The 68,177-nt window shown below is 41.2% G+C and overlaps 1 protein-coding gene across 2 annotated transcripts; it reads left to right on the top strand.

The window, feature by feature from the left end:
* Nucleotides 1-8,760: 8,760 nt before the first annotated feature.
* mfsd1 (major facilitator superfamily domain containing 1) lies at nucleotides 8,761-65,077 on the top strand. 2 transcript variants are annotated; one of them, XM_043702125.2, is made up of 17 exons: nucleotides 8,761-8,963; nucleotides 15,179-15,231; nucleotides 20,437-20,549; nucleotides 20,675-20,717; nucleotides 21,566-21,633; nucleotides 24,001-24,109; nucleotides 26,483-26,585; nucleotides 29,762-29,860; nucleotides 32,333-32,444; nucleotides 39,015-39,071; nucleotides 42,965-43,121; nucleotides 43,690-43,787; nucleotides 47,111-47,223; nucleotides 53,270-53,317; nucleotides 53,408-53,468; nucleotides 63,828-63,939; nucleotides 64,509-65,077. In XM_043702125.2, the coding sequence occupies exons 1-17, from the start codon at nucleotides 8,813-8,815 to the stop codon at nucleotides 64,566-64,568; spliced, it is 1,557 nt and encodes a 518-aa protein (XP_043558060.1). In that variant the 5' UTR covers nucleotides 8,761-8,812; the 3' UTR covers nucleotides 64,569-65,077. The 2 variants fall into 2 exon arrangements, with proteins under 2 accessions (XP_043558060.1, XP_043558061.1); XM_043702126.2 differs by lacking the exons at nucleotides 63,828-63,939; nucleotides 64,509-65,077 and adding an exon at nucleotides 62,487-63,486 and having other exon boundaries at nucleotides 8,763-8,963.
* The last annotated feature ends 3,100 nt before the right edge of the window (nucleotides 65,078-68,177 follow it).

Here is a 68,177-nt window from a genome sequence, read left to right as displayed (position 1 = left end):
CCTTTTAATTTCAGGATCTTTGGCCTTCAATTCTACCTCACTCTCTGAGTTTCCAAATTTTAATCTGTACTTCCTTATCTGTGAAGTCAGATTTAGGCTTTGTAATGACAGCATCCTCTGGGTCACTGCCACTTTGTGTCTGACTTCAACACATATCGCTTATTGACAAAGTCCCTAACTCAAGCACAGAATTGGTGGCAGTGGTGAAAGGCAACCCTTATCTGCTTCCTTGACTTTTTACACATTTTCATGGTCAACATACCCAGTTCATGCTCTTTTGACTCTTCTGCCAGTATTTAGATTTGCATTTTACTCTGCTTAGTCTCATCTGGCTCACAATTTGTATCTTTGTGCGCCTTCAGTTTCTTCCATTGTGTTTAAGACAATTATATTTGATGCTGACTGTTTAACATGATTTATTTAACCTGGATTGCTGGTTGGCAACATGTCGTGGTTTTCTTTGCCAAATATGATTTTGGAGTTCTTTCACTCTATTCAGTTCTGCACCTGCTGTTTTAATATTCTGTTTCTCAAAAAGCTCTTTGTTTTCTGTTATCTCCAAGATTCCACCCGAACACCTTCCTCCCTGCAAAAGCCTTTTCCAAGAGGCAGCTAACTTCATCCAATAGCCACTCTGCAGTGATTTCTATGTAGCACTGCCACCCAGTGCTGAAGGCTAGCTATTTTCTGAATGGAATGATAATAAATCTCTCATGAAGTTAGAAATCTCTTGAATTTCCATACTTCATCCCACTGTTGGAGCTATTCCTCCTCCCATTTGAATAGCAAATATTGTCCCATTGTTTAAGGTAGCAGGGATAATCCTGGAAATTACTGGCCCTTGAGGCTCACATCGGTGGTCAGGAAATTATTGGAAAAGATTCTCAGGGACAAGATTTATTAGCAATAGACAAAATGATTTTGTGCAGGGAAGGTCGTGCCTCACTAACTTGATTGTTTTCAGGAGGTGATGAAGATGATTGAGGGAAAAGCAATGATGTTGACTATATGGACTTCAGTAAAGCCTTTGTCAAGGTCCTTCATGGACTGGTACAAAAGGTGAAGTCACATGGTATTGGGGTGTGCTGACAAGACGGATAAAGAACCAGCTTAGACATAGGAGACAGAGGGTAGCGGTGGAAGGATGCTTTTCCGTCCTTGTGGGAGCACGAGGTGGCGCTGATGCAGTCACCAATGTAGCGAAGAAAAACATGGGGAGTGGTGCCGGTGTAACTGCGGAAGATAGATTGTTCCACTTAGCCAACAAAGAGACAGGCATAGCTGGGGCCCATGCGGGTGCCCATGGCTACCCCTTTCATCTGGAGGAGGTGGGAGGATTCAAAGGAAAAATTGTTGAGTGTGAGGACCAATTCAGCCAAACGAATGAGAGTGTCAGTGGAAGGGTACTGGTGGGAATGCCGGGAGAGGAAGAAACGGAGGGCTTGGAGGCCCTGGTCATGGTCGATGGACGTGTAGAGGGACTGGATGTCCATGGTGAAGATGAGGCATTGGGGGCCAGGGAAATGGAAGTCTTGGAGAAGGTGGAGGGCGTGGGTGCTGTCCCAAACATATGTGGAGAGTTCCTGGACAGGGGGTATAGGACAGTATTGAGGTATGTGGAGATATATTCGGTGGGGCAGGAGCAGGCTGAGACGATAGGTCGGCCGGGGTAGTCAGGCTTGTGGATCTTGGGTAGGAGGTAGAATCCGGCAGTGCAGAGTTCCCAAACTATGAGATTAGAAGTTGTGGGTGGGTGATCCTCTGAAGTGATGAGGCTGTGTATGGTCTAGAGATGATGGTTTGGTGATTGGAGGTGAGGTCGTGGTCGAGGGGGAGATAGGAGGAGGTGTGGAACAGTCTATCTTCTGCAGTTACACCAGCACCACTCCCCACCTTTTCCTCCCACAAGGAGGTTGAACAGGTCATCAACTTCACCAACACATTTCACCCCGACCTTAAATTCATCTCAACCATCTCTTCCCCCCTTCCTGGACCTCTTCATCTCCATCAATGGTGACCAACTCAACACTGACATTTTCTACAAACCCACTGACTCCCAAAGCTACCTGGATAACACCCCCGTTCCACCCTGCCTCCTGCAAAAATGCTATTCCTCATTCCCAATTCCTCCGCCGCATCTGCTCCCAGGAGGACCAGTTCCACCACAGAACACACCAGATGTCCTCCTTCTTTAAAGACCGCAATTTCCCCTCCCACGTGGTTGGTGATGCCCTCCAGCATATCTCATCCACATCCCACACCTGCGTCCTCGAACTCCACCCCTCCAACTGCAACAAGGATAGAATCCCCCTCTGGTCCTCACCTTCCACCCCACCAACCTCCGTATACATTGCATCATCCTTTGCCATTTCCACCAGCTACAAACGGACCCCACCACCAGAAATATATTTCCCTCCCCAACCCTGTCCGCTTTCCGTAAAGACCGTTCCCTCCGTGACTACCTTGTCAGGTCCACGCCCCCTAATAATCCATCTTCCCCTCCCGGCACCTTCCCCTGCCCCTGCAGGAATTGCAAAACCTGTGCCCACACCTCCACCTCCACCTCTGTCCAAGGTCCCAAAGGAGCCTTCCACATCCATCGAAGTTTTACCTGCACTTCCACACAAATCGTTTACTGTATCCGTTGCTCTCGATGCGGTTTCCTCTATATTGGGGAGGCAGGACACCTACTCGCAGAGCGCTTTAGGGAACATCTCTGGGTCACCCGCACCAATCAACCCCACTGCCCCGTGGTTGAAAACTTCAACTCCCCCTCCCACTCTGCAGAGGACATGCAGGTCCTGGGTCTCCTCTATTGCCACTCCCTTACCACCCAACGCCTGGAGGAAGGACGCCTCATCTTCCACCTCGGAGCCCTCCAACCCCATGGCGTCAATTTGGATTTCACCAGTTTCCTCATTTCCCTTCCCCCCACCTTACCCCAGTCCCAACCTTCCAGCTCAGCACTGTACTCATGACCCATCCCATTTGTCCATCTTCCTTCCCACCTATCTGCTCCACTTTCCTCTCTGACCTATGACCTTTACCCCCACCTCCATCCACCTATTGCACTTTCAACTCCCTTCCCCGCAGCCCCACCCCACTTCCATTTATCTCTTCACCCCCAAGGCTCCCAGCCTCATTCCTGATTAAGGGCTTTTGCCCGAAATGTCGATTTCCCTGCTCCTCAGATGCTATCTGACCTGCTGTGCTTTCCAACACCACACTCTTGACAGTAGAGATGTTTGGATGTGCAGGAAAATCTCTGCTGGAGGCAGAAAGATCCTTTGGTGCCTTGGATGGAGATGAGGAGGGAGGTGTGGGCACATGTTTTACACCTTTTGCAGTGGCAAGGTAAGGTGCTGGGAGTGGAGGGTGGGGGGGGGGGGGCATGAACCCTAACGTGGGCGTTATGGAGGGAATGGTCTCTGCGGAATATTGGTAGGTGTGGGGAAGGAAATATATCCCTGGTGGTGGGGTCTGCCTGTAGGTGATGGAAATGTCTACTTTGTGTGAGATGACATGCTTTGGATAAAACCTTAAACATATTTGCCTTTCAGGTAGACAAAAAATATCTCATGGTACCCAAAGGGTAGAGATACCTAGCCAATATCTTTTAATCAACATAACCAGTCATTTATCTTAACTTATCCTGAAGGGCTAATGCCCGAAACGTCGATTCTCCTGTTCCCTAGATGCTGCCTGACCTGCTGCGCTTCTCCAGCAACACATTTCCATCTCTGATCTCCAGCATCTGCAGACCTCATTTTCTCTTCAAAGATTTATCTTAACTAGTATGTCTAAATATCAACAATGGCTGCAGTCAAAATATGATCATTTAAATGTTCCGAGGGCTTGAATGGTACAAAGAAATGTTTCCTTTTCTTAACTAGATTAGACTACAATCATGTACATACAACAGCAAATGAAAACACCACTATTTATGTTGATAATGGCTGTCAAAATAATCTGAAAGGAATAACAATCAATCAGGTGACCTTAAATGAAGCAAACTAATTTTAAATGGTAAATGTATGAGCAAGAAACATGTATCAATACCCTTAATGATGTACATGTTAGGAATAAGATCAAAAGCTACAGTAAAAATCAAGATATTTCAAATGGGGAAACCTTGAGGTAAATTTTCAACTTTGTCACCTGTATGCTAACCTGACTGAGTGGATTAGTTTTATCAATTCTCACCCCATTTAGATGAAATGGATTGAATATACAGCACTTTCTGTAATAATGGGTCATCCCATGTTCTTTGTGCGGTTTTATTACAGAGCTGGTAGGATGACCACTCAGCATAAAATTCAAAGGAAATCCCAAGATGAGTGAGTACGCCCAAACAGAAGGGACACAAATCCTCAAAAATAATGATATGGTAATGAACCTAGCCCCTGTTCAAGTACACAAAATGGTGGGTAAGTGGTCAGTAATTTAGATTAGATTAGATTACTTATAGTGTGGAAACAGGCCCTTCGGCCCAACAAGTCCACACCGACCCGGTGAAGCGTAACCGACCCAGACCCATTCCCCTACATTTACCCCTTCACCTAACACTATGGGCCAATTCACCTAACCTGCACATTTTTGGATTGTGGGAGGAAACCAGAGCACCTGGAGGAAACCCACGCAGACATGGGGAGAATGTGCAAACTCCACACAGTTGCCTGAGATGGGAATTGAACCTTGGTCTCTGGCACTGTAAGGCAACAGTGCCAACCACTGTGCCACCATGCCGCCCACTCATGAGACTCTATTAGCTTAAGGACTATCAGCCATCAGGTATCTCCCCTGGTGTTGGTAAACTACAAGTTCCCATTTCTCCCTATCATTCACTCCTTCCCATTTCCAGCCTGCCCATCAGTTCAACACTTTCTGCCAATATCCCCTCCCCCACCCTCATCCATCTCTCCCTACTTCCTGTATTCCACGCTTTCCTCTGTGTCCCCAAACTCCTTCTCTCACCGCACCGCATCCAATCCCCCACCACCCTCCCCCCCCGCACCCACTCTCCCCCCCCCCCGCACCCACTCACTCCCCCCCCCACTCACTCCCCCCCCCCACTCACTCCCCCCCCCCACTCACTCCCCCCCCCACTCTCCCCCCCCCCGCACCCACTCCCCCCCCCGCACCCACTCCCCCCCCCCCCGCACCCACTCCCCCCCCCCCGCACCCACTCCCCCCCCCCCCGCACCCACTCTCCCCCCCCCGCACCCACTCCTCCCCCCGCACCCACTCTCCCCCCCCCCACTCACTCCCCCCCCACTCACTCCCCCCCCCCGCACCCACTCCTCCCCCCGCACCCACTCCCCCCCGCACCCACTCCTCCCCCCGCACCCACTCCTCCCCCCGCACCCACTCCTCCCCCCGCACCCACTCCCCCCCGCACCCACTCCCCCCCGCACCCACTCCTCCCCCCGCACCCACTCCCCCCCGCACCCACTCCTCCCCCCGCACCCACTCCCCCCCCGCACCCACTCCTCCCCCCGCACCCACTCCTCCCCCCGCACCCACTCTCCCCCCCCCACTCACTCCCCCCCCACTCACTCCCCCCCCACTCACTCCCCCCCCGCACCCACTCCCCCCCCGCACCCACTCTCCCCCCCCCCGCACCCACTCTCTCCCCCCCCCCGCACCCACTCTTTCCCCCCCCGCACCCACTCTCTCCCCCCCCCGCACCCACTCTCTCCCCCCCCCGCACCCACTCTCTCCCCCCCCGCACCCACTCTCTCCCCCCCCCCCGCACCCACTCTCTCTCCCCCCCCGCACCCACTCTCTCCCCCCCCCCCCGCACCCACTCACTCCCCCCCCCACTCTCCCCCCCCGCACCCACTCTCCCCCCCCCGCACCCACTCTCCCCCCCCCCGCACCCACTCTCTCCCCCCCCCGCACCCACTCTCTCCCCCCCCCCCGCACCCACTCTCTCCCCCCCCCCGCACCCACTCTCTCCCCCCCCCGCACCCACTCTCTCCCCCCCCCGCACCCACTCTCTCCCCCCCCCCGCACCCACTCTCTCCCCCCCCCCGCACCCACTCTCTCCCCCCCCCGCACCCACTCTCTCCCCCCCCCCCGCACCCACTCACTCCCCCCCCCACTCTCCCCCCCCGCACCCACTCTCCCCCCCCCGCACCCACTCTCCCCCCCCCCCCCGCACCCACTCTCCCCCCCCCCGCACCCACTCTCCCACCCCCCGCACCCACTCTCTCCCCCCCCCGCACCCACTCTCTCCCCCCCCCGCACCCACTCTCTCCCCCCCCCGCACCCACTCTCTCCCCCCCCCCGCACCCACTCACTCCCCCCCCCCACTCTCCCCCCCCCGCACCCACTCTCCCCCCCCGCACCCACTCTCCCCCCCCCCGCACCCACTCTCCCCCCCCCCGCACCCACTCTCCCCCCCCCCGCACCCACTCTCCCCCCCCCCGCACCCACTCTCCCCCGCACCCACTCTCCCCCCCCCCGCACCCACTCTCCCCCCCCGCACCCACTCTCCCCCCCCCCCCGCACCCACTCACTCCCCCCCCCACTCTCCCCCCCCGCACCCACTCTCCCCCCCCGCACCCACTCTCCCCCCCCCCGCACCCACTCTCCCCCCCCCCGCACCCACTCTCCCCCGCACCCACTCTCTCCCCCCCCGCACCCACTCTCTCCCCCCCCCCCGCACCCACTCTCTCTCCCCCCCCGCACCCACTCTCTCCCCCCCCCCCCCGCACCCACTCACTCCCCCCCCACTCTCCCCCCCCGCACCCACTCTCCCCCCCCCGCACCCACTCTCTCCCCCCCCCGCACCCACTCTCTCCCCCCCCCGCACCCACTCTCTCCCCCCCCCCGCACCCACTCTCTCCCCCCCCCCGCACCCACTCTCTCCCCCCCCCGCACCCACTCTCTCCCCCCCCCGCACCCACTCTCTCCCCCCCCCGCACCCACTCTCTCCCCCCCCCCGCACCCACTCTCTCCCCCCCCCGCACCCACTCTCTCCCCCCCCCCGCACCCACTCACTCCCCCCCCCACTCTCCCCCCCCGCACCCACTCTCCCCCCCCCGCACCCACTCTCCCCCCCCCCCCGCACCCACTCTCCCCCCCCCCCCGCACCCACTCTCCCCCCCCCCCGCACCCACTCTCCCACCCCCCGCACCCACTCTCTCCCCCCCCCGCACCCACTCTCTCCCCCCCCCCCGCACCCACTCACTCCCCCCCCCACTCTCCCCCCCCCGCACCCACTCTCTCCCCCCCCCCCGCACCCACTCACTCCCCCCCCCACTCTCCCCCCCCCGCACCCACTCTCCCCCCCCGCACCCACTCTCCCCCCCCCCCGCACCCACTCTCCCCCCCCCCGCACCCACTCTCCCCCCCCCCGCACCCACTCTCCCCCGCACCCACTCTCCCCCGCACCCACTCTCCCCCCCCCCGCACCCACTCTCCCCCCCCGCACCCACTCTCCCCCCCCCCGCACCCACTCACTCCCCCCCCCACTCTCCCCCCCCGCACCCACTCTCCCCCCCCGCACCCACTCTCCCCCCCCCGCACCCACTCTCCCCCCCCCCGCACCCACTCTCCCCCGCACCCACTCTCCCCCCCCCCCGCACCCACTCTCCCCCCCCGCACCCACTCTCCCCCCCCCCGCACCCACTCTCCCCCCCCCCGCACCCACTCTCCCCCCCCCCCGCACCCACTCTCCCCCCCCCCCCGCACCCACTCTCCCCCCCCCCCCGCACCCACTCTCCCCCCCCCCCGCACCCACTCTCCCCCCCCCGCACCCACTCCTCCCCCCGCACCCACTCCTCCCCCCGCACCCACTCACTCCCCCCCCCGCCCGCACCCACTCTCCCCCCCCCCCGCACCCACTCTCCCCCCCCCCGCACCCACTCTCCCAGGTCTTCTGTTACCATTCCCCACCCCCCACAGGCCTGTCACCCTGCCCCACTCCCCATGGCCTTCTGTCACCCCCCACTGGCACTCCCAGGTCATCTGTCACTCACCACCCCCCCTAGGCCTTCTATTACCTCTGCCCTGCTCCCTATGGCATTCTGTCACACCTCCCCCCTCCCAGGCCTTCTGCCACCCCTGGCCCACCCCCTATGGCCTTCTGTCACAACCCCCCTCCCCCCCCAAGGCCTTCTGCCACCCCACACCCTCCTGGGCCGTCTGTCAACCCTCCCATCCTCAGGCCTGTCACTCATGCCCCCTCCCACCAAACATTAGATCACATAACCTTCGCAAGCCATCCAGGCCTTCTGTCAGTAACCCCTTCCCCCACCACACCCACAATCCATTCCTTGCTCTTTGTCCCTCCCTCATCCTGTGTTTCCCCCCCATTTCATTCCCCCTCCCATTATCCCTCCCGTCATTAACCCCCCTCCCCTTCCATGTCATTAGCTCCTTTCCCTTCCCTCTCCTCCCTTGTTGTTAGCCCCTTCCACTCCCCTGTCATTACACCCCTCCCCTCTCACTCCCAACATCATTATCTGTCATTATCCCCTCCCCTCAGTTTGCCTCCCATGTCATTAGCACCTCCCCTACCATATCATTACCCTTTCCTCTCCCATGTCATTACACCCGTCATTCTCCCCTCCCATGCCATTACCTCCGCTCTACTCCCATTACCTCCCCTCTCATTACCTCCAACCCCTCCCTCCCCCAATGCCATTACCACACCCCTCCCACTAACCCCCGCACACGCCATTAACCGTCCTCCCACGTCATTACCCCCTGACCCCGGACCATCACGAATCGTCTTCGGGGGGGGGGGGGTGTCAGGGTTGTGTTATCACGTGACCTCGGTCACGTGAGCGGCTGCCGGTGGGGCATGGCGGAGACGGATGAGCTGTTGCCGGGTGATCGAAGCCGGCAGTCGGGTGACGATGGTCCGAGTCCGGGTTGTGCCGCGGCCTTGTGTGACCCCCGGCGGTGGCCGCACCGCTTTGTGGTGCTGGTCTTCATGTGTTTCCTGGGTTTCGGTGAGTCTCAGAGCGAATCGGTGTTTCCCTGGGCCTGGCTGGGTGCAGCGGCCCCGGCGACAGTGTGCGGTGTGTGCTTCTGTCATGTTGGGGAAGCTGCAAGTTGCTGCTGGGGCCACTTGTTGTTTATGTCAGTAACCTGTCTCTCCCCCCCCCCCCCCGTTATAGTCATCATGACTCTCCGGGTATTTAATGATCCCCAAAGTTAGCTGGGGATTTTATAACCTGAGATTGTGGAATAGTCAGTGCGAATACTGTAGATGTGGATACTTTGTGCCTTGTGACTTGAATGTGACTTGCTGTGAATCTGAAATTTGCAGTTATGTATGTTGCACGAAACTCTAATGTGCTTGTAGCTCAGGCAACGAATTGTATACATTTTAGAATGTGATACTTATTTATCTAACAGCTAAGTAGATTACCCTTTTAAGAGTTTTAGGAATCAATGTGAAGAGTTTTGACTGGTCATAATTATGATAAATTAGAAAATTGGAATGAAGGGATGTAAGGGTCAGATGTACTTTTCTCACATTATGCCTTCAATTATTGCAAGAAAGCAAATTGGCTGGCTGGGAGGCTATGGTGAGTAACTGAGATTTGTTTAATGTGAACAATGCAACATTTGAGAGATGGAGGATGGAATATTAACAATCTTTCTTATGGAATAATATTTATTTTAGTAGTTGAGGCAATTATAGCTGAGCCTGAAAACATGTTTTAATCTCATTAAGTGAAAATCTCAATCAATTTTATGTTCACTTTGGATTGGATATCTGAGTAGAGTTCTTAAACAGGAGTGTAAAGATACTAAGTGTTCAGAAAAGTTCGGTCATAATTAGCTCAAATTACTCTTACTTAGATTACTTAGATTAGATTACTTAGTGTGGAAACAGGCCCTTCGGCCCAACAAGTCCACACCCACCCATACCCATTCCCCTACATTTACCCCTGCATCTAACAGGCAATTTAGCATGGCCAATTCACCTAACCTACACATTTTTGGACTGTGGGAGGAAACCAGAGCACCCGGAGGAAACCCACGCAGACACGGGGAGAACGTGCAAACTCCACACAGTCAGTTGCCTGAGGCGGGAATTGAACCCGGGTCTCTGGCGCTGTGAGGCAGCAGTGCTAGCCACTGTGCCACCCACAAACCATGTCTCAGGCCAGAAGGCAATATTTAGCAACAGGAGTAAGTCATTTGGCCCTTTGACCCTGCTCCACCATTCAATAGAATAGTGGCTGATATGACGTTCTTCACAACTACTTTCCTGTCCTTTCCCTGTAATTCTTGATTCCTTTATTGATCCAGAATCTGTCTCAGCCTTAAATTAACATAAGGACTCTGCCTCACAGTTCTCTATCATAATGAGTTCCAAAGGCACTCATCTGGTTAAATTAGCCCCCCTTTATTGCAAGACTCTGCACTCTGGTCCTAGATTATCCCATGAGAGGAAACATCCTCTTAACACCTATCTTGTCAAACCCTCTAAGAATCTTATGTTTTAATGAGATCGCATTTCTTGCTTCTAGATTCCAATGAGTAGAGTAGCTATCTGTTTGGCCTTTGCTCATTAGACAATCCTTCTTTAACAGTATCATCCTAGTCAACCTCTGTAAACTATGTCCAAAACTGCTCCGGGTAGTCCAGATGTGTTTTACCCACATGTTCTACAGTTGCAGTAAGACTTCCCTACTGTTCTACTCCAACCAATCCAAGATGGAGGACAGGAAAAATTTCTGGCTGAAACAGGCTTTTCCTTTCTTTTTGAGGTATTTTAGGTGTTGGAGGTAATTTCCCTCAAATTCCAGGAGCAGCAATTACTATTCTATATGCATTTGCATTGTTTTGGAACTTTGGAGGAAAGTCAAAACAACAGCACTTTTAAAAGGGAGAAGAACAGACAAAGGAAGCACGTGGTGAAGTCAGTGCAAGAGAGAGCGAAGGAAACCCACACTCCTCCCTGACGCAACAGTGAACCTGCACAGTTACTGCCTTTGCTGTTTGAATTTGTGTAACACGGGACATCGGAGTGCATCTAGGAAAATTAACAAACACTGAAATTCACAACTAATCTTGGAGGAGCCTGTTTGGGAGAGGTCACAGCACAGAAACAGATTAGCAAATAGTTTTAAGTGTGGTCTGACAGTAAGTCTGCAGTATTGAGTAGCGTGGGTTCTTCCTTGATAATACGTTATATTGAGATACATCTCTTGATTAAACTTAAAAAATATATAAGCCTTTAGTATTGAGTTAGCCTGGAGCAGTGTTTTGTCGAGGAATGAGACAGTGCAATTTTTGGGGTCTGTAGATTGAAAGAAGCAAAAAATGGCCCTCACTAGAGTGATATGCTCTTGTCAGATCTGGGAGTTTAGGGAGAGTTTACGGGTTACTGAGGATTATATCTGCTATAAATGCCGTTGATTGAGAATCCTATCAGATCGAATGGATCGGTTGGAGAGGCAGTTAGAGGCAATGAGGAATTTACAAGAGCAAGGGGATGTGATATATGGTAGTTATAGGAAGAGGGGAATGTCACATAGATGGGTTAACTCCAAGAAAGGAAAGAGAGGCAGGCAGGTAGTGCAGGAGTCTTCTGTGGCTATCCCCATTTCAAACAAATATACTGTTTTGGAAAATGTAGGGGGTGATGGCTTCTCAGGGAACGAAGCACGCACAGCCAAGTTTCTGGTATCGAGACTGGCTCCAACGCAATGAGGTACATTGGGCTCTGAGATCAATTATGTTAGGGGACTCTCTCGTCCGAGGCCCAGAGAGATGTTTCTGTGGCCAGCAGTGAAAAATCAGAATGGTGTGTTGCTTCCCTGGTTCCAGGATCAAGGATGTCTGAGGGTGCAGAATGCTCTCACGGGGGAGAGGGACCAGCAGAAGTTCATTGTCCACATTGGAACCAATGACATAGACTAGATTAGATTCCCGACAGTGTGGAAACAGGCCCTTCAGCCCAACAAGTCCACACCGACCCTCTGAAGAGTAACCCACCCACCCATACCCAGATCCATTTCCCTCTGACTAATGCACCAGACACTATGGGCAATTTAGCATGGCCAATTCACCTAATCTTTGAACTGTGGGAGGAAACCGGAGCAAACCCACGCAGACACAGGGAGAATGTGCAAACTCCACACAGACAGTCACCCAAGACTGGGATTGAACCCGGGTCCCTGGCACTTTGAGGCAGCAGTGCTAACCACTGAGCCACAGTGAGATTCTGAAGGGAGAATAGAGTTAGGCCGGAATTTAAAATGAGGTCTTTGAGAGCAGTAATATCTGATTTATTCTCGGTGCTGCGAGCTAATGGGGGTAGGAATAGGAGGATAGATCAGATGAATGCATGGTTGAGGAGCTGGTGTATGGGAGAAGGATTCACATTTTTGGATAATTGGAATATCTTCTGGAGTAGAAGTGACCTGTACAAGTAGGACAGATTGCACCAGAATTGGAAGGGGAATAATATACTGGCTGGGAGATTTGCTGGAGCTGCTCAGGAAGATTTAAACGAGTAAGGTTGGGGAGAGGAGGGGAATGGGACCCAGGGAGATAGTGAGGAAAGAGATCAATCTGAGACTGCTACAGATAAGAACAGAAGCGAGTCAAACAGGTAGGGCTGACAAATTAAACTGTATTTATTTCAATGCAAGAGGCCTAACAGGAAAGGCAGATGGTTAGGAACATGGAACTGGGATATCACAGCCATTACAGAAACATGGCTCAGGGATGGACAGGACTGGCAGCTTAATGTTCCAGGATACAAATGCTACAGGAAGGACGGAAAGGGAGGAGGGGGATTGGCGTTTTTGATAAAGGATAGCATTACAGCGGTACTAATATTCCCAGAAATACATCCAGGGCAGTTATTTGGGTTGAACTGAGAAATATGACCAGGATGATCACCTTATTGGGATTGTATTATAGACCCCCTAATAGTCAGAAGAAAATTGAGAAAGAAATTTGTAAGGAGATCTTAGTTATCTCTATGAATAATAGGGTGGTTATGGTCGGGGATTTTAACTTTCCAAACATAGACTGGGACTGCCATAGTATGAAGGGTTTAGGTGGAAAGGAATCTGTGTGTGCAAGAAAATTATCTGATTCAATATGTGGGTGAAACTAATAGAGAAGGTGCAAAACTTGACCTACTCTTGGGAATTAAGTGAGGGCAGGTGACTGAGGTGTCAATGGGGGAGCACTTTGGGGCCAGCGACCACAATTCTGTTAGATTTTAAATAGTGATGGAAAAGGATAGACCAGATCTAAAAGTTGAAGTTCTAAATTGGAGGAAGGCTAATTTTGATAGTATTAGGCAAGAACGTTCAAAAGCTGATTGGGGGGCAGATGTTTGCAGGTAGCTGTTCAGCTGGAAAATTAGAAGCCTTCAGAAAGGAAAGGCTGGTAGGTATATCGAATGCTGGATGACTAAAGAAATTGAGGGTTTGCCTAAGAAAAAGAAGGAAGCATATTTCAGTTATCGACAGGACAATTCGAATGTATCCTGAGAAGAGTATAAAGATAGTAGGAGTATACTTAAGAGGGAAATCAGGACAAAAAGGGGACCTGAGATAGCTTTGGCAAATAGAATGAAGGAGAATCCAAAGGGTTTTTACAAATACATTATGGACAAAAGGGTAATAACGAAGGAGAGAATAGGACCCCTCAAAAATCAGCAAGGCGGCCTTTGTGTGGAGTCACAGGAGATTGGGGAGATACTAAATGAGTATTTTGCAAGTGTTTACTGTGGAAAAGGACATGTCAAGACATAGAATGTAGGAAAATAGATGGTGACATCTTGAAAAATGTCCATATTACAGGGGAGGAAGTGCTGGATGTCTTAAAATGCATAAAAGTGGGTAAATCCCCAGGACCTGACCAGGTGTACCCTAGAACTTTGGGAAGCTAGGGAAGTGATTGCTGGGCCCGTTGCTGAAATATTTGTATCATTGATAGTCACAGGTGAGGTGCCAGAAGACTGGAGGTTGGCTAACATAGTGCCATTGTTTAAGAAGGATGGTAAGGACAAGCTAGGGAACTATAGACCAATGAGCCTGACATCAGTGGTGGGCAAATTGTTGGAGGGAGTCCTGAGGGACAAGATGTACGTGTATTTGGAAAGGCAAGGACTGATTAGGGATAGTCAACGTGGCTCTGTATGTGGGAAATCATGTCTCTCAAACTTGATTGAGCTTTTTGAAGAAGTAACAAAGAGGACTGATGAGATTAGAGCTGTAGATGTCATCCATATGGACTTCAGTAAGGCGTTCAACAAGGTTCCCCATGGGAGACTGGTTAGCAAGGTTAGATCTCATGGAAAACTCTCCATTTGGATATACCACCACCCTCCAGAAGACAGAGGGTGGTGGTGGAGGGTTATTTTTTAGACTGGAAGCTACATCAAATCCAAATTTGGTAATGTTAGCTGCTTTTCACAAATACACTTGTGTAGTCTGCTAGCCATATCCTAACTGATTTCACAAAGGTAAACTCAAAAATAATGAATCACACTTCGGGGCGGCATCGTGACTCGGTCATTAGAACTGCTGCCTGACCACCCGGGACTTGGGATCAATTCGTGCCTTGGGTGACTGTTCATGTGGAGTTTGCACATTCTCCCTGTGTCTGCATGGGAGTAGGGTTCCGTCTGGCTGTTCCGGTTTCCTCCCACAATCCAAAGATGTGCAGGTCAGATGAATTGGCCATGCTAAATTGCCCATAGTGTTATGTGCATTAGTCAGAGTTAAATATAGGGTAGGGGAATGGATCTGAATGGGTTACTCTTTGAAGGGTCGGTGTGGACTTGTTGGGCCTAAATGGCTTGTTTCCATGCAGTAGGGAATCTAATTTAATCCACTCATCTGTTTGGCAATATGACGTAAGTGACCTGTTCACAGACTGAAATGCATATTAACTGTCTTGGAATTCCAAAGTTCTCCTTATTAATGTGGTTTCCCACAATTTTTTTTTAACAGGAATCATGGCAGATGTTATGTCTCCATTCCTTTTGCCTAATAAAATTACCGGCTCTCATCCTTTTTCTGATTTTTGTCAATTACACACAGTAATTAACTAAAGTATTACCTAAAATGTCTTTCCCATTGAACATGTGTTTAAAATTCAATTTTGTAAAGTACACATCTGACCAAGTTAAACATCGAACTTTAACATTGGGTATTAGTAACTAGTTTTTTCTCTTTTCCAGGTAGTTACTTTTGCTATGATAATCCAGCTGCTTTGCAGACTCAAGTTCTGAGTGTAAGTTGAAAATCTTAAGCGTACAGCACCTGACTGACTTTTGAACAAAATTAGTGGAGTGTATTTGGTACAATGAATTTTGCGTGATCGCTATGTTAGCTATATCTTGAAAATTGTGATGCTCATGAATGTTGAAGTACTTTGTGTTTTGCCACCATTTAAGTTAAATGTTAACTTCAATTCAACTTGTCCCAACAGTTGAAAATCTCACAACACTAGGTTATAGTCCAGCAGGTTTATTTGGAAGTACGAGCTTTCGGAGCACTGCTTCATCAGATGGCTAGTGGGGCTGGATCATAGGGCACAGAATTTACCCAGTAGGATATCTCAGTATGGGGAGAAAGTGAGGTCTGCAGATGCTGGAGATCAGAGCTGGAAATGTGTTGCTGGAAAGGCGCAGCAGGTCAGGCAGCATCCAGGGAACAGGAGAATCGACGTTTCGGGCATAAGCCCTTCTTCAGGAATGCTGGATGCTTCCTGAAGAAGGGCTTATGCCCGAAACGTCGATTCTCCTGTTCCCTGGATGCTGCCTGACCTGCTGCGCCTTTCCAGCAACACATTTCCAGCTTGGATATCTCCGTATATCTGCTGTCTGAACACAGGGCAGCTGAATCTGTATAGAACACTTCCTACAGAATGGACTCACTTCATATCTCAAATTCAAAAAAGTAAATGAAATTACTTGATTTTATTTCTTTGATCTTAAGTTTTTTGGACAGGTTTGCAATTTTGCTAACAGTTTGAAGGGTTTAAACGCAAAACTGTCTCAAACTTAAAGACGAGTTCATGGCCCTACAGACAGTAGGCCATGCTCTCGGATCAAATTAAACACCAATATGAGTTTACACTAACTGCCTGCTCATGAGCCTTCAAGAAGGTTCTGAAAATAAAGTTTCTGACTTGACTCATTTTGAAAGTGTTTAAGTTTTTTTTTCCAACTTACTGTGAAATTTATTATTGTGTGCCTAAGAAACAAGTAAATTATTCTGTTTTTGATTGAAATCATGTTACACTCAATTGGTAGATTATGTATTCTGAATTTAAAAATTAACCAATGAACCTGTTTTCAGATGTATTGCTCAAGCAGCAGCAGGAGGATACTACTCTTAAACACCTCAGTGATTTTTTATTTCTTTTCTTGAAAACCTGTTTCTTAATGCTCCTGGAGTGCTCTTTTCTCCCACAGTGGATTTTATGTTTAATATACGGAAAGTCTTGGCCTCCATGTTTATGTAATTTACTCATTTATTGAGGCATATAGTAGAATCATGATACCATTGAGTACTGCTAGCTAATTTAGTTATGATCAAGCTGGGCCATGGGTTGTTGAAGTTCAGGAATGGTGCATATGAGCAACTCAGCTTTTGCCTTCTCTAGTTTTTGGTTACAAAATACTTGTCCATTTTTTTTGTCTTTCATCGGTAAATGATGTCATGACCATAGCAGTTACTTGTTTTTATCAAGTAGTTAACAAAAAGGTTATGGGACAAACAAATTAAATACAGAACAACCTCGATTATCTGAATTTCAGATTATCCAAATAAGATCTCAAGGTCCGGTTAAAAACGCTACCAATTATTCAAACAATCCATTATCCGAACTGTTATCCAAACAAAATGTACCCCGCCCGTCTTGTTTGGGTAATCAAGGTTCTTCTGTAATTGGACTAATTCATAAGTGGCTATGTCAGGTCACAAGTTATGGTGCTCCTTCAAAGTTCCACATGCTATAGTGCATTTAACACCATTATATAACAGCAAGTGTTTGGATGTGAAAGAAAAAGCATAACTGAAATGCAATTGAATTAAAATAGGTATACATTATTGTTGTGGTTTTGAATTATGGTACTGGTTTAGCAACCTGAAGATTGTATTTAATCCCACCAATCGGTTCTGAAATTGAAGAAAGGACAAAACTGGCAACTTATTCCAGGGGTATTGGATCTTTACTCATGATGGGAGCACAAGTGGAGGTGATATTGCATTCAGTTAGGAACTGTGCTAAGGAGAGATGTTATCTTGGAAGGCTTATTAAATGAGGGTTTGTGGTTGGACTTAGAAATAAAAAGGGTGCAGTTACACTGTTTGGAATGTATTATAAATGACCAAACAGTCAGCGGGCAATTGAGCAGATGCGTAGTGAATTCACTTGTGTGTAGCAATAATGTAGTTTAATTATGAGGCAGTTTCAACTGTCCCAGCGTTAATTGTGATAAGTTGGAAAAGGGGGAGGGGGGCAGCTTTCTTGAAATATATACAGAAGCAATTTTAATGTAAACATACAAATGGTAATGTTAAATGAGTACTTCACACCTGTCGTCATTAGAAAGAAGGAAGATGCAAGTACAAAGTTTGAGGAGATGGACTGAAGATTTTTGAGCTGATTGATGCAAGATACGAGGAAGTAATGGAGGTTTTGGCAGATTTAACAGTTGACTATTCCCAGATCCAGATGAGTTGTATCCCAGGCTTTTGTGGGAAATGAAGGAGGAAATCACCGTGGTGGTGGTCTAAATTTTTAAATTGTATCTGGCTGCAGAGGAGGTGCTGGGGTATTGGAGGATAGTTAATGTGGTTCCACTTTACAAGAAGGGTGATAGAGATAGATTAGGGAACTACAGACCAGTAAGTATAAACCACAGTTGTAGGGAACTTAGAAAATAATAAGAGCCAATTAATCTGCATTTAGAGAGGCACTGTTTGATTAGGGATAATCTGCATGGCTTTGTCAGAGGGAAATCATGCCTAACAAATCTAGTGGAACGTTTTGTGGAGGTGGCCAAGTCTTTAGATGAGGGTAGATCAGTTGTAGTGTATGTGGATTTCAGCAAGGCCTTTGACAAGGTCATACATGGGAAACTGATGATAAAAGGTGAAAGTTCTTGGGATCCTGGGTATCTTGGCAACACCGATACAAAATTGGCCTTGATGAAAGGAGACAAAAGATGTTGCTAAAGGCTATTTGTGTGACTGACACCTGGTGGGCAGTGATGTACAAAAAGGATCTAAACTGTTTGTAACATTCATAAATAATGTGGAGGGGATGATAAATAAACTTGTGGATTACACAGACTGGTGAAGTGGTTGACAGTAAGGAGAAAGGTGTTAGGTTCCAGGAAGATATGAATGAATTGGTCAAAAGGGCAGATCAGTAGCTGTTGAGCTTTAACCCTGATAAATGTGAGGTGATGGATTTTGGCAGAGGGAACAAGACAAGGGGTACTCAATGAATGGCAAGACACTAGAAACTCAAAGGAATAGAGGAATCTTGGGCTACTTACCTGCAAATCCGTGAAAGTGGCAGGGCGGTTAATGGGGTGGTTAAGGCATACAGGACAACTGTCTTTATCAGTTGTGGATAGATTATAAGAGAAGGGAAGTCGTGTAGGAGCTGTACAAAACTTTGGTTAGGCCACAGTTGGAGTACTGTGTGCAGTCCTGATCACAGTGTTATAGGAAAGAGGTAGTACAGTCGAGGGGGTGTAAAGGAGATTCACCAGAATGTTGCTTGCGGCTGGAGCGATTTAGCTAACAAGTTTGGATAAGCTTGTTACCACCTTTGAAGCAGAGAAGGTTGAGGGAGGAATCCGAGAGGTGTAGAACGTTATGAGGGGCATTCTGTAATTCAGTACACATAATAAATGAAGGATCCTGAAAGCTTCTGGATTGTAATAAAATCATAACTAGTTTGAGTAAGAGAGCCTGCTGCAATTTGACACTGATGTATAGTTGAATTCAATCTCACATATCTGAGTATTAATGCCCTTTGAAATACCTAGTAAGTAGGTTGATTGTTCACCAAAGTAAAAATATTATGAAACAGTGGCATTTTTGATGCATGTGAATAAAGTAAGCAATGACAAAGCCAAATTCAGACTTCCATTGTTTCATTTTCTTAATCAGTAAGTTTGTTCTTTCTGTCTCTAACCTCTTTTGAAGATAAGATAGCTAATATCTTTTTTCTGTTTTTCAGTGTGCAGTGTTAGTTAATAAGTTTGTTTCTATGTAACCTAGCCATAGAATACCAGAACGCAGTCCTTAAGTGCAAAACAGTTGTTTTCCTGATTGGATTGTGCTTTTTAACTTAACCTTCCAGTTAAAATAATTGGCATGATATTAAAGAATGTATGAATTGAAAATGGGAATTTTATGAAAAATTGCAATATACATCTTAATTATTGTTTTATGAATGCTTTTGCAGTGAAGAGGTGAGCACACATTCAATATTTGATATTCAACACTCGAACCTTAAGTGAGGTAGGTAAATACAGGGCTTAAGCTTAGTGTGGATACAAGTTACATGATGACAAAACACCAGCCACAAGTCTTTGCATGTTGCAAAGTAAGAAAACAACTTTAGCTTTTGAAGTGCCGAGACCACGCATATCAGAATAACTGTGATATCAGATGTGCAAAATTGAAGGAGAATATGCATTAAATGCATCTTGCTGGTGCATCTTTATGTTAAGAGATGTAAGTTGATGTGAGAAATTAATTCTTTGATAATTGAAAGTCTGTTGTGGTGCACAGAGTGACATTGTATTGTTGGACTGTTGGAAGAAATGTTTGTCTATAAATCTGTTTTTGGTGATAGCAAATTTCAAAAAAAGAAATTAAACTATATTTCTTATACTTGATCCAAGCTGTAAATTGGTTGAAAATAATTATTTTGTTAATACTGGGAGCAATGTGCTAGAAATCAAACCCCACTACTCCATGAGCCATGCAAAAGTGTAAATATCTTTGTATATCAGCAAAGTAGTTAATTCATTCCTGAGGAAGGGTCACTGGACCTGAAATGTTAACTCTGATTTCTCTCCACAGATGCTGCCAGATCTGTTGAGCTTTTCCAGCAATTTATTTCGTTTCTAATTTCTAGCATCTGCAGTTCTTTAATTTTTTAGTCAATTCCTTTTCTTTACTGCTGTTTACCAGAGACTTTTATTAGCTTTCTTCAGTAAAATCAAAAGCAACTTATTTATTAGAAATAAACTTTCTACAATATTTTAATCCTCATTAAAGTCTCATGTCCCCTTATTATGACAAATGACTTGTGTTTTGTGATGTACCAATTTAAAATCAGATGATCATAAAAAGTAAGTCATATTTCATTTTTAATTCATTGTAATTGGCCATGTTCTGTAAAATTTCAGAATTGGCTACAGTATTTGAAAATTTGACTTTGTATACTTTTCTTTTTCAATAGGATATGAAAGTTGATACTTTCAAATTCATGCAACTGTATGCGTGGTATTCTTGGCCGAATGTTATCCTCTGCTTTTTTGGTGGGTTTTTACTAGACAAAGTATTTGGAGTGCGGTAAGCTCATCAAAAGAAAATTGCACCTTTTTGTTTTTCATAAATTATTCAACTAATTTTTGTTTAAAGCAAGCTGAATTATGATGTGAAAGCTACACCTGTAACATTTTAAATATTTCTTGCAGCTTGGGAACAATAATCTTCAGTTTGTTTGTCTGTGTTGGACAAGTGAGTAAAAATTTGCTGTGTGCCTGAAATTGTTCATAAAATGCTCAATGGTACTGGAAGTATTGCATTCCTGAGACTGACCTCCTGTGTGAGATAATCAGATTGTTTTGATACTGGAATCTGTTTGTATATGCAAAATACAATTGTCAGTCTTGGATTTCAGCCAGCGTCCCATTTTACATTTCCTTCAGCTCTGTTATGCAGAAAAGAGCATTGAGCCTAGATTTCCTAGAGTTTTCTCCCATCATTTTAAATGACCCAACAGTGTAGACCTCAGAGCCTAAACATGTATTTGCAGCTTTCTCCTGCTCCTTGGATGCTGCCTGACCTGCTGCGCTTTTCCAGCAACACATTTTTTCAGCATGTATTTGCAGCTATCCACATCCTCAAGCCAAAATGGCATAAAACCACCTCACTAGTGACACTCTTCATTGTTTGCTTAATTGTAAGAAATTGTGTGGGGATCTCTCTTTTTTTAGTACAGATGGAGGTTGTTTGCCAAAATGGCAAATTGGTACTTGTGTGTGTACCTGTAAAAGGAAATTTACCAATCTTTTGGATTCTTTAAATGCACACTTTGTCCTGAAGATTGTAATGTTTCTGATTTATCGTAATGTGCACATAATTGCTCTGATTTCCTGGGTGCCAGAATTTGAAACAAAATGACAAACAACTCAGTGCAGAGATCACCACCTACCTACTTTAGGAGGTATTTAGATTGATATTGAAAAGGTTGAGTATGTTGATAGTACTCTGTGGATTTTTGTCATCTTTTCCAATGTATAGAAACACATGCAGGAGAAGAAATACATATGGTCAGCAATTTAAATTTGTGTGTTATTTTTAAGGTTATCGTTGCTGCTGGAGCACTGTTGAATGCATTTTGGCTAATGGAGCTGGGGCGATTTGTCTTTGGGTGAGTTGATTGTTTTCTACAAATAAGTACTGCAAAACCAGTTAAATATACTTTAGCTTACATTGTCCACATTGGTTAGCAAATAACAAAACTTTCCATTGTATTTTGATGTTAGTATCAATCCACTTATTCAAAACTGGTATTAATATTAAACTAGTACAGATCAGGTTATCTCAAGTTGTCAATTAAGAGATCGTAAAGTAATGAAATGGCATTGTTGATATTTTGTTTCTTGAACATATGAAAGATCATAGCTATATAGTCCCAAGTCCTTACATTGAGTGATATTGGCCTGGATTTCCTCTGACCAGTCAGAGGATGGGAGTTGTGCATGGGAACCTGTGGAATTCCCATTGTAGGATAACCTAAAGTAATTGCCTGGCAATTGAATTTTCTGCCGATCCATTCCTCGGTGTCTGGGAACCTCTGGAAAGTCTTCATCTAAATGGGAAACTTTGGAGGGTTCCAATGAAATCAAGTATCAGCAAAGTTTAAATCATTTAATATAAAATTGACTCCATACTGCCTCTCACCCTCAGCTATACCATCCTCAGGTCATTAACACGTTCTCGACTCTGACATCCCTCTGGAACTGCATCATTTACATTGACACCTTGCACTCTACCTTTTACCTCACAGGCACCCTGCCTTCCTAGTAACTGAAATCTCACTTATACTTAAAGTTTGACAGCAGCTGTCAAGACCTTTAACTGTCAGAATATGGCAGCTGACTGCTGTGAAAAGAGAATGTAGTGTTCTTTCCAGTGACAGTTCTGTGTTACAAAAGAACTGTCAGAATGGAAGAATGGCTCTGCATTTCATTGCAAGCCTTGGTTGGAACCTCGTCTTGGAAACGCAGAGCTACTTTTCTTTTTCAAAAAAACAAGATGCGTGGAATGGCAATCTGTATGTGAGATTACAGATCCTGGAAAATCTGGTCCATTATTTCTGATTAGCATCTGCAATACAACTGATTGGAACTGTAAGATTTCTGGATAAGGATGCACTGTATTCTATGAAGAACATAAATAAAACAGGAGTGTGACTAGGTCACACAGCACCGTGAGCCTGCTTGTCAGTTTCACTTTCTCACCCATATCTCTTGATGGCTCAAAGGTTTATTGATCTTACCTTAAATAAAATCAGCATCAGTGCATCCACAGATCTCTACAGAGAATTATACAGATGAAGTTTTCTCCTCATCTGGTCCAAAATGGCTGACCCCATATCTTGAGATTTGATCATTTTTTTTTATACTAGAAGTTGCTCTCAAATTGCAAACAATCATTGCATTTCCAAGCTATTTCTCTCAAGCTCTTGAACTTTTTGTCACCTCCCAAATGTGTGCCCATCTCCTGCAGTTCTGTTTGAACTTTTCCAATTATATTTCTGCCATGTCACAACTGCAAATGGGCTCGAAGCAAAGTTGCAAATGTCATTTTGTGACAATGACCATAGTACACTATTCCTCCTCCAACTTTCAACATTTTTTGTTCTCGCCATCCTCATTATATTTCCTCTACCAGGTGAGTGAATTTGTTGTTTCTTGGTTCAATTATTGCCTCTCAAAAGTAATCAGTGGTCTCTCTCTCTCTCTCTCTCACCATTACCAAGGTATTTTCCTTGTCCCCAATCCATTTCTCATCTACACACTAGTTTTGCTTATCATTTGTCATGATATCCGATTTCATATGTGTGCAGATGGCATACAATTATTGCTGTAGAATTTCTCTTCCTGCACCTCCACTGTGTCTTTGCTGTCAGCCTGATTGTCTGTCTGACATCCAGTTATGAGTGAAGTGTACTTTTTTTTAAAAGCATTGTCACTTCAAGGATCAAAATCCTTATCTTTGTCTCCAAACAGAATAATATTCCCCCATCATGAGTTTCAGCCTCCTTCCCTACCAGTATTTCAATCTGAGCTAGATTGTTCCATGCCCCTTCTCCCTTTTGACCCTGAATGGATTTTTCAATCATATGGCTTTCTGCTTGTCCCCAAGTGTCCACGGGAATGTGTATACACATAAAAAGTGCATCTTACAATTAAAGGTCCAAGTTAATAAGGTTAACTTCATAGCAAAGCTAATTTTAAAGTCCAAACTTAAAGTGAGTTCAAGTTTTGGGAGTGGGCTGGATCTTCTAAGAGCTACCAAATGAATGCAACTGACATTTAACAATTGGACACTGTTTAATTTAGAATATAGTATTTCATTTTTTTTACTTTTCCTAACTGATCTGAGATGGCTCTGTTACACAATGCCATTACTGACATGCCATCAAAAAGGCCCTCTGCTCAATATTATTTCATAATTGTGTGAAATTGATTTGTAATTGTAATGTAATCACATTTCATTTTTTCTTTTGCAGAATTGGCGGGGAATCACTTGCTGTTGCACAAAACACGTATGCAGTTAGCTGGTTTAAAGGCAAAGAGCTAAACCTTGTATTTGGGCTGCAACTAAGCATGGCCAGACTGGTATGAGTAGTGTATTTGAGATCCTGAGATAAATTTCAACTTTTGTTTTATCATTGTTCTATTAATCTTATTAAAATCTTGTGAAATAAGCAGCATTCCTATAGATCATCCTGCGCAAGTAAAAAAAGGCAGAAAGCTAACTTTTCCAAAAGTGTTTCTCGAGTTGGACTGCAGCAATATATTATGTTTACCTACCTTACGTTATTGGTGATACAAAAGTGAATTGCTGTGTAAAACAATTAACCAAACTACTTTAATGAAGGATACAAGTTTAACAAAGGGAGAATTAAATAAGGACGAGGAGGAAGAATGAGAAAATGGCAATACAGTATCCATTTACATTTTTTTTACTCCTGTTATGTTAAGAGAAATGTTTCTTTAACTGTGCTTCCCACTTGCAGTAGTTTAATCTAATTTTGGTGCATGTCTGCTGCCAACATTCTTGACTTCCTAAAAGTACTTCAGGAGATGTAACCCTACTGTTCTGAAGTAGTAATCATTAATAATAGTGTGGAGGCTAGTAAAATAAGGCAGTGACTCAGCCTGTAGAACTGCTGACTTAAAGTGCCAGAGACCCGGGTTTGATTCCACCCTTTGGTGAATATCTGTGTGGAGTTTGCACTTTCTCGTGTCAGTGTGGGTTTCCTCTGGGTGTTCTGGTTTTCTCCCACAATCCAAAGATGTGCAGTTTAGGTGGATTGTTCATGGTAAATTGCCCATTGTGTCCAGGGATATGTAGGTTAGGTAGATTAACCATGGGGAAAGAAGGGTTATGCATCTCAAAGCATTTCAACAAAGTAACCCAGGCCTTAACTTTGATAGTGGTTTTAAGCAGGTCTATATTTGGATATTCCAGGAGTGATGCAGCTGGTCCAACCACTTAGTTTTAAATGTAGCAGAATATATTTACAAGATTACCTAATGAAACACAAACAAAAGAGAACAGATTATAGGGTAGGGTGTGGGGTTGACTGGGATGTTGTTTGGAGGGTTGGTATGGACACGATGGGCCAAGTGGCCTGCTTCCACACTATAATTCTATGAAAAGAATAAGGACTGACACGTACCTGAACACAATGCACTTTGCAGGAAATGGATAGGCATGCTGAAAGAGAAAAGGTTGATGTTTTGAGTCCGTTCTGGTTCTTCTTTGGAAATTTTTGTTTCAGATTTTTAGCATCTGCACTACTTTGCTTTTATTCCTTCCTCTTTTCAGTGTATTTGGCTGGAGACTTATTCATTACTCTTCTGAATTAGCCTTGGTTTGACATCCTAACTTTTCCCCAGGCTGTACTTGCATTACTTCCTAATGGCTGTTTACATCAGTGAAGACTTCTTCCTGCATCACAGATACCAAATAGAACAGCTCTTCAAAAGAGCAAATGTAAACAAGTTTTTCTGGATAATTTTAAAAAAATCTATAATGTACTCTCTCACAATATCAAATTTGATAATTGCTGTGTGTAGAGTCTGTATCCAGATGTGGCTTCCTTCTCATGAAATTTGGGTGAAGGGATTAAAGAAAGAAAGAAAGAAAAATGCTGAAGTGCAATTGTTTTCCAGGGTTTTGGATTTGAACCAATGTTATTTGCTTGGATTTCATTATTTTTAATTAGCAAGTTCAAATAACAACTCAATCAATAATTTTTGTTATGTATCAGGCCAGACCCCCTCAAAGCATTTCCAATAAGTAGTCCAGACCCTAACTTTGCTAGTTGCTTTAAGCAGGTGTAAAGTGGATATTCCAGGATATCCCCATAAAACACCCCTTGGCAGAAAAAAAATCAAACGCAGGGTCTTAGAGGAGAGATGTCAGAGAGGGGGAGGATCAGCGTGGACTTGCTTCTTTGGATTCAACAGTTTCAAAATGACTGCCTGCTCAAACCAAACCAAACCAGAGAAAAGCTGAGCTGGGAAAACTGGCCACTCCCCTTTCATTGTACAAGTGTTTTGTTTTAAACTTGAAAGCCTTTTTCCTGAGGCAGTATCTGTTAGCTATACTGAAATTGACTCGAAAACCCTTCAAATCTCGACTTTTTGGAATCACTGCTTTTACAATCTCTCTGGAAGAAAAGCCAGGGACAGCACAACCTTGTTAAAGGAGCAGCGTCATCACACTTTGTAGCGCCGAATTTTATAAACTTCATTAATTCATGGCAGAAATGCAGTTTTTAAGAGAACCATAATTGGACATGTCATATAAACTGTCTAACTTCCTTTCTAAGAGAAAGAAGGATTTAAGGTAGTTGAGTCTATCTTTGGGGGTAACGTTTTGACAACTGTAAATTAAAGGAAAAATAAGCATGGCAAGCATGTGCTCAAAATATTTTTCATTGAAGTAGATCTGCAAAGTTTAACTACTCTTTTCTACAGGGTAGCACTGTGAACATGAACATTATGGGGTGGATCTATGGAAGAGCAATGAAGATGATGGGCTCTGTAGGTCACAGCACGCTTGGTATAAGTCTCATGATAGGTTTGTATTTTTATTTTAGTACTGTTATGAGACTTCTTTTTTTTTTAAGGACTTGAAATTTGAAGGATTGTGAGAATTGTGTTTTTAGATTGTGTGGAAATACTTGTATTGTGATTTTAAAGGGAACAGTGAAAGGACATTGGGACTTTTTAAAAGAAATATATATCTGGGCAATCGCAGTTGCTTGGACTCATTTCTCAAAAATGACCTGTGTGTTTTATGACTGTTTTGTTTGACGAGGTCCCGTTGGCTTGTTTTATTTGGTTTTCAGCTGGAGAGAAAGGCTGTCCATCTCATCAGACTCTGTTCTGAAACATTTTCGCTATGTGTCCGGTGTGAAATGTTAGTGTTGTTGTTAAACGTGACCAGAAGATTTTTGGATAGGTTTCTTGGTTAACAATGGCATGCCTGAATATGAGAATGCAGGAGATTGGCATGAGGTAACTGAACTCATACAGGCACAATGGGGTGAATGGCCTCCTGTACTGTAAATCTGAGGTTCTGAGTACCTGACATGATGCCAGAGGCTGCTGTTCCCCAACTACATTTTCTGTATTTTCACTTGAAGTATTTTGTCAAGTGAGATTTGTGGTGCCTGGTCCACCATTGTTCAGAGGGACTATTTTCATGAGGAATTTCATTATTCACCCCATTGGTTATTCAGTCTCCTTGGCATTCTTCTCATGGAATCATGAGACTGGAGAGATGAAGTGCTCACCCTTGCTAGGGCATTCACAGCATTTAAACCACAGCAGCATACTACTTTGGATGCTACAAACTGCAGTGTGAGAATGTTATCACTGAATACCTCGCCAAGTAAGCAAAGTGCAGGGAAGGGAAGGAAAATCCTTTTTCCAACTGACTGCAGAAAGCAGCCATCAGGCGCAGCGAACCTGAACCTGGATTATGGCCTGTGCCAGTGTTGCATCCCATGTTAAAATGATCACCCATTAGTACAGGAAGCATCAGCTAATGTTTTGTGCTCTACAAGGGTGAATGTACTATCTTCTGTATATCACCTTGTTTTCAGGAGATTACCGCTTGTTGTAATGAGTCTGCTATTGCACACTCATCTCACCAAGACTCCAAATCATAAGCCTCACCATTGCATGCATCATTTCTACTTTATGGCTCTCTCCCATCTCATCTTCTGATGCTACTAACCTTCTCTGCCCCCTGCACTTTCTGCTCTAGGAACATCTCATCACCTCTCCTGTTCCTGTCACCACTAACTGCCCTTCCTTCCACTTTCCTCATCGCAGAAAATATTCTCAGCATCCTAGCTGACTACCTGTAATTGCTGACTGCTTACAGTTGACCAACACTCTAGTGGCTCATTCCCTGGGAGGTCAAAGTGCCTGACTGAGTATGGCTGACACCCTGGATTGGAGTTGCATGAACCCTTTGACTGCCTGTGATTGTATCCCTTGACACCACAATGGATCACTCCCCTTATGACTCAACATAATCTATACTTTAAGCATGTGCAATCTGTTTGCTGCAAAACCTGCAGGTGTGGCATTGATGTAGCCTGGTGGCGTAAAATGACAAGTCCATTGCCTTCATTGTTCATTGCTCCCAATAGCATGCCAGTGCCTCCTGTACTAAAAGCAATGTCCACACCTCATCAAGGAAGGAAAGTTCTTCCCTGGGTGTGTGGTGTCCTTTGTGTACCTGAACACCAGACCAACAGCCATCTGAGTGTTTTATACTTCAATACTGTATCCAGCACTGATAACTAGTAATTATTGACCAGTAATACTCCTCCAGAGTGAACCTTGGCAATGCAAAAGCTATTTTCCCTTTAACCTGGTATGTGTGTATACATGTGTTATTTAGAGGGGGCAAGCATTTGTACTTTGTGCAAACTGTGTTATCTAGTTTTCAGTCATACTGAATAAATTAGTAATATTTTTAAAGAATCTTGGTTGGATCTACTTATTCTAAATCTGATATAGAGAAGGCATATAATGAACCATAATGCAAACTGGGAAAACAATTAGATTTTTGTGGCCTATGAAGTAGTGGTACTTGAAAGAGTGCAGGTCCCCCATTTTGATCATAATATAGCCAGCATGGCTACAACTGGAATTTATTTTGCCCACAGTTATTTTGTCTTTGCTACTTTGGCTTGGTTGTACTCAAATAATCAATTCCTGGAAGATCTACTTTGTCAAATTACTTTGATAAACAGACATAGAGTTTGAATTTATTTGGATATCAGAGGGTCAGTGAAGCTCAGTAAGTTTACTGTGCCTAAGCATAGCAGTTTAGAAACTGAATATAATCTTTAGCTTAAAGAAGAATTGCAGATAGGTGATTCCATTGACTCACAAGATCTTCATTTGTTTTTTATCAGTACAATTTTCCTTTTGTAAGATTAGCAAAGGTCAAGAAGGTTATTTTCCTCATCCTGTTTCCTTACATTTGCAATCTTGTTGGACAGCTTAATACTCTTAGTCTGATCATTACATCTATTTTTAAAATCCGATTTGATAAGGCAACAAATTTGGAGGTTTAGTGGCATTTTGATCTATGCTCAATAAACCATAAGTAGAAAATCTATTAGGTAAATTTTGTGCCTTTTTGCCTTTCAAAAGGGAACTACAGCAAGGTTTGAATTTTAGTACATTATTAACCTTTCAGGTATAGAACATTCTTCAGATATAGTGAATTGTTTCAAAATAGTGGCATGTTACGTGCCATCTCCTTCATTTACTTGTCTGTCAGCACTAGTTCCAACTCAAAAGGTGCGAATGCAAGCTCCATTCAGGATCTGTGTGAACCATTCAGGTGGATGGTCAGGAGGTGTTTCACTGCACCTTTAGACGATCTGATATTCAAATTAGACATTAGATAGTCTTTTTAATTTGTCAGCTCAAGTGAGTATTAAATATCCCATACCATTAGTTGTAGAGGACATGCTCTCCAGTACTCGTCAATATATTTTTCATGTGCAATAAACATTTCGAACCTTCATGATAGTATCAGCCATTTTGTGCATGGTAAAGTTCCTTAAATGAGAGAGAGGATTAATCATATTTGATTAGTTAGAAGTTCAATTTAATTCATTTCTCAGACTTTTCAGTCCATTTATGTTTTTATATTTGTTCCTGTTTCCTATTGGTGTATGGTTTTATATTCTTAATCAGTGCTTTCAACTTTTCTCCATACAGCTGCGGCTACATGTGTATTTTCCTTGTTGTGTGCGTTTGCCATTGCTTACTTAGACAAAAGAGCTAAGAGGATTTTAAAGAAAGACCAAGGAAAAACAGGTTGGTTCAAAGGTGTTATTTCTTCCTGTCGGAAAAATACACTGAAATTGACATCAGAACGTAGTTAAAAGTCAACAATAGCAATGATAGTGAAATATAATTCATTAGATTAGATTCCCAACAGTATGGAAACAGGCCATTTGTCCCAACGAGTCCATGCTGACCCACTGAAGAGTAATCCACCCAGACACATTTCCCTCTGACTAATGCACCTAACACTATGGGCAATTTAGGACAGCCAATTCACCCAACCTACACATTGTTGGACCTTATACTTTACAGCTATCAATGATATTCTAATTTTGATCAAGTAATCGTGTTACTATTGTTGTGTTAACTGTTTAATAACTGAAAAGCTGCTCATTTTAAATATTCAAAATCCGCAGTTGAACTTGATAGTGCCCCCTTATTAACCAGAACGGAGATATCTGAGCATTTACAGTTGTAGACAACCAATCTAAACATATTCCCAATGTTTCTTTGGGGATAAATTGATAAAGCAGTATTCAGACAATGCTTTGCACTTTGACCCAACACTTAGTTCTGTGTGAATAAAATATCATTCTTCTGTAGAATACTACTGCTGTTTTTCGAGTGCTGGCATCACGTTCAAGAGAATTAGATCCATAATGTAACTTAGCTTTTTGTGGCCTGCAGGAACTGCTCATTAGTAGATTTTTCCTTTTTTATTGGAATTTTTACAGGGAAGAAAAGGTTGGAAGTTTCTTTTGAAGTTGAAGTCTAATCTCAGATTCTATCTTCCAGTTCCAGTTAGTAGGTGTATGCAATAGAATTTGCAATATCGAAATACTTGACCAACGCTTTTAGCATGATCTTTTAGCATGCTTATCCCACAGTGTATGTTTATTTAAATTTTGCGTGAATAAAAGTGCTCAGTTTTTTTGCATATTGTAATTTGGATTTCTATCTGTACTGTTTTTGTAAACAGTTTTTAAAAAAAAAATCACTTATGGGTTGCACAAAGTTTAAAAATTACACAACACCAGGTTATAGTCCAACAGGTTTATTTGGAAGCACTAGCTTTCGGAGCCCTGCTCCTACTTCAGGCCCTAAGACACAGAATTTCTAGCAAATGTTTACAGTTTGATGTAACTGAAATTATATATTGGAAAAAAAAACCTGGATTGGTTAAGTCATTCATCTTTTAGAATGAACATGTTGGTTTCAGACTTACATAGGTAAATTGCAGAACTTTTTTAAAACTTACATTCTCAAGTGAACTTTAACAATTAGTATCTTGTCTGCATTTAAGATAATGCACTTGAGGTGTGAGCTGCCCTATGTGAGACTGTCTGTGCTATAATTGTCAGACTGATTCTAGTCTTAAACAGATTTACAGGATCTTACATGGATTCGTGCAGTTTTTGAGCAAAATAAAATGTAGTTCTGCTAGTACAAATTCACCGCACACACTTATACCTGCATGCGTGCATGTGGGTGTGTTTGTGTTGGGGGGGGTGTTATGAGTGCTTGTGTGTGTGTAAAGGGGTATAAGTTTGTGAGTGGGGGGGGGGGCGTGAGAGAGTGTGGCAAGTTGTGTGAGCGTATGAGAGGGGGTCTATCGGAGTGTGTGTGTGTGTGTGTAAGAATGTCTGTGTATAGTGCAATGGGGTCACCTGTAGTGTGACATGAACTCAAAGTCCTGGTTCCATTGCCTTCTGAGGCTGGATTCCAAAGCCACATAACCTAGAGTGAAAAAATGTCATTTCTGCCTTTTAAAAAGTCAGTCCCTAATTCTAAAATGAAGCTAGTTCTAGACTTGCCCACAAGGCGAAGCATCCTTTACACGTCTTTTAAAGACCAGTCAGAACCTCCGACTCCAATCATGTCATCCCTCACTTCTTAAAACTCCAGTGAAAGCAAGCCCAGTCGACAATTTATCCCCATAAGAAAACCCACTTAGTCCAGGTATCAGTCCAGTAAACCTTTGCTGAACTGTCTCTAATGCATTTACATTGTCTCTTAATTCACATGTCTACCACATGTGAAACTCTAGCTCCTAACCTGCAAGGCGTTTGCCCTTCAGCAGCTACAACTCTGCTTTGAGGTCCTCTTCCTTCTGCCTGCAATGAAATGTCAAGCAACAGAATCCCACCTGCTGGCCACCCAGCCATTCAATTACACTTGCTTAGATTGAATTCCACAGGGTTGACCAGACTGGGTCCCAGTGTCTATTCAAATATGCCATCCCAGCTGCCTAACTGCACTGAGGTATCTGCTATCCACTGAAATATATGGAACAAACTGGTACTCGGTTAAGACACAACACCATCAAATGATTAATCTTGTAACAATATGAAGATAGGCTTGAAAAATTGCTCTTTCAGCAATCTTGTCAAATAGTCTGTAGCATGATAACTTTAAGGTGATGTGCAATCAGTTAACAGGACTGTTTTAAAATTGACATAGTAAATTACTTTATAACATCAGATTTTTCAAAAATCTTTCCAGGTGATGTTGTGAAACTAAAAGATGTGAAAGATTTCCCTTTATCCCTCTGGCTGATATTCATCATCTGTGTTTGTTATTATGTGGCCATTTTCCCATTTATCGGACTTGGGAAGTGAGTATATGGTTATTCTTCACCCTAAACTGTAATCCATGCCACTTTGTATTTATAGGCTTTGCAGCAATTGGATTAATTTGGTATTGTTAATTGATGGCGTTATGCAGATAAAGTGCACATAACGCAGCCTGTTATACATTGATATGTGTGGTAAATCCATTATAAACCTTTAACTAAGCTTGAGAACACACTTGAAAGATACAAATGAGCATATGAATTAAGAACAGAGGTCATTCTGCCCCTCAAGTCTGCTCCACCTTTCAGTAAGATCATGACTGATCTGTGTTTTGAATTCCATATGCTCCCATTAACCTTTGATTCCTTTTCCAACAAGGATCTATATATGTCTTTTTATTAACAAACATTGCCTTCTGAAGCTGGATTCCAAAGCTACATAACCCAGAGTGAAAGAAATGTCATCTGTCTTAAAAGGTCACTCCCTAATTTTAAAATGAAGTGCCCAGTTCTAGACTTGCCCACTGGGCAGAAGGGTCTGTTTCCATGCTGTACATCTCTGACTCTAAAAGGAATCATCCTTGCACATCTTTTAAAGACCATTCAGGATGTCAGAGTCATAGTGATGTCCAGCATGGAAACAGACCCCTCGGTCCAACCCGTCCATGCTGACCAGATAGCCCAACACAATCTAGTCCCACCTGCCAGCAACTGGCCCATATCCCTCCAAACACTTCCTATTTATCTACCCATCCAAATGCCTTTTAAATGTTGCAATTGTACTAGCCTCCACCACATCCTCCGGCAACTCATCCATACACATACCACCCTCTGCGTGAAAAAGTTGCCTCTTAGATCCCTTTTATAGCTTTCCCCTCTCACCCTAAACCTATGCCCTCTAGTTCTGGACTCCCCCACCCCAGGAAAAAGACTTTGTCTATTTATTCTATCCATGCCCCTCATAATTTTGTAAACCTCTATAAGGTCACCCCTCAGCCTCTGACGCTCCAGGGAAAACAGCCTCAGCCTGTTCAGCCTCTCCCCATAGCTCAAATCCTCCAACTCTGGCAACATCCTTGTAAATCTCTTCTGAACCCTTTCAAGTTTCACAACATCCTTCCGATAGGAAGGAGACCAGAATTGCACACAATATTCCAACAGTGGCCTAACCAATGTCCAGTACAGCTGCAACATGACCTTCCAACTCCTGTACTCAATACTCTGACAAATGAACAAAAGCATACCAGACGCCGCCTTCACTATCCTATCTACCTGCGACTCCACTTTCAAGGAGCTATGAACCTGCACTCCAAGATCTCTTTGTTCAGCAACACTCCCCAGGACCTTACCATTATATGTTTCAGTCCTGCTAAGATTTGCTTTCCCAAAATGCAGCACCTCACATTTATCTGAATTAAACTCCCATCTGCCACATCTCAGCCCATTGGCCCATCTGATCAAGATCCAGTTGTAATCTGAGATAACCCTCTTTGCTGTCCACTCCTTCAATTTTGGTATCATCTGCAAACTTACAAACTGTGCCTCTTATGCTCACATCCAAATCATTTTTGTAAATGACAAAAAAGTAGAGGACCCAGCACCGATCCTTGAAGCACTCCACTGGTCACAGCTCTCCAGTCTGAAAAACAACCCTCCACTACCACCCTCTGTCTTCTACCTTTGAGCCAGTTCTGTATCCAAATGGCTAGTTCTCCCTTTATTCTGAGATCTAACCTTTCTAACCAGTCTCCCATGGGGAGTCTTGTCAAATGCAGTACTGAAGTCCATATAGATCACATCAACTGCTGTGCCCTCATCAGTCGTCTTTGTTACAACTTCTTCAAAAAACTCAATCAAGTTTGTGAGACATGATTTCCCACACACAAAGCCATATTGACTATCCCTAATCAGTCTTTGCCTTTCCAAATACATGTACATCCTGTCCCTCAGGATTCTCTCCAACTACTTGCCCATCACCAACATCAGGCTCACCGGTCTATAGTTCCCTGGCTTGTCCTTACCACCTTTCTTAAACAGTGGCACCACGTTAGCCAGCCTCCGGTCTTCCGGCGCCTTGCGTGTGACTATAGATGATACGAATATCTCAGCAATAGGCCCAGCAATCACTTCCTTAGCTTCCCACAAAGTTCTAGGGTATACCTGATCAGGTCCTGGGATTTATCCACCTTTCCCCATTTCAAGATCTCCAGCACTTCCTCCTCTGTAACATGGACATTTTGCAAGTTGTCACCATCTATTTCGCTACTTCCTATATCTTTCATATTCTTTTCCACAGTAAATTTCATCCCGCACTGCTTAAAACTCCAGTGAAATCAAGCCCAGTCAACAATTTATCACACAAAACCCACTTAGTCTAGGTATCAGCCCAGTGAACCTCTGCTGAACTATCTTTAATGCATTTACATGGTCTCTCAAAGAGACCAAGAACTCATACAGTGGCATCATGTCTTATTATACAATACAGTACAATACTTGAGGGTTGTGTAAAGACTTGTAGCTTGGTTGCCAGTTGCAGTTGTTGTGGGCATGTTCGCCAACCTGGCAAGTTGGTTTGCATACGTTTCGTCCCCTTTCTAGCTGACATTTTTAATAGGGTGGAGCCTCCTGTGAAGTGCTGCTGTACTGATTGATGAATGAAAGAATGCTGGTTTTGCGAAGAGACCAAGTGATCATTTTCTAATGTAAGCGAAAGCTATCACAACAGTAGTTTTCTGTTGTACAAGCATAAAGATCGACATTAAGTGTAAAGATCCCTTCAACTGTGTCTCGTAATGGCCAGGAAGAGGAGAGCCCAAAATTTCAACTGCCAAAGCCAACCCCAGCACAAGAAAGATTGATCATTTTAGATAGAAGGGCATCATTGCTGGAACGGAGCACATTGTGGTATGTACACCCACATGTTTCAGCTCAGATATTTTGAGTGTATTGGTGAGATAGTGGGGGCAACAGGATGTCTGAGTCTCGTGAATATTGGAAGTACTGTATATCTCCTGATCCAGTGAGCTTTAAAGATTGTGAAAGCCACAAGACACTGACTAAAAAGGATATTGAATTAGTCAAAGCAGTGAAAGCCAAATAAAATGGGAAATAAAATTAGATTGCAAGGAGAAAGAAAAGAGGTAAAGGAAAAATAAAAATTTACTTTAATATCTAAGAATTTACCTCTGGAAAAAGTTGTCAAGTTAAAATACCTCACTTTTGAAGCAGAGATTGATTGTTGCTGTATTAACAATGATCACATTATTTAAAAACAAACTTGTGCTGTTATTTATTTGGTGAGTTCAATGGACAACTAAAGTGACTGTTTAAAGATAGGGGCTCAGATGACATTAAGTTTCAGAATTGACATTGGTGTGGAACTCATTGTGTTTGCATTCACAATTTTATTTAGAATCATAAAGTTGAGGATGTGAAATTGAAATCTGATTCTCTTTGCAATGAGTTGTACCACCAAGTCTGTCTTCAGCATAAAAGGGGTGATACTTAGTTCTGTTGTGCAGTTGACAGAGCAGAACAGAATTGGATTGTTTGAAAGTCAGGCCAGAAGAGTGCAGCTGCTGAAGTGTAGAAATCTGATTATTGAAGCTGTAAAATGCTTTTAAATTGAAGGATAACCTGAAAAGCAAGAGCCTTCAGCAATGTATATTTAGTCATTCATTGTGAAGGTTTGAGTGCCTTACTCCAATGCAGATTTAGAAATCAGAGGCAAAAAGTGTGTTGCTGGACAAGCACAACCAGTCAAGCAGCATTCAAGGTGCAGGGAAGTCGACGTTTCGAGCATAAGCTCTCCATCAGAAATGCTGAAGAGCCTATGCTCAAAACGTCAACTCTCCTACTCCTTGGATGCTGCCTGACCGGCTGTGCTTTTCCAGCGACACACTTCTTTTTAATTCTTAGCTCCAGCATCTGCAGTCCTCACTTTCTCTCAGATTGAGAAATCAGTTCTGAAATGAGAGAACCTTGCAAATCAAGGAAAGGACATGAAAGATCAACCATTACACTATTAAAAACAGTGATCGCAATTTAATCAGAATGTAAAAAAGTTCTGGATGACTTGATAAAGATATTATTGTATCTATATGCTGGAATGTCAGTGATAGCTAGATCATTGCAGGAGTAGCAAAGATTAGTTAACCTAATTGCAACATATAAAAAGATGCTTTAACTTGACCATAGGTTTTCCAACAGTAATTTTAGTAGAAACCAGTGACATGCCTAGCTTTCTTTCAGAATTTGGATGTCCAAGTATTGACTAAATAAATGAGGATACAAAGTTCAGGATTTAAATCAAAAGTACTTTACCGTGACCAAAATCAAAGTATGTGAATCCGAATAACAAAATTCATATTTTAAATGGTCAGTTGCATTAAGGATATTAAAAATGCTATGAACTGTGACTTATAATCCAAGCCAACTATTCCACACTTGCTTTGCATGCCCATTTGGCTTAATGCCCCCAAAACTTAATACAGATGTTTATACTTTAAAAAATTGGAAAATGCACCAAATACTGCTTCAAGGATTCATATAAAAGGTGATTTTCTTTGTCCTTCCATTTAGTTGAGGCAACTTTTTATCTTTATATCTTCTCTAAATCATCCATATTTGTAAACTTCCATTCAAGACCTTAATTGTAACTATCTTTGGTCAAAACTCTACTGGTTCTCATGTTTCCTCTTCTCCCTGTCCTTCCCCCCAATTTGCCTCTTTCCCCCTGATCGGGCCTATCGGTCAAGTCTGGTCAGCCCCGCCTGGAGGCCCAGCCCTCCCAATGTATCTTTCTCGTTGTCTCAAGCTTTCAACTGAACTCCGTCTGAGAAGGAAATTTTCTCCTCTGCAGTCTGTTTGGCCGAACAGACTGTTTTAACAGAAATGCTCCCAGAAAGCTAAATACCCTATAATTAACATGCAGATCTTGTATCCTCTATTGTTTGTTTCCCAGACAGTATGGTCACATAATTTATTGGAAGCAAACTGTTTTTTTTAAAACTTGGAATCATCACTCAATAGTCTTAGTTGAAGAAATTCTCAAATCATGAGCTCCTCAGGCTGTACTAAGGGGTGGTAGATTACTGTTGTGAAGTTGGTATGTGTAAAACTGTAAAATGGGGAAAGCATTGTGTGGTCCCTTTAAAAAATGGTGCTTAAAGTTAAAATGGATATTGAACAGCAGTCTTAAAGTACAGGTGCACAGAGAGAGCCCAACTTGAAACATTTTGTATTGAACAGTGAAGCAGCGTTTTTACTGAGACGACAAGTCTTTCGAAGTTTAGCCAATCAATTTAAACCAAGCACTTAGCTGCCAAAAAACTATTAAATTTATATCTGATGGTTTTGACAACCTAGGACCAAACCTCCTCTTTCTAATATTAGCAAAAACTATTGAGGCTTGCCGCCTAATGGCAAGACTGACAGTTTGGTGTCACTACTCAATGCCATGCCATTGTGACTTTCATGACCAGTGCTTGTTTGTTCTCATTATCTTAACCATATTTCCATACATGAGTAGAAATAGCAATGTGAAGTAATTTTTAACTTTGTCCATAACAAGACAGTATTTCATATGAATATTTTGTTTGCTGATGCCATTTGTTCATTAAATGTCAGTTGGTTTATTTAGGAAAAATTTTAAACTAAGCAAAATGCAATATTTTATTGTAGTTACAAGCTAATGTTTGCTCACAACTGAGGAAATTCATTCCCATTCCATGGAATAGAAAGTATACACTTGGACCACCTGCTAGTTTTTGTGTTGTTAAGGTAATGGTTTAAAAAAACCTCCTGTTTGTTTTTAAATCATATTTTAATGTTGGATTATCCTGACAGTGTCTCTGTTCCAAGCTACTGATAATACTCATTAGTGGTATGCAATGTTATCATTGTGTTCTAACTGAACATGGTTTGCCCAGGGCATTATTCTATATTTGAAGAGTGTTTGATCTATATGATATTTGTCAATAATTGTATTGATTTTAAACTACGTGTAACTTTATTGTTTTATAAAGCTTCTCTGGACTGAGCATTTGCTCTGGTCCATAAACTGAACACAGATTTACTGGGGTGGCTCAGTGGTTGGCGCTTCTGCCTCACAGCCAGAGACTTGGGTTCAATTCCAGCCTCAGTCTGTCTGTGTAGAGTTTGCACATTCTCCCTGTGTCTGCATAGGTTTCCTCCCACAGCCCAGAGCTGTTAAGTTAAGTGGATTGACTATGCTAAATTGCCCGTAGTGTCTAGGGATGTGTCAGCTAGGTGGATTAGCCATTGGAAATACAGGGTTACAGGGACAGGGCAGGAAGGATGCGTCTGGGTGGGATGCAATCTGCAGGATTGGTGTGCGCTGAATGGCCTGGTACCACACTGTAGTGATTCTATACTGTTATTGACCAAATTTATCGAATTTGTTTGACATATCTTCCCACTTTGTTCCCTTCCTATCACCCATCCCAAAGAAAAAATTGGAACTCTGCATGAAATTGTTTACCATCTGGTATAAAACTAAAAGTTAAATATTAGAATTCATTTGTGTGTCGACAATTTGTCTACTGTTCTTGAGCCAAATGTTTGACCAAGTTGTTCTCTTTACTCATACAGGGTGTTCTTCATAGAAAAATTCAAATTTTCTCTGAAACAAGCCAGTTTAATCAACAGGTAACTAAATCTAGCAGCTGAACCTGATTTCCTTGTCTTTAAAAGCTTATTCTAAAGATAGTGAAAGCTCATGGTGTGTAAAGCACTGAAATAAAAGTTGTCTGTTTTTTAAAAAATCAGAAGTCAATAATTGTAAAAATATGTCTTGCTGTTTATTAGAATGGATTTTTCAGCATATTATTGTCTTAGCAAGGAGTGTTTGCTTTCCCATAAACATTACACGCAAATCAAGATTTTCCTTTCAAAAAATAGTTACTTTTACAACTGGAAGCTGGAGGAAGTTTATATTGGAGCTCCCTAGTTGCCCTTCCTTTCCCAGATTTGAATTTTGGATCTAGATTTTGGCACGCAGAGAATAATTTGAATTTGCAGGTGATATAAAACTTGGCAGTTTTGAAATTCCTGTTTTCAGTTAACAAAAAGGTAGGTAAGTTGGTGGAGTGGGTAGATAGGTGAATGAAGAAGGTTAATATAGAGAAGTTTGAGGTGATCCATTTTGGTAGAAGGAACATAGAGACACAGTATAAAACAATGCTGTTGTAAAGAATGTGCAGGAATAGAAGGACCTGGCTGTATCTGTGCATACATCACTAAAGGTGGCATAATATGTATGGGACGAGCTTCATAAACCATACAATACAAGAACAGGGCGGTAATTGCTGAACCTGTTTGAGATGTTAATTAGACTTCAGAGAGCGAGAGAGAGGCTTCAGATGGAGTATGGTGTACTCAGTTACACAGTTTAGGAAAGCTGGGCATGCAATGGAGAGAATGCAGAAATGTTTGAGAAGGGTTCCAGGAATGAAAAATATAAATTTTGGAAATAAATTTGAGAAGTTGGGGCTATGTTCCTTGAAGAGGAGAAAGCGAAGTGAAAATTTTAATGTTTTCAAAATCACAAGTATACTGGCCAAAGTAGACAGTAAGAAAATATCTCTGCTTATAAAGGATCCAGAGAGAGCAGGGATTTAAAGTGACTTGAAAAATTTCATGTCGCTTGAGAAAAAAAGATTTTTCAGTGAGTGGTTTGGTTGGGAATGCACTGTTTATTGGAGGCAGGTTTAATGAAGGCATACAGGAGGGCAATAGATGATTGCTTAAATGGAAATAATGTGCAGGGTTATGGGGAAAGGATAGGGGAATGGCAATATATCACAGTACTAATTTGGGGAGCAGGTGATGCTATGTTGTGTCATTTATAACACTTGAGATTGTGAATATATTCGGTAACCCATGTAATAGGAGGCACAGAAGATGAGGGCTAATTTTGGAAATATGCTTTTAAGGAACCTGGAAACCAAGATCCTCTGTTTAATTTCCTAATTTTTCTTAAATCCTACCCAAAACATCTATGATCCAGCTATCACATTCATGATATTTGAGACATTCTGTACACTTTCTGTTGCTAATTGAATACAAAATTGGCTTTGTGGTAGGAGATACAGGGAGATGATGGGGGGTTATTTTGTGGACTGGAGGCCTATGATCTGCAGTGTTCCACAGGGATTGGTAATAGGTCCACTTCTTCTGTTTCTCATCTAGATCATTTAAATAAATTACGATGTAGGAGGCATGGTTAGCAAATTTTTGCACATGACTAAAATTGCTGGTATAGTGGACAATGAAGAAGATAGTCTAAGATTACAAAGAGATCTTGGTCAATTTGATCAATTGGCTGAGTGGCAGTCTCTAATTTGGATAAATTTGAGGTATTACAATTAACGGTAGGGCCCTGGGGTTTCAGATATTTAATTATTTGAAATTTGCATCACAGGTAGACAGTGGTTTAGGGTGTTTAGCGTGCTTGCCTTCATTGCTCAGACACTTGAGTATTGGAGTTAGTGTGTTTTTGTTGAGGTTGTTCAGGACATTTGAGAGGCAGTCCTCGGTGCAGTTCTGTCATCCTGCTAAGAAGGATACTATTAAACTGGGCAAGGTTCAGAAAAGATTTACCATGATGTTGCCAGGAATAGAGGGTTTGAGTTATAAAAATACCACTGGAATGTAGGGGGTTGAGAGGTGACCTCACAAGTATGTAAAATCATGAGGGGGTTGGATAAGGTGAAAAGCAACAGTCTTTTTCCTAAGGTGTGGTGTTCAAAACTATATTATTAAGGTGCAAGTAGAAAGATTTAAAAAGGACATGAGGGGCAGCTTCTTTTACATAGTTCATTTCACACACTACCGTTCTCTACCAGGTGAAGTGGTGGATGCAGATGGTTATGATCTTTTTAAAAAAAAAAAATTTGGATAAATACATAATAGGAAAGGTTTGGAGTCAAACATAGGTAGGTGGGGCTAATTTATTATGGAAACATGGTAACCATGGACGAGTTAGACTGAAGGATGTATTTCCATACTGTACGACTCTGGCTCTGTGTATCATGTACAGTTTCTTTGCTTGAGATTTACCAGTTCTGGGAATTTTGGTGGATGAAGTAAAATGAATACATTTTGGATTTGTTCTGTGTGGATCACAATGGTTGTTTAGATGTGTTTGGATCGTTGTTAATGTTATTCTGAAACTTCACCCTTGAAAGCATATGAATACTTTGATGAAAAAAGCTGCTTTGGTTTATTCTGCCTTTGAGTAAATGTTTGGCTGCTCTTGTATGTTCTGTTTCTGTTTGGGAACAACACAGGCAATTATGAGGGAAGCAGATATCCTATTGCTCTGCAAAGGATGCATTAATTTTTGATAATTCTGCCACCAAACACTATTTTAAGTTGCTACCTTCTGAAACAATTTGTTTAAAGAGTTTTGTCAGCATTTGAATAGATTCATGATGATTGGTATCTAATGAGGTTATATGCTATACATCTGGACTGCTTTTCAAGCTGCAGGGATTTGGTAGGATATGTTCAGAACTAACCTTTGGAGATACTTGCAAATCAGAAATACTGTTTGGTTAGAAATGAGGTTTGGCAAGATTCTTGCTTTAAATTTGGGTGAAATGGCGGACTGAAGGGAGTTTTGTGACCTATTCTGAATTCCGTCCACCAACATGTCTGAGTGGCTTGGTTATTGAATATTCTGGGTTCCAGGTTGTTTTATTGGGAATAAAGGGCAAGATTACACCTGTAAGAGAATAGTCTGAGCAGCTGTTTGTCTTTACATTTTAATCTCCAAGTCTCAGGGAACTGTTGGGCTTGACATGATTTGTAAATGGATATACTTTAATCTATCTAGCTAATTTCAGGACAAAATCAAGTTGAGGGTCTATTGGTTAGATCAATTTGTATTTCTACCTCGACACAAGACTCATACCATTCACATTACAACAGAACAGGTCTTCGAGAAGGGAGAAATCCACGAAAAGCAATTGTAAGATTTGGTTATAGGTTTTCCTAAAAAAAAAAAATGAGTGTCCATCTGTAACATACTGAGAGCATGCACAGAGAGAGAGAGAGGCACCATGTTTGTGGTTCAACTCAGAACAGGTGGAAGCTTGATTTGATTTCAAATACCCTTCTTTGTGTAAACCTAAAACAACATTGGAGGATTTATGTAGCTTTGGCAAGAGGGGGGGGGGATCATCAAGGTAATACTCAACATTAAAGACAATTTGGGTGTTGAAATTATCTGACTGGAAAAAACAAAGCAGGCCCTTGCGCTAAGAATTACTATGGACTGATATGAGGTGAACATGTGCAAAAGGCATAAATTGAAGAATAGACCTGGAGATTTTTGGTTGCATTAAAATATTAATGTTGCTTGTAGCTTGTTCAGTAACAATATTAAAACTTGAAATCTTGTGCAATTTCTTGAATATGGTCACTCAGAATTGAGATTTATTTTTCAGTCACCCCAGGAATCATGACAGCTTGGACTGACAAAACATTTGAATGCTAATGATATTGAATATTCGTCTCATAGTTGTTTTTCTTTCCAGCATTGTGTATATTATCTCTGCTCCAGTTTCACCAGTATTGGGATTTCTGGTGGATAAAGTAGGAAAGAATGTATTTTGGGTTATGTCTGCTGTGCTAATCACATTGGCTGCACATATGATGTTGGCATTCACCTTCTGGAATCCTTGGATTGCTATGGTAATAAAACTTTAAATAGATTGAGAAGAAGTGTAATAAACTGCTATCAATTATGACTTCAACTATCATTCAGCAAGAGCTGTTTAATTGACTGTTTAATTCATTTTGCATTAAAATCAAAGTTAGTGAAATGAGTGGTTTATTTCATCACTCTGAACTGGAATCCAATTCAATTTTGAGATGTATTGGTCCAGTTTCTACACAATTCCCTTTTGCATCAAGTTCAATGTAAATGTTTTTTTTAAAAGGACTTCGTCTTCCTGCACTTGTCCATGAAATCTTTTGGAATTGCTTTGATACTTGAAGGCTCTAAAGCTTTGATTAGAATTATAGAATTAGTGTGTTGAAATTGGGAAGCTACTGCTCTCCGAGTAAAATTAAGACTTTAAACCTTGAAATTTTTGTTTATCTTTTAATGTAAATTTATTGTATTTTTCTCCATTGATTTATGCTTCACTTGTTTTCTTACCTAATGGTGATTTCCTTGCCTTTTTAAAATAGTGGCCTCAAAATGAATAAAGATTTTGTGTTAAAGAGGATAATTTAATATAAACATTTTATATTTCAGTGTCTGTTGGGAGTATCTTACTCTTTACTTGCCTGTGCATTGTGGCCTATGGTGGCCTTTGTTGTTCCTGAACACCAGCTGGGCACAGCTTATGGCTTGTAAGTAATAGTGCTTCAAAATTACTTGAATGTGATTGCAGATTTTGTATGATTACTGCAAGATGGCACCATACGTTTTGGTTACTGTGGAAGGAAGGAAAATAGTGTAGTGTCCATGATGTTTGGAAAAATGTTATGTGGTCTAGTTGGTAATGCACTTTACCTTCAAATGAAGAGTTGTGGCTTCTTCATTGATAAAATGAACCTTTCCTTGTTTTCCATATAATTGTGATGCATGGGGAACTGTCAGGTTGGAGCAGGGTATAAAGTGAAATGTGGCTGGCAACAAGTAGCTGAGTCATGACTAATTATCAGGGAGAAACACCTTCTGCCTGCCAACAACTGCGATTCACTGAATAACTCGAGAGTTTTGCCAAATGCTATTGGATCTCTGGAAAGGAATGTGCTGACCTAATCTGTGCAGTTCAAAAAACCTCAAGCCTAACGAAGTTCTGTTACTTCACCTCAGTTGCTCTAAGCTCTGGGCTTCAACCAATAAGTCAAAGATTTGTAAGTGTGCACTGAGTCTGCGACAAATGAAAGTACCTAGAGAAGGAAGATCAGGGAACAAAGTCCTGACAGGCCAAATAATCACCCCAGTAAATCCTGTACACAGGAGCCATTGAACTGCCTTCCCAGTCTTTCCCTGTGCCCATAATATCCAATTTTTGTCTGTCGGTATGTGGGTGTAGAAGAAGTTAGAGTTTTAACCATCAGAGTTATGATAACGGTTCATAATTGTTTACCTGTAGCCAGAAATTATTACTTGTAATTTTTGCAAGGTTTGTGAAGGTTTGTAGCTCAGGTTGAGGTTTAGGGTGTAGGTTTGCTCGTTGAGCTGTAGGATTGTAATTGTAATATTACTTGTAATATATCATCATTCTTGTTGACTACAGAAACCAGGTCCATATTTGTCAACCTGGGTCTAAAAACACAGGTAAATTAGGAAATTCTGCAAGCTTTTATGTAAAAGGCTTTCGTTTTGAGCTTAGGGATACCAGTGCTTGATTTCCAGTGGGTTGGAAAGCATAATAGCTAGACCTAAATGTTAAATCAGGCAGGTGGCACAGTGGTTAGCACTGCTGCCTCACCGCGCAAGAGACCTGGGTTCAATTCCTGCCTCAGGCGACTGACTGTGTGGAGTTTGCACATTCTCCCTGTGTCTGCATTGGTTTCCTCCTGGTGCACCGGTTTCCTCCCACAGTCCAAAAATGTGCAGGTTAGGTGAATTGGCCATGCTAAATTGCCTGTAGTGTTAGGTGAAGGTATAAATATAGGGGAATGGGTCTGAGTGGGTTGCGCTTTGGCAGGTCGGTGTGGACTTGTTGGGCCAAAGGGCCTGTTTCCACACTAAGTAATCTCATCTAAAACTTTGATTAGGACTTTGTCAGTTTTGTCAACTATTTGGTTGAGCTTGCAAGGAATAGGGCCCTGTGAATTAACGTATTGCTTCTTGTACATGCGTGTGCCTACGCTACAGGCCTGACTGACAAATCTAAATTGGTTGTAATGTAATTCCAGACACATTCAAGATTATTCAGCAATTGTTGTTCAATAGAATGTCACATTTGATATTAGAGTTTTTTGCACAAATGTATTGGGTATGGTCATGAATTACTTTGCATGTCCTTTTCACAGAACACATACAGGCATGACTCCGGTTTCAACTGGACAAAATAAGTGCCAATATTGGTTCATTTATCAAGGCAGTGTCTTATCCAAGCAAAGACAACTTGCCAGATTTAAAAATTAAACCAAGTTTAGTTAACATTAATGGGTGCATTATCTGTGGCAACCCCTTTAGTAATCATCTGGTCACTTTTGGGACAGGCACTCAGTTCTTTAGTGTGCCTGAATTAGTCACTCCACTTATTTTAGTCCCTTTTACCCAGCTTGCACATTTCTTCACTAATGAAGGCAGACCTTTTTCATACAAAGCCCTGCCTCCTTCTCCTGTGCAGACTTGAGTTTTTCAGCTCAGTTGGCTGGAACCTAATTCTTGCAGTTACCTTCTAATTACTCTTTCTGCTGTCTTGCTTTCATTTCCAAAGCAGCCTTAAATCAGTTGTCAGAAAAAAAACCTCATAACCAGGAAAGGCACTTGGCAGAATTATGCCAGTTTCATTTGAATACTTCAAAAATGCAAACTGGAAGGAGTATCACAATAGTTTGCTTTCAGATTTAAAACCGTGGGATCAGATGTAACTTAATCAGTTTTAAATTCTGTCTCAATGGTCACGCTTCTATGGGGGTTCCTTTATTACACATTTATTGATTAATTTTCTCTTTGCACAACACTAGATTCAAAATAGCACATTCCTTTTAGTTTTCTCTTGAAGGGGATTACATGAGGGAAGACTTAACAGGGAAAATGGGAGATGAACTGGGTATGCCTGAGAGAGAAATTCAGCTGTGCATTCATATATGGATTTGTGCACTGAGTGAGCATAAGAGATATAGTAGCTGAGGCTCTTCCTTTAAGAATTTATTTAACATTCTCATTGTAGGTCTTGCAAAATGAAAAATGTGGTGTCTTCCTCCAGATCTGCGTGCTTAGGATCTTTGACTTCAGGCCAATTTGTGATGACCGAAGTTTGGGACAATCCTTATTATGTATTCTAAAATAATATTTTGAGACTGGGTGCAAAGGATGAGCATGAATGACCTTTTCTTAAATCATTCCAGAATTCAATGTGTGTTGCCTGCTTACTGCACTCTAAAAATGTCAATGCTGTAAGATGAGTGTATGCAATATAATTGCCTCATTAGAATTAATCATGTAGAACCAAAAAAATTACTAAAACAAATAATGGAAATATTACTGTCCACAAATTTCCTTTTGTATTTCGTACATTACTGTGACCACATTTTTAAATGGCTTTAAATCGTCCCTGTTTTGTTGAAGGCATTTCACATATTTACCTAACTGTTGTTCTTGGAGAAAGTGAGGACTGCAGATGCTGGAGATGAGTCGAGAGTGTGCTGCTGGAAAAGCACAGCAGCTCAGGCAGCATCTGAGGGGCAAGAGAATCGACATTTTGGGCATAAGCCCTTCAGCAGGAAGGGCTTCTGCCCGAAACGTCAGTTCTCCTGCTCGTTGGATGCTGCCTGGCCTGTGCTTTTATCGCACCACACTCTCTCTCTAATTGTTCTCATTGAATGTTTCCATTTTGAGCACTTTCCTGTTTCACGTTTTGAGAAACTGAATATTTAATTTATTTAATATAGAAATGTACTTTTGTTTTACATTGCATCATTTATCTCTTGTAGACTTATGCTGTCTACAATTTTCCCCTGTTTAATGTTTACAAATGTCATTTCAGCATGCAGTCCATACAGAACTTGGGTCTTGCAGTGATTGCAATTGCTGCAGGTTCCATATTGGATTCCAAAGGATATCTATTTCTTGAAGTGTTTTTCTGTGCTTGTCTTTGTGGTAAGTATTGTAATTTCAGCACTTTAAAAATCATTTTATATACCAGTTGGATGCCTGGTACTGTTGACTTTTAGTGAAAGATATCTAAAGTTTGCACAGGCCAGTCTAACCAACAGATATCCGGAAAGGTTAAGTTTTGATTGCTTCGAAAGTTTGCATATGGGTTCCCTATTAGTCCTCAATTTTTATAATAGCCAATATGTATGGAATTTAATATTATCTTTGAAAGAGCGTTTTTATAAAAATGAAAACTGTTGAAAAGGACCTCTATTACAGTCCTCCAGAGACTAATGGCTTTTTATTAAAAATGGAATTCAAGCTTCTGATTGAAAGGATCATGCAACAAGATTCCATATTTTAAGACTTTTACTGCAATAAACAAACTACCTTGACTAATCACTATTTCAGTCAGCAACTTTGTATTTAAATTACAGAAACCTTTCCTGTTAACATTTTTTAAAATGACTGAAAATTCCTTTCCATGATTTATATTTAAGATTGTCCCTTAGATACTTCCTTGTGCAGGAACCATACCAAAGTGACTCTCTGCTGATGAGGATTTGCTTCCATTTTCTTTCTGCTTTCAGACAGAATGTCTTAATCCCTAGATTAACCTTCATGCACATATTCCAGTATAATTTAAGCCCTCTCAAAGTTGATATCTTCAGTTCAAGCTTCCACACGTGGAGAGACACTCATACTTTCACTCTTTTTCTACCTCCACATCCCTTACTCCCCCTCAACACCCGTGCTTCTGCCCTTCTCCACACCCAAACCGTGCCCCCCCCGATGCCCCTTTCCCTTCAGACAATCTTTCTGTCAGGTTCATTAACAATTTAAGAAAGACTGTGTTTGCTAAACCTGCAGAGGGTGCACTCACCACATCCCTGCATACCACTCCCCCCCCCCCCCCCCCCCCCCCCATCTTCTCTCTACACCCTGCTTCACCCCTCCACCCCACCCAACCCCCTCAGACTATTCATTTCTGTTACTTTCAGTATTAATTCGGACAGCTTCAGAGGTTACACTTGCCAGACATTTCAGTAGCAGTGCTTGTGAAATCATAGACAGCATGCCACAGAAGATGTCTGCATTAAAGAGTAGGACCATCCATAATGCACTATTTTTATAAAGTGCAGAATTAATAAAATGTTTTTTGAAATGCAATTTTCATTGAATATTTATCCCAAAACACCAAATAAAAATCTGAATTTGCAATTGTGACTTAACATTTCCATTTGCTCATCGCCCCACTTTAATTAGATCTACAGTCCCACAAGTTGACCATCACCTTCACTGGGCTCTCCGTTTCCTTTTCGATTAAAAATGCTTTCTTTTCAGCAAACAAATGGTGCTGCAGGACAAAAATAAATGATTTTTGTTTTTTGCAAAACAAAAATTACACTGTTTCCTAACATAGTCTGCAATGTCTCTCCATCTGTTCCCAATCCCTCACTTCCTCTGTCTTGCTGTCTGCCCTGCTATCTATTGGCTTGCCTACTGCTGCATTTGATTGCTCCAGAGGGAAACCTGGGTAAAACCTGAGAAGGGGAGAGAAGGTACAAGTGAGATTGAGGGTTTGAGGGCATTGGAAGAGAATTGGGTGATGGACATTCAAATGATGCATTGTAATGTCAGCAGTGAGAGAAGCCAGGCATGCTACAGTAGCCAGAATAGCCATCGACATCCTGTTCCAGTTTGGTGTCAGAATATGTTCAGAACAGCCTTCGACCTAACAATATGACAGTGGCATCCTTTTAGACTCCTGCTCCCTCAAATGGCAGTGTGATTACAGAGTCATAGAGATGTACAGCATGGAAACAGACCCTTCGGTCCAACCCGTCCATGCCAACCAAATATCCCAACCCAATCCAGTCCCACCTGCCAACACCCGGCCCATATCTCCAAACCCTTCCTATTCATATACCCATCCAAATGCCTCTTAAATGTTGCAATTGTACCAGCCTCCACCACATCCTCTGGCAGCTCGTTCCATACACGTACCACCCCCTGTGAAAACGTTGCCCCTTAGGTCTCTCCTATAGCTTTCCCCTCTGACCCTAAACCTATGCCCTCTAGTTCTGGACTCCCCCACCCCAGGGAAAAGACTTTGTCTACTTATCCTATTCATGCCCCTCATAATTTTGTAAACCTCCATAAGGTCATCCCTCAGCCTCCGATGCTCCAGGGAAAACAGCCCCACCCTGTAGCTCAGAACCTCCAACATTGGCAACATCCTTGTAAATCTTTTCTGAACCCTTTCAAGTTTCACAACATCTTTCCGATAGGAAGGAGACCAGAATTGCATGCAATATTCCAACAGTAGACTAATCAATGTCCTGTACAGCCGCAAGATGACCTCCCAACTTATGTACTCAGTACTCTGACCAATAAAGTAAAGCATACCAAACGCCGCCTTCACTATCCTATCTACCTGCAACTCCACTTTCGAGGAGCTAAGAACCTGCATTGCAAGGTCTCTTTGTTCAGCAGCACTCCCTAGGACCTTACCATTAAGTGTATAAGTCCTGCTAAGATTTGCTTTCCCAAAATGCAGCACCTCGTATTTATCGGAGTTAAACTCCCATCTGCCACTTCTCAGCCCATTGGCGCATCTGGTCCATATCCTGTCATAATCTGAGGTAACCCTCTTCGCTGTCCACAACACCTCCAATTTTGGTGTCATCTGCAAACTTACTAACTGTACCTCTTATGCTCGCATCCAAATCATTTATGTAAATGACAAAAAGTACAGGATCCAGCACCGATCCTTGTGGCACTCCACTGGTCACAGGCCTCCAGTCTGAAAAACAACCCTCCACCATAATCCTCTGTCTTCTACCTTTTGAGCCAGTTCTGTATCCAAATAGCTAGTTCTCCCTGTATTCCATGAGATCTAACCTTGCTAATCAGTCTCCCATGGGGAACCTTGTCGAATGCCTTACCGAAGTCCATATAGATCACATCAATTGCTCTGCCCTCATCAGTCTTCTTTGTTACTTCTTCAAAAAACTCAATCAAGTTTGTGAGACATGATTTCCCTCCCACAAAGCCATGTTGACTATCCCAAATCAGTCCTTGTCTTTCTAAATACATGTGCATCCTGTCCCTCAGAATTCCCTCCAACAACTTGCCCACCACTGAAGTCAGGCTCATCAGTCTATAGTTCCCTGGCTTGTCTTTACCACCCTTCTTAAACAGTGACACCACGTTTGCCAACCTCCTGTTTTCCGGCACCTCACCTGTGACTATTGATACAAATATCTCAGCAAGAGGCCCAGCAATCACTTCTGTAGCTTCCCACAGAGTTCTCTGGTACACCTGATCAGGTCCTGGGGATTTATCCACCTTTAACCGTTTCAAGACATCCAGCACTTCCTCCTCTGTAATCTGGACATTTTGCAAGGTGTCACCATCTATTTCCCTATATTCTATATCTTCCATATCCTTTTCCACAGTAAACACTGATGCAAAATATTCATTTAGTATCTTCCCCCATTTTCTGTGGCTCCACACAAAGGCTGCCTTGCTGATCTTTGAGGGGCCCTATTCTCTCCCTAGTTACCCTTTTGTCCTTTAATATATTTGTAAAAACCCTTTGGATTCTCCTTAATTCTATTTGCCAAAGCTATCTCATGTCCCCGTTTTGCCCTCCTGATCTCCCTCTTAAATATACTCCTACTTTCTAAGGATTCACTCGGTAAAAACAATGACTGCAGATGCTGGAAACCAGATTCTGGATTAGTTGTGCTGGAAAAGCACAGCAGTTCAGGCAGCATCAGAGGAGCAGTAAAATCGACATTTCGGACAAAAGCCCTTCATCAGGAATATTCCTGTATTTGCCCAAAACGTCTATTTTACTGCTCGGATGCTGCCTGAACTGCTGTGCTTTTCCAACACCACTAATCCAGAATAAGGATTCACTCGATCTATCTTGTCTATACCTGACATATGCTTCCTTCTTTTTCTTAACCAAACCCTCAATTTCCTTAGTCATCCAGCATTCCCTATACCTACCAGCCTTCCCTTTCACCCTGACGGGAATATACTTTCTCTGGATTCTTGTTATCTCATTTCTGAAGGCTTCCCACTTTTCATCCAGGTAGAAGTATTAATTGCAAACAAAAACAAATTGCTGGAAAGTTCTGAGGTAGGGTCACTTGATCCAAAATGTTAACTCTGATTTCTCTTCACAGATGCTGCCAGACCAGCTGAGTTTTTACAGTAGTTTGGTTTTGTTCTGATTTACAGCATCCGCAGTTCATTTTTATTAAGAAATGTTAATTAGTTATCCTGTAGATCCCATCTCTAGATTTAGATTATTATAATCTCAAATCTTGATGTTCCTAAAAGCTCCCTTGGACTTGAGTCTAATAGTTTATCTGCTGCCAGTGTAATTGTTCACGTCATTATTTACTGATTTGAATATCTTGTACCTCCCTTTCTTGTAAAACAACTTGGGAGAGGAACCCCTTTAACATTCATCCCAAGCTGCTTGTCAGGTAAAATTCAATAGTTGATATGATCTCTTTCTCCATTTTACCATAAATATCGTATTGTGAATGTCCAGCTCTGATGGATTTTTATAGTATAGCTTTTAGTTAAAGCTTAACTGTAAATAGTTAAATGCAGTTAAAGCAAACTTGGAACTACATCCACTTAAATATTTGGGACTTTAAGAGGATAACAGTTAGAAAGATAAATTCATCTAACATCAGGTGGACTCTCAACTGGAGAGCTGAAACTGAGATGTTTACCATCCTTATAGTGTGATGGTTTGTAGAGATTATTTTGTTCTGGATGTTAGAGGTGAATAGCTTCAAAAGCATTTGAAAACCGGATGATTGTAAACTTCAGCTTAAAGAGGAATTTGTAAATAACCTTTAAAATCAGTTTGAGGGCATTCCAGAGTCTCCCCACAAAGATGGTTGGAGCCTCGGGGAAGGTATTCTGGTTTCACAGTTGCAGATTTGACTAAGGAATAGTCTTAAGTCAATGCTGTAAACAGCAAAAATGTACTGTCATTAATCATAGCCTTACAAGGTATGAAGCTTAATCTCAGTTTGAGTGTTGAGGGCACAGAAGATGCAAGGCTGCCTCATTTAAAAGTACTTGGGCAGTTTTCAGTGGTCCTTTACAGTGTCTTGTGAAAAGAAAGTACTAGCTGAGAAGTACTGGAAAAAGGCACTGAGACAAGCACAGTCAAAGGATGGTAAATAAAACTTGCAACTGAGTGTGACTGGAAATGAGTAAAATTTTCCAGGGGACTGTTGCATACTTTTAAGATGGTCCTAGTATGAGTAAATGTTTAAGATACAATAAATTATAAGTGAATCCTTGAAATAAGGAGGAAGGTTGAGTGCATATTATACATAGCTATGGACAATTTTATATTAATTCTTTTTGTCGTATTTACGTCTTGGTTGTGCGATAAAGTTTGTTTGCTTTTTTAAAAAAAAGTGAAATCTTGTGGTGTAATTCTATTGGTTGAACCAAGATGTGTGTATCTTATTTCATGCTAATGACTCGATTGTAACAACAGTCCGAAAATTTAAAATTTTATACTTTCATTCTTGAAACAACTTGTCTGTTGAAAGTGAACTTTGTTTTTTAAACTATTTATGAAAATTTTCCTGGATGTCAAGTTAATACAAATTGAATTCATTTCCTTATATTTTGAAGGTTCAAAGACAAGACTGAGTGTTAGTGTTATTGAGACATTACTACATCTTTTTCAGTGCTTGTGTGTCTTAAATCCCCTTAAATGATGGCGTGAACAGTTGTTTCAACCTTGCTTCCACCCCCCTGAATAAGTAGTTAAATGGTAGCTTTTTTTACAAAACAAAGGAAAATGTATTTTGAGAAGGTATTTTATGCATTGTTAATTTCCATCTATACCAAGATCAGTATGTTATATCCTAATTATTCTTTTCTCACTGCAGTGAAAACTGAATTCCTGAACTAAATTTGCCTTTAGTTTTGATTCATTTCAGTTTTCTGTCACATAATTGTCAGGCTTTAATTATAGGTTGTTTTTATCTTCTAGGGGCACTGATATCAGTTGTAATGCTCTACTTTGTGGACTTGTTGACTGGTATGAATATAAAATTATTTTTTTTCTTTACCTCCTATTTCAAAGTGCTGCCAAAATTGTTCATAATACACTTTGCTTTCAACTTTTTAGAAGGTGATCTCAATGTGACTGCATGGAAGCGTTCAAAACTCCAAGCTGTCGCTGCAGCAGAGTAAGTACTCCTATTTTGGATGAGGTCTTAAAAATCAGATGTGGGCATATAACACTAGGAGTTAATTAGTAGGAAATTTAGTGAATAATGTTACAAATTGAGTTGTGATTCAATTATTTTTTTTTAAGTGATAGTACCAACTACTTGGATGTATGAATTTGAAGATAAATAATTTTTTGTGATGTGGAGGAAGGCAAGAAAAATAAATCATTGCAGACTGATGCAATCTTTTATCAATCATAATATCCAAAGCTTCCTATTAATTTAGGAAATGGTGTTCAACATGGGAAACCTGTGACACAGTGGTAATGTCACTGTTTTTGTAAGCCAGGGGCGAAGGCTATTCCTTCGGATCCTGGGTTAAAAATCCCATCGTGACAGCTGGTGGAATTTAAATTAATTAAACATTCCGGAATTGAAATCTCGACTCATAAGAGAAAACCATAGTCAGTCAGTAACATCTCAGCCAATACACTGATCATCACCTTTTGGAAAGAAAGCTGTTATCTTTACTTGGTCTTTCCTACATGACAATCCAGATTCACATCTTAAGTGGAGGCTTAAATGCTTTTTAATGTCATCTAGCAGCAGCTCATTTCAACAGCAAACCAGAGATGGGCAACCAAAACTGACCTTGCTGATGACACCCACATCTCATGAAACATTTTAAAAATTATTCTAAGAATCAGTAAAGAAAACAGTTTTCTGTATTTGCTTATCCACATGCTGAATTAGTTTTGTTTTGCCCTCCGTGATGGATCTTGGCTCTTAGCTTAGATTTTTTTTTGAACAGAGAAACCTTCAGTAAGGCATTCAGTGAAACTATATTCCAATGAAAATAATTCTAATGCTGCTGAAGTACCAGTTTGTGTAGCATTTATAAGAAGTGCTTTGAACAGTGATCTAATTTTAAAAGCCTGTGGAATGGAAATTTCTAGTTTCCAATGCAATTAGTGTAGCTGTTGGAAATCTTGATTTGTAGGGATAAAATAAACATGATTCCAAAATCAAATCTTGGCTGTTACCAAATTTGTGGTCACTACTCGGTCATCCTTCTGGCATATGTTTAATAACTTTTAATGTGAACAAGATTGAATGTAGAACTTTATTTGCATAAGCTGTGATTTTATAAAAAGCCTTAAATTTTAATACATGATTAGAGACCAAGCAGGTATATTTGGATGAAGAAAAATGTTGTTTCACTTTATTGGTTGTCACTACTCACATAAAAATGAATGTAGGTAGAATCAACAAGAAACAGTAACATGTTGAGAACTTTGCACTTTGTACTCTATTCTTGTTGGCTGTAAATGTGTAGTTCAGTTTTACAGTTTCAAACTACTTCATGTCAATGGTAGCAATCTCAGCTATAGGCTAATGCATTGGAAAATCTGAATTCAAGCGAATTCTCCCATATCTGTCAATTTTGGCAACCAAAAGCCTATATAAAGGGATATCTGAAATGGTAAGGGACAACTAATGACCTCTTTCGATTCTGTTTAGAACAATGCATGATTTTTTTGGAAAAACTATTGTTGAAATCCTCAGTACAGTAAGGTGGTGGGTACTATTCTCGCACAATGGTAGTGTGCACTCATCAAATTGAAAATCACAACACCAGGTTATAGTCCAACAGGTTTAATTAGAAGCACTGGTCCTTCACTACCACCTGATGAAGGTAAAGCGCTCTGAAAGCTAGTGCTTCCAATTAAACCTGTTGGACTATAACTTGGTGTTAAGTGATTTTTAACTTTGTACACCTCAGTCCCAACACTGGTATCTCCAACTCATCAAATTGGCCCTTCTGGTTGTTCCACATAAACAATGATCTTGGGAAAGTCTATTATTCAGAGTATTCCACTCAAGTTTTACATATGTGCAACAGAAACAGGGGTAGGCCATTTGTCTGCTTGAGCCTCCTTTGTCATTTGATCTAATTATGGCTTCAATTTCATTTTCCTATCTAATTCCTAAACCCTTTGTCTCCCTTCTCAATTAAGGATCTTATCTACCTCAGCCCAAAAAGTATTCAATGGCCCTGCCTACTCTGCACTCTGAGGAAAAGAATTCCACAGACCTCTGTGCGGGGAAGGGAGAAAGAATTCTTATCTGCATCTTAAATGGACCCCTAATTTTTAAAATATTTCCCCATTTCTAGAATTCCCCAAAAGGGAACAGAAAAGAGAAACTGCTCTCAGCATCCTGTCAATTTTCCCTATGATCTTGTATCATTCAATAAGATCACTCCTCAATCTTGTAAACTACAATTTGTGGAGGCTCAATTGTTCTAATATTCCAATGACCCCTTATCCCAGGAATCAGTTGAGTGACCCTCTTCTGAACTACTTCTGATGCTGTTACATAACTTAAGGAGATTGTTCATTGAAATGATATGGTTACCATATCGTTTTGTTGGGGAACTAGTTAATTAATATTTAAATATTTTATAGTGAAAAATAGAATGTTAACAATTTGGGAAGATGTCTTTGCTTTAATTCTTCATATTTTTGATTATTTTAATGACCTCCTTGATGGGATTCAATCCAGTATTATAACATTGAACTTGCTGTGGAAGTAGCACAAAGATTTTGCAAGACCATAAAACAATTACAATGAAGATTTGTTTTTCATTTAAAATCTGCTAAAGTTGGTTCATGATTTGTTCTTAATGATACTGCACGTAAACATTGGCCTCATTTCTGTGCAACAAAATTAATGAATTTCACCGGTATCAATCCTCAGAACAACAACTTTCCTCCGTTTTCTTCAGAGTGAAATATTCAGAACTTTAAATGTCAGAATAAAAATGCTGCATATATTTGAAAATCTCATTCTATAGAAACTAATTTTCATTGTGAAAGCAGTATTAACTTTGCTTACTCTTTGTCTGTTCTTATGTGTAACTTGAGCTATGCCATTTTGTTAAGCTTTTTGCTTGATACTGTCCTGGTTAAAAGATTAAGTAGCAAACTACTGTACTCTTGATGTATTGTATGCATTTAATTTATGTCAACTTGGCTTCCAATGCTTTTCTAAGATTGAATGAGCTTGTTACCTGTTTAGATTAAATCTAATGTTTTATATTAGACTTTGTTTTTCTATCCTGGGTGCTGCCATCAATGGTATTACTTGTGCACCCTGCCCAAAAACAGGTCCCTAGTTCATTATCTATTGATGACCTGTTTCTTGTCTGCCCTTAGTGATAATTTGCCATTGCCTTCCATTTTGAGGCAGGGCAAAAGGTACGTCTCAATCCTATCTCTAAGAGACCAAATCCATTCTGTATTAAAGTTATTGTGAACCACACGCTGGCCAACTGAGCTAACTAACCCCACTGTTTAAAATAAATAGTGGTGCAGTCTGTGGTTATTGGAATTGGGAAAGACTATTAAGAATGTTATTCTTTTAGGTGAATTGGCTGTTAGTAATATTTACTTCCTATTGGTGTATTACTGCAATGAAACAAATAGGTATAGTAAAAGAATGTTGTCGTTCCTGGTTCTTCAATCAGCGATATAGGTTTGGTTTAAAAATTTTCATTACAAAACAAAGTAATGAAGTATGTATCTAAGAAGATTTGTTCAATATCTGAACAGAAATTTAGCTAGAGCGTCCACGTATTCTCCTTCTACTTTTTTTTAGATTTGTCTCCCTACTGGTATGGAAACAAGTCCACACTGACCCTCCGAAGAGTAACTCCTCCAGACCGATTCCTCTACCCTATATTTACTCCTGTCCAATGCACCTAACACTATGGGCAATTTAGCATGGCCAATTCACCTAAACTGCACATCTTTGGATTGTGGGAGGAAACTGGAGCACCCAGAGGAAACCCACGTAGACACAGAATGTGCAATTTCCACATAGACAGTCGCCTGAGGCTGAATTCGAACCCGGGTCCCTGGTGCTGAGAGACAGCAGTGCTAACCACTGAGTCACCGCGAATCCAATCGATAGATCAACTGCTAGATGATAGCGTGGTCCTTTCCTCTTCAAATGCCAGTGGCTAAGAATGTTTGATCTATAATCTGATGAATTGTTTTAAGATTCTTTCTGCTGCCAGTCCATCCCTGTTCAAACTTGGAGTAATTGACAGACATAATAAGTGATTTAATCTGCAAATAAACCCAACCTAGGATGGCAAATAGGAGCTGCTGATATGCTTTGCTCTGTGGTGCCAAGTATCTCAACACCCACCCAAGTTTAGACTTGTTTAACAAAGGCCACAGTTTGAAGGTTGGCTGTACTAGCCACTGAGAAATAGTGGCAAGTAATCTTATTTATGTACTGTTTCTCATACTTTTCACACTCAAGTGCTTTTTTAAAAATAGGTAAGCATTGCTTTTTCTGCTTGGTGTTTTCCTCCAGTTCCTTCTGCATCTGAATGCAAGGACTACTGCATAAAAGCTAATTGATCATTCTTAGCAATTAATTTAGTTGAAAGGAATCAAATGCTATGGATCATTCTCCTGGTTCAGAGATGATTTTCTTTGCTTTAGGTCTGAAGCAGTTGCTTGATTCTGATTGGTCAGGTTTTGAATTGTGATATCATGCAGCTTTTCCAAACTGCACTCGAGCCAAACCATTTGACAGAGTGCTTTGATTTCAGAAAAACTTCCAGCTGTTTTTAGCTATCCAGACGCACCGCAGCTGGTTTTCTGTAAGATTGTTCAGAAACTTAATCTGTTGAAATTGGTTCGTGTTTGAACGACTTTGTAAACAGTTGAAAAAAATCTGAGTTGTAGAGCTGTTTGACAGTCATGACTCCTATTGAGATGATGTTGTCCTGATGTTGCTGAGCAGCACGAAGTCAGAGTCATCCCCTTCCTTGTAAATGATTATAGCCAATTAGCGTGTCAACTTAGGCAAAATAATAAACACCATACCAACAGTTTATGGAATTGCATCAAATGTAATGTAGGTTATTAATTTCTCAAGTTTTAATGCTATCCTATAAAATAAGACAATTGTTTTCCTTTCTGATAAGGAGCTAGCCAAATATTGAAGCATTTGGGAAGTTTGTTTATTCCTCTTCAAGGCATTTGAGACAAAATGGGAACCTCTGTCCTGCACCACTGTCCTCTCCCTCAACCTAGGGAGCACTTGCGATGAGCAGATTATATTTCTTAAATATTTAATTACTAATTATATTTGAGGGGGGTAATGGCATAAGAGTATTGTCACTAAATTAATCTGGACAACCAGGTAATATTCTGGGGACTGGAGTTTGAATCATATCACACCAGATGGTAGAATTCAAAGTCAGCAAAATCTGGAATTAAAACTTTAATGATGACTGAGACCATTGTCAGAGGATCAATCCTGGTTTAATGATTTGAAGGATAGCAATGCTCAGAGCAGAACCAGGCATACCTGTAAACTGAGGTATCAGTCAGGTGAAGGTGCAAATTAGGACTACTTCCATGCCAAACAGTAAAAGCAAAAAGTGATAGACAAGGCTAAGATATTACACAAAGGATCAGATCTAAGTTCTGCAGTTGTACTACATCCAATTGTGAATTATAGTGGACAATTATACAACTCCTCAAATATCCCTATCCTTGCTGAGGTAGTCTAGCACATCAGTGCAAAAGACCAGGCCAGAGCATTTACAACGATCTTCAGCTAGAAGTGTCAAGTGGAAGATCTGTCTCCGGTTCCTTCAGAGCTCCTTAGCCAATCATTGTTATTAGCCAATTTGATTGACTCCACATTGTTAAGAAACAACTAGAGGTATTTGATACTGCAAAGACTATGGGCCCTAATTTCATACTTGTGTCAGACTATGCCTTTCTTCAGATATGTTTTATTTGTAAAGTAATGGAGGGTCCCAAAGACCAGAAGAATGCAAAAGAGCCATTAAATGTAAACAATGTTTCTTTCATGAAAGAGATTAAAGGTGGAAAATTTGAATGTCCAGACATTTTATTATGCACACCTCAAATTGTGACATTTGTTAGCTTGTCACTATTCAAGTTTGAGAGTTCTGCTGTTATAAAGTTAACATCCTTAATGGCTGCAGTTTCCCTCTATAGAATAGGTTTTTCCATCAGTTTAACCTCTTGAGCTGGGCAAGTGCCATGCCTTGGAGACCACAAAAAATGAATTTACAAATTATAACAGTCCCTCATTATGGAACAGAGACACAGGACAAACAGGAGGAGGCCACTTCGTCCCTTGAGCCTGTGCCACCATTCAACTCTATCATGGCATACCTTCTACTTCATTAAAGTTTCTTGTATAATGTCCACATCCTTCGTGGATTCAATGTCAAAGCAAACTATCTCACCTGTCTTAAATATGCTTAATGTATGAGATTCATCGCCCAAGAGTTTAAAGAAATTTCTCCTCATCTCTGTTGTAAGCCTAGCTCTATTGTCACCTGGTTTGAGACCACCAATCCCATGCCTTGGGAACCTTCCTTCCTGGATCTACCCTGTTAAGCCTATAAAAGTTAACGTTTCAATGAGATCCCTCTCATCCTTAACTTTAGAGAATGTTGGCCCAATTGCCTTTTTTTAAAACTTAAAACAAAAATAACCGTACACTTATCCACATTATATTCTAAATCAGCTTGAAGCCTCTTTGCACAGCCCACATATTCTCACCTAGTTTTGTCATTAATGAGTTTGGAAATATTGCACTTGTTTCCCACATTCAAATCCATAAATCTTGTTTGCAGGGGGTGGTTATAATGAATAACTGGGGCCCAAGCACTGATCTTGCATTCATTCCTGATGAAGAGCATATACTCAACGTCGATTCTCCTACTCTGAAGCTGCCTGACCACTGCTTTCTGGCACTGCACCATTCAACTCTGATCTTCAGCATTTGCAGTCCTCACTTTCCACCAGCTAATTACAGCATCCCATCCTGATAATGACCTATTTATTCCTATTGTTTTCTGTCCTTTTGATAGTTCTCAATTCATCTCCCTTCATTGTGTTCTCATGTTGTTGACTAACTTGGTACGACACCAAGTCGTCAATTAACAACCAATATGGTTGCAGGTATTCTAGAACTCAATTGACGTTGATGCTTGTGCTCTTTGGAAATCATTGGTGATTCTACTGTGTTTGAAGGTTCCCATTTGATAGTTTATTCAGTTTCTGACTTGCAAGGAAACATCAGATTTGAGTTTTCAAATTTTCCCCTCTGAAGAGAGATGTCAAAGTTAATATTTTTCTCCTTTTCCCCTCAGTGTTGATGGTCTTGGTCTGTAGTGTGATTTGGATGCAGGGAAAGCTTTCTCCCCCAGTGTTCTCAGATTTTGCCTTCAAGAGGAAAGAGAAACCACAAATTCTTTTATAAGCCTGCCAGTTCTAATGGTAAAAATAAAAATACAAAATTCAATTTCATGTGCAACTTGCCAACAATTGTCCCATTAGGGGTAATCCGTAATTGTCCTACTAATCTGATTTAATTGAAATCTTTTATAACCTAGTCTTGAGCGCCATAAATCTTTCAATGTGTGGCTTATTTAATGAATCCCTTCCTGAAACATGGGAAGTTTAAAGTGAGTTTTCAAATTCCTTTACAAAACTGGTAAAGATGGCATATGCCAAGGGTGTTTGGTCCCATTTCCAGGTTAGCTTCAACCAACATTTTTGGCATTATTTTTATTTTCCATTGCCACTTGTTGTTAAAAAGCTTGATTTGGGTGTTTGGGTGTTCTTTTTTCAAGATGTTCATAAAGAAATACTACTTTTCTGCCTGTCTGATTTTGCACCTCTGGTTTGGATGCAAGAAAAGAACAGTCTCCCCTCTTTCCTATGATATTTCTTGGTTCTTTTTGCTGTGTCCCCTGAGTTTGTAATAAGATACAAAAACTTTGGCTGTGATATTAATTTAATCCAAAATGATTCTGAAGTTGGCAGACTGACAGCTGTATTTACCGTTTAATGCAAATCTGAGCCAGAACCAAATTTGGCTTAATACATTTAAATACTGCCAACAGGCTCTGCTCTGCATATGATGTAGGCACATAGGTGCATATTTGAAAGTTGAGATATCAAATGACTCCTGGATAGAACTAGCCAGCAGATTGGATCCAGACAAATGCTCAGTGACAGGAAACTGCAATTATTGTGCCAGCCTTTTGAAGAATGCTCCTGCTTCATTTGGGTGCCCTTATTGGAGATTGCCCAGAGTGCTTCTCTGGTCTAGATTGGCTGCAACAAATTGAAGCATGAAATTTGGACACCTAACATCCATTTAATGGGCACAAAACAATGTGGCCAAAGTTGAAATTCTCTCTCCTTGCCATGTGGTGTTTTACCTCCCTTTGTTTCTAATATTTATAATCAAGACTTGGGATACAGTCTCTTAACTAGATTATCTTGTTATTTTTTCTTCGTGGATTTCATTTTTATTTTCTGTGATGGTATTTTCCTACACTATTCCTTCATTCTTTCCAAATACCTCCCAAACTTTGCATCTTCATGGATGCAATTGACTGCCGTTGTAGATATACATTTATTTGGAACTGAGCTTGTAACCTAAGTGGAAAGACTGCATAATCACCTGTGAAATCATCCAGACCTACCTATTTTTAATACCTACAATCACTTTGAGTAGACCTGTCTTTAAATCATGATCACCATGTAATGTGGTTTTTGTAGAAACTTGTCAGCCCTTTTGAAACTGAATAGTTTCTCGTCTTTGTCTTTCACAAAGATAAATATTGCTGCATTTTTACTTCAAATCCAGTCAGAATCAATCACTGTGCACAGGAGACTGTTATGTCATGCTACCTTCAGTGATTTCTTCAACCTCTTGTTTTTGTTGGATGGCTTTTGGATGTGTGCATACAAACTTTTTAACAAATCAAAACTCAGGTAAAAATGATCTCTAAATTATACTGCTTTAGCAAAGTTTAACACTGATTAGTTGTAGCACAGGATTAGTGACACAGAAAAGCAGTTTCACTGGAATGGAAACCCATGAATGGTCATTTTAGTGTTCATTATTCCATGTTGCTGAATTCATAACAGTAACTGTCACCACAATTTTTTACAGATGAGAATTAGGACTAGCAGCTCTCGGCCAGAACTACACAACCTATCATCAAAACATCATCTTGAAGAATATATAAATATACTTTCAGATTTTGGAAGAGGGGGTGGAAAGCACTTATATTAGTGGTCTTCAATTAATTTGTTTGTAATCAATTGTAACATTGCCAAATGGGTAGCAAAGACAGCATTAAAATATGTATTTGTAATATTTTGGGATTGTCAAATGTTTATAGTGTATTTTCTCACATTTAAATGGGAACTATGAGCTCAAATTTAGAATAATTTGAATAGTTGTGAAATGTTACATCTGGAGCACATTCTGTGATATCTAGTTCTTTTGACTTTTGAGCTAGTATTCCACGAGTGGGTAAGTTTTCTGATTTCAATGTCATACGTGTAACCCCTTGTGTACCGATAATTTCAGGCTTGTGTGCTAATACTGATGAAGGTAGAATTATATTGGGAACTGATTGATATTAGATTTCATAATATAAACTGTTGCTTACTACTAAAACCATGCATTGTTTCCTAAAACAAATGAATAACACTTTATTCTTAAAAAATAGATGCTGTCTGTGAAATAATTGGAATGGTTGTGAGTGTGATACGTTGTTTTAAACAATCTCATATTCCAGTGAGCTAATGCAAGACTGCTGGCCAGTACATTTTTATATTTACTGTTAACTGCAAATTTATCATTTTGATACGTAAGTCGAATTGATTTTTGGATCATTAAAGAATTTTTCTTTCAACTGAAAATGAAACTTAAATCAAAATCTGATGTATTTAAGTCCATGTGAAACCTTTTGTATGCTTAACTAAGTTCTCTCTCAAATGGAAATATGTATTCGTTTACCTATATCTCTTTTCCTTTGTAAACAAAAATATACTAAAAATACTGCATGTCTTTTCCTTAAACTTATTCCTAACACAGGAGTGTCCAAATTTTTGTGGATTGCATCAGTTTTAATTCACGTTCTCATTAAAGTTTATATCTTGAGGATTGGGCGATTCTTGGATTTATTTACGAATGAATCAAGAGTACAGGAAGTAACTTTTAAACGTGCATGCACACAATTTAAAGGCTAGATCATTGAAAAAGAAATAAGTTCAAATAGACCAGAGTTATCTGAACTTTAGGTACCACTTATGGTCCTAGGAAATGTGGGTTGGAAATATGTACTTAGCATCTGCACAACATGTAAAAAGAAAATACAAATAACTAGTGATCTCAGCTGATCACTTAATACATTTAGTGCTAAATATTTGACATTTTTGTTTGGTTCAAAGCCTAACATGCTAATAACCAAAGTATTTTTCTTAATTTGTTTTTGTTCCGCAGGGCTGAGAAAGCAGAACGCATTCGTCAACAACAAGTGGAGGACTTAGCTAAAATTCAACCAATGAGTTCTTTTGCAGTAAGGAATAGATACCTTTCCAGACTTGGTGCACAAGTAAGGGAACCATATGGTGCTATCAAATAAACTAAGCAAAATAGATTCTCTTTCATAAAATAGCATTGACATCAAACCAAATGTAAAGGAATAGTGAACGCTTCTCAGTGTTCACCTTTTTTATAATTATCTTCAGTCGTGGTACCTTCAATACTTACCACAAACTCATGAATAAACTGGCAGTTAGGGACTTAGTACCCTGAGTCTAAAGTAAAGGATGTAATACAGAACTTCAAACATTGCTAAAAAGAGACAAGATGTTGAACCTTTTAGTTTGTAATCATTAGGACTAGGTCACCATTCAGCTTCTTATGACCTAGTCCTGATGAGTGCGAAATGAAAAGTTTTGACCCTGGAATAAATTGATTCCCCGAACAAGAATTTGACATCCAGAATTGGCAATGCCCTGCCTTGCTGTTGAATACTGTTTTGCTTCATACTATTGCTGATTTGCTGTCAGTGCTGGTGCTGAAAGCTAGATTATTTTTTTGTTGTGAATCTGCTATTCAGTATGTTGCTCGAATGATGTAGAGGAATCATTCCAAATATTCCTTCTGTTCCTCTTGCAGCTACCAGAGAATTACAGCGTCCATGTATCTGCACTGGCATATAGGAGTGTACTCAAATGACTTGGATGATATGCTCAGAAAGTTACCACCATTTTAAACTTTCAGAATTATGAAGCTGATAAAAAGAAACTGGAAGAAATCTCTTACTGTACTTTTTATATTGGAAGAATCATTGACACTATCATAAATTTTATTTTGTACATTTTTTCACTTGGGTAAAGATCATGGCTTCAATATATTTAAAATTTTATTTTATCTGTATAAATGCGAATGTTTTACTTGAATTAGAACATGAAATTGAGAAATTTGAACAACCAAAAATGTCCATGTATCATCAAACTTGAAGGTGTGGAAAATTCCAAAGTTTTTGGATAGTTTACGCTGCCCGTAAATTTTCACTCTACAATTTGGACTGTAATTATCATTAAAACTGCAGTCGAACTCAGTTCTTTGAGCGAATATGCAAATTTTGTTTAGTCTTCCAGCGTGTTTTATCAACATGCCCAGAAATTGCACATTCACTGTAAATGACCGTTTTTAATTGAATAAAGTTTTTTTGTAAAATTAAATCTTTTAAACATGGCTTCTTTAATGCTAGATAAGGGATGATTATTTGTAATTAATTGTGAAGCTCAATGGAGCACATTAGATGCATTTACCTTCCAAGCACAGAGCATAGAATGCTGGAGTAATGTTGATAAGGGACTCAAAGTTGTGGATTTTAAATTTAATGCTGTATTTGTCAATCAGCAAGCAGATGATCGTGACCAAGTATGGGGCAGGATACAGATGGCAGTTTTGGACAAGGTTGTTTTTGGAGGGATTGGTCTGCTCAGGTGGCTGAATAGCTGGTTTGTAATAGCAGAGTCATGCCAACAGTGCTGCTGAATTGCCACACCACCTGAGATCACTGAAGATCCCACCTTCTCAATCTTGCCCTTTGCCTGACATGTGGTGACCCTCTGGTTAAACACTACCAGTCATCCATTTCTCTAATGACAGCACCCCTAAGGTCCTCCTGAGACTAAGGTGACTTTACCTAGTTTTTGAAAGATGGAGCAAATATGACATTGGTACAGTGTAGAGCTTAAGCAATTTAGTAGACATGTTGTGGTAGGATTCAAGGCAGCCTGTTATAAAGATGGCAACATGTGATAAATAGGCATGGTCTAAGAGAGGATTTAAGTTTAATTCTAAGTTTCAGACAGCTTAAGTGTCAGAATTCTTTGGGAGGGAGTAAGATCGCAAGATTATGGCTTTACCTTTCTGATATTCACTTTGCAGAGGGTATTACTCATCGATGACTATGTCAAATAATCAATTTATCAGCACAAAAATGAAGGGATTTAGAGGAGTTGTTGAGATGTAGACATGGTATTGTTAGCCTGCACGTAGGTCAGACATACTTTCTCCCTTAATCTGACTTCACTGATTAGCTTACTACTCTCTGTGCTAGTACTATCTGTCTGAGTTGTACAAATTTTGGGAGGACAGTTGCTGAAGACAGGCAGGTGAAAGCAATCTGGCTGTTGGCTTCACGCTAAGGGCAAACAGCAGGACGAAAACTGTAGCCACTTAGTTAGATTTGGGATGAAATAGAGACCTGGGCGTCATGGCCTATTGCCGTCTCCAAAGAGAACACATCAATTAGTTCAGAGTACTTGTCAAATACTAACTGTGAAAAGCTGCTGATGAATCTGTGTTGAAACAACTTTTTTTTTCTTTCTGGAATGAGAAGAGCAGACTGGGCAAGCAGCTCCTGCAATTGTGTAGGTTGCAGGCTGGTGTCTTTATAACTTAAGTGGTTTAAACAGACCGTGATCTGTTTATATGTAGTTTCAAAGCAGATAATTGTAACATGACCATAAGACACAGCAGAAAGAGGCCATTCAGCTCATTAAATTTACTCCACCATTCAATGAGATCATAGCCGATCTGATGATCTCAACTCCAGCTTCCTGCCTTTTCTCCATAACCCTTGATTCCCTTAGTAATTAAAAATCTATCTCTGTCTTGAATATATTTAATGACCCAGTCACATCACCCCTCTGGTAAAGAATTCTGCGGGTTCACCAACCTCAGAAGAAATTCCACATTTCTGTCTTAAATGTGATTATTCTGAGATTATACCCTCTGATCCAAGACACTCCTACAAAGGGAAACAACCTTTCCTTATCTACCTTATAACTTTCTCAAAGAATCTTGTATGTTTCAATAAGATCACCCCTCGTTCTCCTAAATTGCATTGACTATTGGCCCAATTTACTCAATCTCTCCCCATTAGAATGTCCCTCCATACCTGGTTTCTGCCTAGTGAACTTTCTCTGGTTCATTCACTTTCTCCATCCAAGTCATTAATTTTTTTTTTTTAAATTGTGACCCCTACATTGACTCCCATGGCACACCCACTAGTTACAGGTTGCCATTCCAAAAATATTTGCCTTGTCCTAACTCTGTCTTCTATTAGTTAACTAATCTTCCATCCATGCTAGTACACTACCTCCAACACCATGGCTTTTACCTGAAGTAGCTTAATGTATGGCACTTTATCAAACACTTTCTGAAAATCCAACTACATTATATTCACTGCTTTTCCCTTTTATCTTCGTTGTCGCCTCAAAGAATTCTAGTCAATTTATCAGACATGACCCCTTCATGAAACCACGATGACTCTGCTTGATATGTATTTCTAAACCTATTTCTGAACTATTGTTATATCCTTTAAAATAGATGCTAATGTTTTTCTAGTAATAGCTGTTAAGCTAACTTGCCTCTCATTAGTTGCTTTTAGTTCCTTTTTTAAAGTGTTACTTGGCAGTTTTACCATCCTCTGGGACTTGCTCAGACTCTGAGGATTCCTGGAAAATCAGCGCATCCACTATCTCTGACTACTTCCTTTAATATCCGAGGATGCATCCCATCAGGTCCAGGGGAATTATTGGTCTTTTGACACAGTGGTTTCCCTAGCACTTTTCTCTAATAGTATTGTAATTATTTCCTCTCCTCCCTTTGCCCCTGAATACTGTATTTAGTAATTTTGGGATGCTATTAATGTCTTCTACTGTGAAGACTGATGCAAAGTATTAACTTTCCTATCGTTTTCTGATTTCTCCATTATATTTCCCCAGCCTCATTCACTAAGGGGCCTGTGTTCACTTTGGCTTCCTTCTTCCTTTCTACATGTTTAAAGGAGCTTTTGCTGTTCATCCTGATATTGCTGACAAGCTTACCATCAAACTTTATTTTCTGTTTTTGAGTTTAGGTTTTAAAACTCTTCTCATCCTCTGGTTTACCATTGATGTTTGCCACATTGTTTGTTTTTCTTTCAGTCTGATACTGTGGTTGGTTTATAGAATCATAGAGATGTACAGCTGGAAACAGACCCTTTTGTCCATGCCAACCAGGTACCTAAATTAATCTTGTCCCATTTGCCAGTATTTGGCCCATAACCCTGTGTACGCCTTCTAATCATATACCCACCCTAATGCCTTTTAAATGTTATGGGAAAGTGCCAGTGCTGGACTGGGGTGGACAAGGTCAGAAGTCACAACACCAGGTTATAGTCCAACAGATTTATTTGAAATCACCAGCTTTTGAAGTGCTACTCCTTCGTCAGGTGAAGTAGAGAGAAGCAGACAGAAACAGAATTATGCGCAGACATAGTAGCAA

Source organism: Chiloscyllium plagiosum, unplaced genomic scaffold (assembly GCF_037043375.1).
Source record: "Chiloscyllium plagiosum isolate Xiang-an unplaced genomic scaffold, Cpla_swu_hap1 HiC_scaffold_13, whole genome shotgun sequence".
NCBI lineage: Eukaryota > Metazoa > Chordata > Chondrichthyes > Orectolobiformes > Hemiscylliidae > Chiloscyllium > Chiloscyllium plagiosum.
Note: the sequence above shows the minus strand (reverse complement) of the source record. Positions and strands in the feature narration are given on the sequence as shown.

Excerpts from the sequence above, each read along its gene's own strand:
- mfsd1 (XM_043702125.2), top strand. The coding sequence starts at position 8,813 with ATGGCGGAGACGGATGAGCTGTTGCCGGGTGATCGAAGCCGGCAGTCG. Across the intron at positions 8,964-15,178 it reads CATGTGTTTCCTGGGTTTCG|GTAGTTACTTTTGCTATGAT; the intron begins GTGAGTCTCAGA and ends TCTCTTTTCCAG. Across the intron at positions 53,318-53,407 it reads CTTTGTGGACTTGTTGACTG|AAGGTGATCTCAATGTGACT; the intron begins GTATGAATATAA and ends TCAACTTTTTAG.